Source organism: Amblyomma mixtum, chromosome 6, assembly GCF_055824585.1.
Source record: "Amblyomma mixtum isolate Tamu chromosome 6, ASM5582458v1, whole genome shotgun sequence".
In the NCBI taxonomy this organism is placed as follows: domain Eukaryota; kingdom Metazoa; phylum Arthropoda; class Arachnida; order Ixodida; family Ixodidae; genus Amblyomma; species Amblyomma mixtum.
Genome location: NC_143017.1, coordinates 66,651,715 through 66,718,863, shown reverse-complemented (window position 1 = coordinate 66,718,863; position 67,149 = coordinate 66,651,715). Strand labels below are relative to the sequence as shown.

The 67,149-nt window shown below is 50.3% G+C and overlaps 1 pseudogene; it reads right to left on the bottom strand.

The window, feature by feature from the left end:
• Positions 1 to 16,566: 16,566 nt before the first annotated feature.
• Positions 16,567 to 55,410, bottom strand: LOC149339281 (uncharacterized; annotated as a pseudogene).
• Between the last annotated feature and the right edge of the window lie 11,739 nt (positions 55,411 to 67,149).

The window sequence follows — 67,149 nt, the reverse complement described above, 5'->3', positions numbered from 1 at the left end:
GGCCCGGAAGGCGGCTGTTTGGCGCACTTCTGATCAGCAGCCGCTCTGTTACCATTGCGGGGAAGCCGGCCACCTGTATCGCCGTTGCCCATACCGTGAAATCGGCCTCCGGGGTTTCCCACGTGACGCTCCTTGTCCCCGTTTCGGTGAGCGACCCCACGAAATAGAGGAGTACCTTGCTGCCCATGACACCACCTCTAACCGCCGACCCCGATCTCCGTCTCCCGCACGCGTCACGTCGCCCAGCCGCCAGCCTTTCTCAGATGGACTGCGGGGCAGGTCTCCAAGCCCACGCCGGGGAAACTGAAAGCGGCGACCTCAGGGGGGAAGGTTGCTGACAGCGGATATAACGAAGACCCCCGAACGCCGCCGGAGCGCGATGCCGAGATCCCGATGCCGCCGCAGCACGATTCTGTGAACCCGAGTTTCCCTGACACCGATGCAGTTAGCGCCGACCTCCGCATTCACGTTGACGGGCACCCAGTGACTGCTTTAGTCGATACAGGCGCGGACTTTTCGATCATAAGCAAGCACCTCGCGGATCGCCTCAGCAAGGTAAAGACAGCCTGGGATGGACCTCAAATTCGTACTGCTGGCGGTCACCTCATGACGCCTGTCGGAAGATGCACTGCTCGAGTCACCATTGCCAATTCTGCTTTTGTTGGCACTTTTGTTGTTCTGCCGCACTGCTGCAAAGACCTGATTCTCGGAATGGACTTCTTGCGTGAGCATGGTGCTATCATAAACCTTCCTGATCGTCTGGTAACATTTTCGACCCCTGGAACGATTCCAGCCGACACCGAACCACGCAGAGTGGCCCTGCGCATAATCGACGCCGATGTGACCGTCCCTCCGCGATCCTGTGCCCTCGTTACCGTCATTTGTGACGACCTGTGCAGTGCTGACGGCGTAGCAGAACAGAACACTGCGCTTGTGCTCTCCCATGGGGTCTGCATCGCCAGAGGTATCGTCACGCTACGGAACGGCCTAGCAGATGTCCTTCTAACGAATTTCGGGACCGAACGGCAACACATCGCCAAGGGCACTGCGGTCGCATACTTCGAGGCCATCGCCGAAATTAACGACTGCCTTGCCCTCCAGAGCGAAACGTCCAATTCTTGCACACCTCAGCTGATCCTCGACGTGAACCCAGGCTTAACCCCAGCCGATAGGGAGAGCCTAGTCGGCCTACTGCATCAGTTCCAAGACTGTTTCTCGTCTACGTCGGCAGTCAAACAGACGCCTCTCGCTAAGCACCGCATCATTACGGACTGCAGTACCCGACCAATTCGGCAAAACCCATACCGTGTCTCACTGCGGGAGCGTGAAGCCATAGCTGAACAAGTCAAAGGGATGCTGCAGGATGGTGTTATTCAGCCGTCGAGGAGCCCGTGGGCTTCGCCTGTGGTTTTGGTTAAGAAGAAGGATGGTAGTCTGCGATTTTGCGTTGACTACCGGAAGCTTAACCAGGTTACCAAGAAAGACGTCTACCCGTTACCACGCATTGACGACTCTCTTGACCGGTTGCGGCACGCGCGCTACTTTTCTTCGCTGGACTTAAAAAGTGGTTACTGGCAGATCGAAGTTGACGAGCGGGATCGCGAGAAGACAGCGTTCGTGACGCCGGATGGCCTTTATGAGTTCAAGGTCCTTCCTTTCGGTTTGTGTTCAGCTCCAGCAACATTTCAGAGAATGATGGACGCTGTTTTGTCGGGCCTGAAATGGCAGACGTGCTTGGTATACCTGGACGACGTTGTTGTATTTTCGCCAACGTTCGAAGAACACCTCCAGCGCCTCTTGACCGTGCTACAGGCTATACGATCTGCCGGCCTGACGTTGAAGCCCGAGAAATGCCACTTTGGTTATGAGGAGCTCCTTTTCCTGGGCCATGTCGTCAGCCATCGTGGAGTCCGGCCGGATCCTGCTAAAACAGCTGCCGTCGCCAACTTTCCCACTCCTTCGGACAAGAAAACGGTCCGGCGTTTTTTGGGCCTTTGCGCGTATTACCGGCGGTTCATTGCCAACTTTTCCCGACTTGCTGCACCGTTGACGCATCTTACAAGAGAGGACGTCCCATTCACGTGGACAGAACAGCAGCAGCAGGCATTTGATGAATTACGGCGACGCTTGCAAACCACGCCTGTCCTTGGTCATTTCGATTCTCGTGCGGAGACTCTCGTCCACACAGATGCCAGCAACGTGGGTATCGGTGCTGTACTCGTCCAGTGGCAGGACGGCGCTGAGCGCGTAATAGCATACGCCAGCCGCACTCTGTCTCGTGCCGAATCTAATTATTCCACGACCGAAAAAGAATGCCTTGCCGTGGTATGGGCTGTGACAAAATTTCGACCTTACCTGTACGGCCGGCATTTTCAAGTTGTAACCGACCACCACTCTCTTTGCTGGTTGACGAACTTACGGGATCCCTCTGGCCGCCTTGCGCGTTGGAGCTTACGCCTTCAGGAGTTTGACATGTCCATCGTTTATAAATCAGGGCGCCAGCACAACGATGCCGACTGCTTGTCCAGATATCCAGTCGAGGCTGCGCGCGACGACGACGAACCAGACTTTCCTCTCATCGCAGCCGTAGACGCAGCGACTATTTCCAGTCAGCAACGTGAGGACCCGGCGCTGAAACCTCTCATCGACTTCCTGGAAGCCCGTACCGAGGAGGTTCCCCAGCCCTTCGCAAGAACCCAGTCCTCCTTTTGTCTGCGCAACAACGTGCTGTACAAAGCCAACTTTTCTCCAACCGGAAGCGACTACCTCCTCGTCGTTCCAGCGAATCTCCGTGAAGAAATCTTGCAGGCGTGTCACGACGAGCCCACCGCAGGTCACCTCGGCTACGCCCGCACTCTGGCTCGGATCAAAAAGAGCTATTACTGGCCTAAGCTTGCGGCGACTGTACGACACTATGTGCGGACGTGCCGTAATTGTCAACGACGAAAAACACCCCCTGTCAAGCCAGCTGGACTTTTACATCCCGTTCAAGTGCCCAGACTCCCGTTTGAGCAAGTTGGCATGGACCTTCTCGGCCCTTTTCCAACTTCATCTTCGGGAAACCGGTGGATTATCGTCGCTACTGATTACCTTACGCGCTACGCTGAAACCAAGGCCCTCCAGCGCGGCACAGCAGCCGAGGCTGCGAAATTTTTCGTGGAACGCATCGTCCTCCGGCATGGCGCTCCAGCACTAATTATCACGGATAGAGGCACCGCTTTCACTGCCAAACTCTTGGAATCCCTCATGCGGCTGAGTGGCACTACTCACAGGAAAACAACCGCCTACCATCCCCAGACGAATGGCCTGACCGAGCGCCTCAACAAAACTCTCGTCGACATGCTGTCCATGTATGTTGACGTTGAGCATCGATCTTGGGACAATATCCTGCCATATATTACTTTCGCGTATAACACGGCTCAACAGGAAACCACGCGGAGGACGCCCTTCTGTCTGTTGTACGGCCGCGAAGTGTCGACAATGTTGGAAGCAATGCTGCCCCATGATGGCCGCGACCCCGACGTTGGCGCCGAGGAGTTCACGCTTCGCGCAGAAGAAGCTCGACAACTTGCAAGAGTGCGCATCCTGAACCAACAAGACCGTGACGCCCGACGTTACAACCGCCGCCACAGACTGATGACGTTCGCCCCGGACGACAAAGTGTGGGTATGGACCCCCATTCGACGCCGTGGCCTTTCCGAAAAACTGCTCAAGCAGTATTTCGGCCCCTACCGAGTTCTCCGTCAGCTAAGCGACGTAACCTATGAAGTCCTCCCTGATGGGGCTTCCCGGACTACTCGCCGTCAGCAGAGACCAGAGATTGTTCATGTAGTGCGGATGAAGCCCTATTTTTCGCGAGACATTCAGTGACTAAGTGCTGTGCGTTACTCTGTTGTTTTTTGCTTCTTTCTCCCTATTTTCTTGTTAAAGCATCGGGCCGATGCTCTTTCCGAGAGGGAGGGTAATGCCGCGTCTACAACAATAGCCGCTCGGCGGCTGTTCGGCACGCAGCTCGTGCGCCACGCGGTTCGCTGCTGAAGAAGACGAAGCTCGACGTTCCATCCTGGCCGTCTCGGTGCGCGCTGGCATCATCTCGGTGTTGGCGTTCCTCTGCCGTCTGGACGCGGCGCTACCTGTACCAACTGCTACGTGACAATATGTTTCTAATTGATTTTCAAATATAACCGTTGAGATCGCTGCTATATGAAACATGAAACAGTGTGTTTTCATTTTTTTCCGCTTTATATTTTCAAAAATGTGGGGCTTTTATATGTGCGTTGCAACGGCACTGTTGAGTTGTTTCTCTTTCCCAAGTATAGCTTAGTTGGATATGTTGTACTTCTTATGCCTGCCCATTACTTTCCTTTCTTCTGTTCTATAGCTGCGTCTTTTCTTTTGCTACTAGCCCGCTTGTGGCGTTCACTTTCCTTGGAAGCACAGTATCAATATACACTTTCAAGGGATATTCAACCTCAGAGCTCACATTTTTCTGCTTGTGTGTAATGGATACAGCCTTCTGCTGGTAAGCTTTTTCTTCGTGAACTGCTGGTGACATCAAAACAAGCAGTGTATCATTGTTCCAGCAGCTTTGTATCACCCTGTATGGCGTAAGCAGAATATGTTTCTATCGTGCTCAGCAGGCTTTTATCCTAACATATCTGCTCTCATTGTTACAGTGGCAGCAAATTACTTAGATGTATGTAAGGACTTTTCAGTCCACTTGCTATGTTTAGGCACATATTTTCTTTCCTTTTCCATTACTGCCCTCACATTTTTGTATGACGGGAGGTAAGCATATGTCTTTGTGTGTTACTGAAACACTAAGTCAATGTAAAGTAACTGCAATGATTGAGCAGTAAAGAACAAGCTAATACCCACTTTTGAGCACTGACATTTCCTGTCACTTCCTGGAAATAGACTTACATATGACATTGGTATGGACTTGTTTGCTTGCAGGCAGCCACCATGATGTGTGGGGGAGTTGTGCAAGGCATCTGAACGTGCTTAGCAAATGTTGCAATAAAATGGTCCTGTTTTTATAAGGAACATGCGTTTGTCTTTTGAAAATGCACATCAATGTGTAGTCGATGTAGTCGACACAACAAACGTCCAGATAAAATAAATAAATGGGCAGGTTTATTAGCCTGCGAAGGTTACATAAGAACACAGAAAAGACGGAGCACAGCACGCATGTCCTTTTCCGCAAGCGAGTTCGTACGGCACTGCCCGTGTCCCTCTCTCCGGCCGGATGTCGAGGGGGCCGCGGCAACCGGCGAGCGGTGTCCAGATGTGGCTCCGCGCCTCTTGGGCCTCCCGCTGCTCTTCCAAGAAGGGGAGCGTGGTCGCCGGTGCTCGGAGAATGGCGGCCGCTGCAGGACTCGAACGGCCGGCGTCGCCTGTGCACTTGTCTCGAGAAACCGGAGCGCCTCCGTCGACAACAGTCGGCCATCCTTTTCCTTTCCAGCCGCCCTCGGTTGGTGTGCATCTTCGCTTCATCTGCTTTCTTTTTTCAAGCCTCAGTTTCCTCGCCCTCGTCGTTGTCCGACGAATGATCCTCGCTTGCCACCGTTCCCAGCTCAAAGCGCTTCATCCTGTCCGCCGCCACGACGCCTTCGTAGAACCGCTGCGTCCGCTGGACCTCTGGGAAGTCTTGCACCCTGTATCTGTCGTTGGGAAGTGTTTCCACGACGATATATGGGCCTCTGTACTTTTGACACAATTTACGCGATTCCCCCGTTGCAGCTGGTTCCCTCTCCAGCAACACCATGTCGCCTGGTTGGTAGCTCGGCGCGGTCTTTCTTCGTTTGTTGTAGTTACTTCGCTGCTTTTCTTGGTCCCGGCGTATGTTGTCGATGGCCTTCTCTCTTAGTTTCAGCATACTGGCGTCCAGCTCCAGTGCGATTTCGTCGTCAACTGAGTCCCCTGTCACGTTCCGGGGGCGAAAGTTGAAAAGCAGAGTGAATGGAGTCGTCTTCGTAGCTCGGTTTACCGTGTTGTTGATTCCCCATTGCACCTGCGTGAGCGTTTCGTCCCAGTCCTTCCCGTCGCTTCGTTCGGATAAGCTGGCAATCGCAGGGGTTATCATTCTGTTGTACCTCTCGACTTGTCCGTTGGCACGAGGCGTGCAAGTTGCGTTTTTCACGTGGATTATGCTGAGAGTCTTACAGTAGTGCTCGAATTGTCGGCTGGTGTAGGCAGTTCCCTGATCGGTAACCAACCGTCGTGGGGCCCCGAATATGGAGACGATGTCCCTGAGAAAGCTTTTGGCGTAGCCCGACGCGGTGCTTCGCACGGCCCGAATGAGCACAAACTTAGTGAAGCCGTCCACTGCCACAATCACGTGTGTATTGCCACTCTTGCTGCGGATAAATGGGCCCAAGTGATCCATATGAATGGTGTCGAATGGCACGGCCACTTTTTCGATGCTGTGCAGCTTTCCAGGTTTTTTTCCGGACGGAACCTTTCTATACAAACACTCTAAGCAGCACGAGATATGTCGCTTCACGTACCGGCGCATTCTTGGAAACCAGTATTTGCTCTCGAGCAAGGCCATGGTTTTGCCAACTGCAAAGTGACCCACATCGTCGTGGCATCGTCTCACGACCTGCCAACGTGCCGCTCGTGGCACTACCCATAGCAGACGCTCGTCGCCGTTGTTGCCACATGTTCTCCTGAAAAGCCTGCCTTCAACCAGGACATATTCTTTTCTGATGCGCTCAGCTTCTTTCGTCTCTGATGATCCCTTTAGGGAATCCACGATCGACTGTAATGTTGAGTCCGTCTTCTGTGCTAGCGTTAGCCAGTCTTCGTTGGAGAGCTCTGTTACAAAGACATTAATGCCACTTGCAACGTCAACTTCTTCGGCTTCCGACGCAGGAGCCCTGCTGAGGGCGTCGACGTGGCTCATTCTAGCTCCTGGTCGATGCTCTACATCAAACGTATACTCTTGCAACTTTAGATACCACCTGCCGACACGTGGCACCAGGTCTCGCTTTGACAAAGCAGTTCTCAATGAATTGCAGTCCGTAGCAACAAGAAACTCGGTTCCGTACAGGTATGGTCTAAGCTTCTCAATTGTCCACACAACGGCTAATGCTTCAAGTTCGTATGAATGGTAGCGTTCCTCGTCTCGCGTGGTGCTACGGCTAACATACATAACGGGGTGCATGAGGCCGTCTGGTTGCTCTTGCAACAACACTCCTCCGACGCCGACCTTGCAAGCGTCGGTGTGCACTTCCGTTCTCGCTCCGTGTGCGTAAAGTGCCAGCGTTGGCTTGCTCATCAGCTCTCTTTGTAGCTGCCTGAATGCAGTCTCTTGATCGTCGTCCCAGCGCCATTCTTCTCCCTTGCAAAGCAGGATCGTAAGTGGCTTGGCTATCACGGCAAATCCAGCCACAAAACGTCGGAAATAGCTGCAGAGTCCCAGGAAGCGTCGGAGGTCGTGGACGTTTGCTGGTGTAGGAAAATTTGCAATTCCTCTCAACTTGAGGCTGTCGGGGTTGATGGTCGATGCGGAAATTTCATAACCCAAGTAGCTGATTTTCTCTTGGAAGAAGGAGCACTTTTTCAAGCGCAGCGTGAGACCAGCCGAACGAAGGAGCTCGAGTAACTCGCCCAAGCTGTCTAATCCTTCCTCAAACGAAGCCGATGGAATCAGCAGATCATCCATGTAGGCCATGACCTTCGTGTGCCTAAGGGAGCCGAGGACGGTGTTTATCATACGCTGGAACACACTCGGTGCGTTGACAAGTCCGAATGGTATGCGGGTGAATTCGTAGTGTCCATCCGGAGTGACGAACGCTGTCTTCTCTCGGCTCTCTTTATCAATTGGCACCTGATAATAGCCGCACGCAAGGTCTAGGCTAGTGAACAGCCGTTTATCATGTAGCCTGTCAAGTTGGTCATCAATCAACGGCAGCGGATACCTGTCCTTTTTCGTTATTTTGTTGAGGGCTCGAAAGTCTACGCAAAGCCGCTTCTCGCCATTCTTCTTTGAAACAAGCAGGATAGGGCTCGCGTAAGCAGAGTTAGAGTCCGTTACTACTCCAGCCTCCTTGAGTTCGTCAATCATTGTTCTCACAGCCTGTCTTTCGGAGTAGGCTAGGCGGTATGGGCGGTACGTTACAGGAGTGTCGGTGGTCACCTCAATCTTCATTTGCGCCGCGGCCGTGCACCCGATCTCTGAAAGGCACGTCGCAAAGCAGTCGCGGTACTGGTTAATCACTGCGACGAGTGCCTCTTTCTGCGTGGCAGAAATCGTTGTGCCAACCGTCAAATCTTCACCCGAGATCACCTTTACCAGTTTTCTTTCGTTGCTGTTTGCGATCAGAGAGGGTTCGGTATTTTCTTCTTCCGTGCACAACGTTCCTCTCGCGATCTTCTGGTTTTGAGCGACAATCAGAGGAGATTCGGATACGTTTGCCACGGGCAGGCATATCTCGCCCTGTTCATCTTCTCTTAATACGCAGCTTGGCACATACTCGCCGCTCGTCTCGTGCAGCCTGCCGCGAACGAAGATGTCGCTGTGCGTAACGTTGTCACTCCCAAGCGCAATGAACCCGACGTAATTAGGAGGTATGACAACGGCCTCCTTCGCCCACAAGTTCACACGTCGCGGAGGTAGGGCCGGTATAGCAAGATTGGTGAGAGTTCCATCTTCGTCCTCCGACCCGTTACGCTCCTCGAAAATGCGTACGGTGTTCTTACGGCGCACCACCGTAATGTGAGGCTGCTCAGTAAAGGGTTGACCGACAAGCAATGGGACAGCCTGCACTTCGTCGCGGACAACGTGTACCTTGACGTCGGCCGTAGCCTGGTCCACCGTCAGCCTCGCTTCGAAGCTTCCCAGGGGCGTTGTTTTTCCCATTCCGAACCCTCTGATAGTGAATGGACGGCTGAGTGCTTCATAAGAGAGGTGTAACTTTTCCGCTTCGCTTTCTCGTATCGTTAAGCATTGGCTGCCCATGTCGATGTACGCTTTGATCGCCTTCCCATTCACGTTGGCATCCATGAAGTACTTCTGATTTAGCACCATGCTGCCACTTGTACTGCTGCTTTCTTGGGCTAGGACGGCTGTTTTAGCTGTGTCGCTGGCTGTCGAGCCTTTCCTCGAATAGCAGTCTTTGCTCTCATGGCCTGCTTTTCCACAATTCGTGCAGCGCGGTCTACGCTGAGGTTTTGGACATGCTGACGAGAAATGTCCATATGAAGAACAATTGAAACAAAGTGGCTCGCCTTTGTCGTTGAATTTGCGTCGGGGAGCCCTCGTCGATCCGTTGTCACCAGCGCAGTGTTGAAGCTGAGGCGCTGCTGGTGACGAATTGTTTCCTCCTAAGACGCGTTGAGGGTGCCGAATAGCTGGCGGTTGATACAGCGTCTTGGCTCTAGTTTCCTTTATGATTTCTGTACGCTCGTAGAGCCGCTTCATGCACCTGAGCAACTCGTCGGGGCTGGCGTAGTCTCTGACGCTGAGGGACCGCACAAGATCTTCATTGTCGAGTCCAGTGATCAGGTATTCCATACAGGCCGCGTCGCCTACATTGCAGCGCCTTGCTTTCGCCAGCTTGTCGTAGAAGTACGCCTCTATACTTTCATGGCGCTGTTTCTTGCGTGCTTCCATGTCCCGGAAGGTTTGTTGGAAACTGGATGCTGACGGAAATGCCTTCTTCAACTCGTGTTTCCACTCTGCCCAAGTGCGCTGGACATTCGTCAGGCCGTCGTACCACGTCTTGGCAACGCCTTGCAGCTTTGTGAGTGCGAAACACGTCGTTTGCTGGTCGCTCCAACCGTACGCTGCAGCCAGGTTGTCTACCTTGTTCAGCCACATTTCGACTGTTGGCTGGTCGTTAGATGACGGGTCATAACTTGGCACCAGTTGTGCACTTGCCGTGGCCAGTCGTCCATCTACGACGCTTGATGTTCCCGTCGGTGGGTGGTGTGGCGTTTGAGCCGCCTGCAGAAGCTGGGCTGCTCCCTGCAAGGCCTCACGTACTGCCGTCTGCACCGCAGCCTGCATCAGCGCCTGGAAGTCGAAGGCCCCGGGGGCTCTTCCGTTGGGGTTGTCCAGTCCGTGGCCGTCTACCGTGTCGGCGTTCATGGATCCCCGCCCTGAATTTGACTGCCCCTCGTCATTTCGTAGAGTATCGCTTTCGCTGAGTGCCGCCTCCCTTGCTCCCACATCGTTGGGCGCGTCGCTGTCCGTTGAAAGGCCCGCTCGTGGTGCTACCTTGCTCGCAGGACCTTCCGTCGTTGGCTTCGATCGGAGCATCATCGTGGCTTACGTGGTCGAAGCTCTCGGTGAAGGCGCCAGTTTTGCAAGGCAGTCTCAATCCCACTTCTGAAGATGTAGTCGATGTAGTCGACACAACAAACGTCCAGATAAAATAAATAAATGGGCAGGTTTATTAGCCTGCGAAGGTTACATAAGAACACAGAAAAGACGGAGCACAGCACGCATGTCCTTTTCCGCAAGCGAGTTCGTACGGCACTGCCCGTGTCCCTCTCTCCGGCCGGATGTCGAGGGGGCCGCGGCAACCGGCGAGCGGTGTCCAGATGTGGCTCCGCGCCTCTTGGGCCTCCCGCTGCTCTTCCAAGAAGGGGAGCGTGGTCGCCGGTGCTCGGAGAATGGCGGCCGCTGCAGGACTCGAACGGCCGGCGTCGCCTGTGCACTTGTCTCGAGAAACCGGAGCGCCTCCGTCGACAACAAATGGAAGTGAATGAAGCCTTCTGCTTCTGCCTCTACCACTGGCGAAGTGCATGTGTGGACAGTGCGATTTCACTAGCATTGTAGTGAATGCAAAGCATGCCCCCAAAATTATATGTCAATCACACACTGCAAGAAAAAAAGAATGCACGGATAACATTCTTGAAAGGTATATGGAAGCGTAGCTGGTGATATGCATGCGCACAATGCAGCAAAAACAATGCCAGCATCTCTTGCCATTGTTTGCACTGCATAAAATACCAGTACTTTTCCTCAGCGGTGTGCAAACCACGGATACCGAAATCGCTAGAAATGCAATCAGTTGTCAGTCTCGGCTACAGGGTATTATGATTCAAAACTAGCTCTTGTAAATGGCGCGGTTTCCGGAAGAGCTGCTCCGCAATAGTACAGCGACATTTGCTGCGCATGGCGCTGCACGAATGCGCGTGTAGTGTCTAGATAGGAGTAGGTGAGTTGCATAAATATGGAAATCTGCTATGGTGGGCTTGCTGCTCGCACCGCTGGCACTTTCTCTATGTGCACGTGCCAATCTGCTCGCGGGTGCTCAAAAGGGGTGGTGTCCCTCATTGTTAGTCATGGCTGGAATTCCGCTCCGGTCAAGAATGGAGAAAATTGTGCTGCGGGCGTGCGGGGCAGCTTGGTGCATGCGAGTGAGAGGGGAGCTTGCGGAGCGGGCGAGCGTAGTGCAAGTGTGTGTGAGAGAGAGAGAGCGCGGTCGCCCTCTCCCGAAGTGCGCGCCTCACGTGTCAGGTCGCCGGCAACGCGAGGCTGCTGAAACTTTTCGCGGTCCTTCCCACTGGCTGTATCGCCTCGCGTAATGGAAATACAAGCAGGTGGGAAGGTATTCCCTTTTTCCCTCTCTCTCTACCCTTTGTTTTCCCCTTCACTGTCATCTCGCTTTCCATTTCCATCCCCCAGCCCCAGCTCAGGTGCTTCTAGACATGATAGCAGATGCCGGGGCTGGCAAGAATCCTTTTACCTTCTTTTGCATTTGCAATAAAAGCCACCTACTACTGCTACTCAGGATAGTTCCGTGAACACGAGGGGCCGAGAGCTTCCGGTGAAATTTCTTGGAAACCGGTATGAAGTCCTTTGGCTGCGTGGTCTGTGGATGACATTGGTGAAAACATTTCGTCTAAGAGCTATTTTTCAGCAGATTTCGAAGCCCTCTCACCAACACCATCAAGGACTTCAGGATAATTCAGCAAGGTTATGTGGGAAGCAGGTTTTACATCGCAAATTGTTTTTCGACCTGGTTTACAAAGCCGGGAACATGAAATGACGTTAGTGTCGATCCGTATTCACAAATTAGAAGAAAGACCATAAATATTTTCAAAATTGTGCTCGTCTAGCTGATAAACATTTACGACCAGATTTTCATTAGCGTGGTTATGAAAAAAACCTAATTGGAAGGGGCCGGAACTCTACATTTTACCAGATCTGACGAACGCTTCAGCCTCTTGCTCACGACGGTTCCTCATGCTTGTTTACAAAAAAGCATACAGCAGCAGCATGCTTGCATTGTCTTCGCATTCCGGCCTTGAAATAGCATTTGCCACAGCGGTTGCTTTTGTGTGCATGGTCATGAAACGTGAAAAAAATCTGCCATCATTTACACACACATCTATTTTCCTCAATATTTCATGAAATTCTAAGATATTACGGGAGTAGGCATTGCTCTGGCTGAATGTAACTTCTAAGTCAAAATGTTTGCTTGCACATGAATGAGCACATATAGCTGTGGCTCTGCAAATAAAGTGTTCCCGCATGCGCGGTAATCTCTTCAGCTTCGCATATCTGTTTAGAGGCACTTTATTTTATGCTCGCATAAAGATTGTGTTTATTATTATTAGCGCAAAACGTAACAAAACCCCATTGTATTGGCCTCGAATTTCAAGTTGATTCACTTAGGACACACACTTCCCCATTGAGGTAACAGCGTTTCATTGACAATCTGCTCCACTGAGTGCACGTGATCAATTAGCAATTTTCGCTCCTTCAAGTTGGCAGAAAAAAAAATGTTTTCACTATTTTCTGGGATACACATCTTAGGCTCTGCATTTTTCTCACCTGAAAAAGAAAAAAAAACGCGACTGCGCATACAGATTTGCAGGCAGGCCAACACGTGCAAAGAAAACTGACTTCCTTCAAGACACACGTCATCAACGCACGTGTTTCTGGTCCGATGGGCAAAACATGCGCCGTACCGAGAAGGCTCACACTGGGAGAAGAAAGGCTGCCAGGCGTTTCGAATCAGGGAACAAAGCTGGTGGGGGAATGCTCGGCACCTGAAAAACCGGTTCAGAACCGAAAGTCGACGATTTTGCCCATCGGGGCACACCTTTTTGACGTCACACTATTTACATCAGGGAGAGGTCTATTATGAGGCACCGGCCGGATTCACTGGCGCCTGGAGCGCGCTCCTGCCACCCGCCCTAAGTCATTCAGCGCAAGCGTTTCCCTCTTCTATCCTGTGAGGGCAGGCGAGGCGTCTCGAATCGGGGTAGAAAGGATGCGAAGGAGCCCTCGGGACCAACAACACCTGCTCAGAACCAAAAGTTGTCAGTTCTGCCAACCGGGCCACAACTTTTTGACGTCACGCTGCTTACAATAGGGAGGGGGTTTCACAGTTCTGCGAAGCTGATGTTTTGCAAAGGCGATTGACATGCGGCCGTTCCAATCCAAGGTTCTTCTGCAGCCAAGGCCAGGCTAGAAAGAGGAGACAGACCTGTGTGCCTCTGCTGCAGGGAGAAAGAGCAGTATTCGAAAGAGCAACTTTTGAGAAGAAAAACCGAGACTCCTCTACTCTCTTTCTCGATTTTGTTTTTCACATTCCCTCAAAATGCGGACTGAACTCGACTTCTGTCGGGCTTATGTATCAACGGGACGAATGCCCTGTGTTGGCTGACGCTCTGACAACCGGTGCCGTTGCGCAGTTTCCACAGCTATTCTAAAAGATTTTTTTTTTTTTCAGCGAGAGAGCTACCGGGCGCTCCGTGTTAGAAGGAGCACAGGGAACGCTGTGAGTAGCGAGACAGGAGGCGGCCAGAGATGATTATCCTAGGGCGAAGACACGATCTTGCACCCCTGCCTCGCGCTATGGCTCATCGGTTGAGAAGCGCTGTCTTGAAACGCCGCCATATATTTCGCATCGGCTCCTGGACAATGCAGACCACTGGGAGGCCAGATCTGCGAATTTCCGCTACCTATCGCCGAAATTCACTAATTGTGCAAGGATCGATTCGCCCCAGACCTCAGGGTGAGCACAAAATGTTTTCTTATGCTAGATCAAACACGAAACAGAGCAAACGAAACAGAGCAGCAGAAGCGATTTCAGTTGAAAAGTGACGTGAAAGCAAAAGTCCACTGATTTTGCGGACATTAGCTAGAGGACTACCACGGTGCGTATAGTTTTGACTTCCCGCATTCCCCGGAATGGAGAAGAAATGAGCCTTTTACTATACAAATTTACTGCACAAACAGTGCCAGTACAAAAATATGGGAGGGGGGGGGGGGGGTAGTGCAATATCCACATTCGATCGCTTATTTTCTAGACAGATGCTGCCGCACGCTCACATCCGTGTTCACAAGACAGCAGGGAATTAGAACTGTTGGAATATCACAATTTCGTGCTGATCACTAACGATATCACAAAAGCAGGAACGTTGCCTCGTGTGGCTACAAAATGCAGTTCCAATGAATGGATGGAAATGCTATGCTAAGGCCACAGTAGGGAGAAACTCGACGCGATTGTAATGAGTATTTATTAGCTCTTTCCAGCTATGTCCCGCAGTCTCCAGCCGAAGTTTCACAGCCAGTGTTTCCTTTTCGTTTTTCGAACCTTGGTGGTGGTAGCAGTTTATTTGACAATAAAAAGTGAACGAAAAGAATATTGCCGGCTGCGGCCGTTAGCGCTTTCGGGATTTTTGTTATCATGCATGGATGCGCGGACGGAAAAAAAGAAAATCAGCATTACTTGCAACGTATCTCAACGTCACAGACTACCTCTCCCAAGCTATTATCGGGAACGGGTGGGAGACGAAGGGGGCTAACACACTGTGATATTGCTTTCTTTTCCTCTCCGCAGCTACTGACCCAACGACTTGAACGCAATATGTTTGTACCATTCTGATATGCCTTATTCTGCCCATTTTCTCTTATTTACTGTTACCATATCAGCTGTCTCTTAGAATTCTACATAGCACTGGCAGTGTGTGAGTAAACAATAAAAACACTCGCCATGCATCGAAATCTCGGGTTGATGTTTCACTGCAGGTGTTTTTCCTGGAATTGCGAAATAAACGTTTGCATGGTGAACGGGAATCAATAGCACACAAGCTACGCGCCACGCGCCTTTGACCTCAGAAAAGGCAGTGACAACACACATGGCAACCGCCCTTTGAAACCAAGAGGTCATCTACTGTTCCGCTGCATCCATTTCGACATCATCCATAGTTTTACGAAGGCCATAGCCCATAGATGTCTTGTGGCCCTTTGTTATGGATGCCAGTGGAACCTACGAAGCTTTATTTTGCAATATTGCTTGCCGTGGCTGCCGCTGCTAGTCATCAAAATATTTGTCAGGGTCGCGAGAAAAGAATAACTATAAAACAAGTGTACAACTCTGGAAAAAAAATGGAAACGAAATATAATTTCTATAAATGTCAAAGATATAGAGACTTCGTGTTCAGGAAAGTAAAAACAGCGCTAAATTCTACACAAAACACACAGAAAGACGGACAGGACGGGCGCTGACTCCAACTGAACACAATGTCACATCAACTAGCCCCGCAAAAGGTCACATACGAAATAGTACCTCCTAAAAAAGAATCCCCAGGCACCATGGCAGGGCCGCGAAGGGGTGCGTGGGGGCGAAAGAAGCAGTACGAGTGTGCCAAACACGTTCGAGCGCGGTCGGTCGTCATTGTCGGGGCGTCTATCCCCCCTCCGTGACTAACCGCCTCCTTCTGCCACCATGCGAGGGAGAGGAGGTCAAGGTAACGCAGAGAGGAGGACCAGACCGTCTCGGAGGAGCGCTTTTTCGCTTCCACGGACAAGTGGAGCCGCCCTGGTGGTTGAACTAACGTCTTGTCCAAGATGGCCGCCGTGGTACCCCCGCCTACTCGTCAACCACAAGCAAAACTCGATTCTCATAGGCACTGACAGCCAGGAGAGGATACAAAAGTACCTGAAAATCGGCTCCATTCCAACGCCAGAGGGACGCGTTGAAGCGTTCGTCTACCTGGCTACTCCGGACGGCTGTGGGAAAGGAGTTATACATAGAATTCCGGTCTCGCACACCATGGAACTCATTCAAGATATGTTGAAGTGCTCGCGTAACCCGGAGGTGATGGGAGTCAGGCGACTTGGCCGTGAGTCTCAAACCGTGTTGTTACTCTTTGAAGATGAGACTGTGCCGCACTGGATTTATTATGGAGGCATGCCGCTACGCTGCCATCTCTACAAGAAAAAATATGAGGTCTGTGTGACATGTGGCCAACTCGGACATCGAGCCGACGTATGCCCGAACCCAGACAACATTAAGTGTCGAAGATGTGGTATGAGCAACCCCCTCAGGAACATACTTGTGACCCAAAGTGTCCCCTATGTGGGAAAGGGCACATACTCGGAGACAAGAAGGGCCGAGAACTGTACAGGACCCCGCACATAATTACGAAGCGACAGTGGAAAGAACGAACGCAAGACAGTGAGAGCAAGGAAACAACAGACAGCGAGAACAACGCATCTGGACGACAGAGCAGACCAAGAACCAGGGCAAAGGGGGGATTTCACATGCGACAGGACTCCTTCCCGCGCCTGGAGTCGGGGACAGGCTCTGGTGGTCACGGCCGGTCCACGCGACGCTCCAACTCCCGAGGTCGCTCGGGTTCCCGGGACCGCCTCAGCTGCAAGGGCCCTTCCAGCTCCCAGGGTCGTTCCAGCTCCCGGGGTCGTTCCGGCTCAAGGGGTCGTTCCGGCTCCCGCGGTCGTTCCGGCTCCCGCGGTCGTTCCGGCTCCCGCGGTCGTTCCGGCTCCCGCGGTCGTTCCGGCTCCCGCGGTCGTTCCGGCTCCCGCGGTCGTTCCGGCTCCCGCGGTCGTTCCAGCTCCAGGGGCCATTCCAGCTCTCGCAAGCGCTCTGCTTCCAGGGGGCGGGACAACACTGGCAACAAATGGAATATCGGAGCCCGGCCCAAAATCGAGGGACGCTCTGACTGTCATCAGCAAGGGTCAACGCCGCCCACGGACAAGACCAACGTGCCGGATGACCACAATAGGGTGAGCTTTGTAGATAAGGTCTCCCATACTCATCCACCCGGTGGGTCTGAGGACATGTTACAACTTAAACGCATGGTGGAAAAATTAACCGGGGCGGTTACGGCCCTCCAAAATGAAAACGCGGAACTTAGGAAGCAGCTGCAGCTTCCTACGACAGGAAGCCGAAAAACCTACAAATAATACCCAGGAGAGTGCGATGGCGGTGGAGAAATCCCTACCGCCACCCAGCAAGAGAAAATCGTTAGAGGGCGCACAACCCGAACTTACGCTAGAGGAAGTCTGCCATAAACTGGAGACCAACATTCAGACCCAGATTCAGGCCCTGGACACGAAAATGCAAGCGCAACTCCACCGTGCAGGAAACACAAATATATCGCACACGTCTAGCTGGAACATATACAGTACATACTACAGTTGGACTAGACTAATTTTGTTGTTGTAGGTACGTAAATTTATTCCTGACAAGACTAAACCGGATGTCTCCTGGTGGTGTCAAATCTGTAATGAAAATATTTCACATACGTCCATACAGTGATTGACGCTATACGGGGTTGATGAAACGGCATATCAATGATGCACAACGCGCAGAGGTTACAAACCCTCAAGTAAGGTCACCTCAAGTAAGGTCACGACTCTCTCTGCGCCAACCTCAGAGCCAGCCGGACGGCCACCATTTTTCTAGGGATCTGTTTCTCGCGCGAGCCAATGTTGCTACGTGGTAGCTTATTGGCTACAACGTTTCGCTGCTTAGCATGCTGTAACGGGTTTGGCTCGGTAGCGGCCGCATTTCGATGGAGGAGAAATCTAAAAATGTATATTTGCTGTATCATGTCTTTGCACGTTGAAGAGCCCCAGGTGGCCAAAACTAATCCAGAGCCGACCATTATCTACCTACCTGCACTTCTCCATCTTTCGTTTATTTTGACCTGCTTCATTGCTTCCCTCAAAGCGTAGTCCAGATGTACATCACTACTGAGACATTTACTGCGCCTTTCCTTTCTTCACACCCACCCTACCAACACCAACACTGCATTTGGTAGTGCAGGTTGCGTAAGCAAAGCAATGAATACCGTAAATTCCGGCATATGCCCACGGATTATATATGTTTAAAATTGAACTATTTCACCTTTGTTGCCTATAGAGCGCTTTCTTTTGCAGCATCACCCAATATGCCATTTATTCCCAACAAGAGTCTGTGTGCGGAGTGCGGACCGTACAATTTTTTTTTCCAGCCAAAATTGAGTCCTGCGTACTGTACACCGAGTGCAGACTGTACACCAGAAATTATGGTAGTGTCCGTAGCCTCCTACACCAGTACCGTCTACTAAACCCTTCACAACAGCAAACTGGCACGACTTCGGAGCAAGTGCACTCGTGCTCTCCTCGTTTCTCTTTGGCTGCGCAACACGCATACGATGGCGACAGCTTGCATGTTAGAAGGCCTGACATCAGATGTTTCGAGGGAACTTCCCGAGCGCACTTGAGTAAAATAAATGTGCACCCATTAACAGACCTAGATGTGCTTCAGTTTTGAAGCTCTACGATTTCCTTTTCACTTGAATGAACTGCTAATTAGCGTAAGAGATAAAATTTCACCGTGCTTAACTCTGCTCAATAATTATCCTAAGCGGTGCATTTCAGCCATGAGGCAGTGGCAAGTGAAATAAGTAATGGCGTCTCACTGGCATGGCACCAGTGCAACTTTCACGCTGAGAATTTTGAGTGTACTAGCAGCAGCCTAATATTTCAAATGTGTTCGTTCGCTTCCTATCGAGAAAAAATATGTCCGCATGTAGTTCTTGGTGCCCTTTGAGTTCCAGGATGACATTCACGGTAGGCGTTCACCCCCCCCTTGCCTCCCTTGGGGTACGTTTTTGTCTCAGCGGCATGCGAGCACGAGCCCAAATCCTGTCACGCACCCCTGCTCTGCATCGTCGGTATATTTCCAGTGGTCTCATCGGCTGCTTCTTAGGCAGGTACATGGAAGTGCGAAATTATCGTTGATGTACAAGCTGTGTTTTACCAAGTTGTGTGGCGCACAGTCTACCCCGCACGGATCATTCATTCCTCAGCAAAGCAAGAGGAATGATCCCCAGCCTCACGTCCGCATCTAGAGGGCTGTGACGTCTGTTCTAGCGACTCAGCCGTACAGTGCGAAGAATCGAGCTAGCTAAGTATGCATCACTTCGTAATTAATTACTGTGAACTGCAGCAGCCTCCCACACGTACAGCGAGACCTTGCTTTTCATTGCTACGTTGCTTGAATGCGCTGAGAGGGTGGCAAGGAAGAAACGAGACAACGACTGGACGTGGCGCAATTCTCAACTGAAATTTCAAATAAAAATTTTAAAAATGTTCAATTTTTCAAATAAAATTTCAGTTGATAGTTGCGCCACATCCAGTAGTTGTCTCGTTTCGTCCCTGTCGCCACTCAGCGCATTGAAGCAAGATAGCAATGAAATACCATCTTTGTCGGAAATAATTGCGCAAAAAAGTATGCAGTCCAACTCGCCCAAAATGCAACGCTTCTGTTTTGTCGCCTTGGTTTTCAGCCAACATCGACTGTTCCGTCTGTGCCCCCTCTCAGCTTGACGCGTCATGCAGCCACCGCAGCATCTAATGCACGATCGTCTGCGCGCAGAGGGAATTAGGCTTAATGCGGTACATCGCAGACTGAAAACCGGCTTACTTCCTACCGGTATTTTGTTACATTGAAAATAGAGCACATCCACGTGAAATCAACTCAGCTCACCACAATACGGCAGCGCGTCCTTGGTACGTGATGCTTGACACAGAGTGTAGTCTCAAGCACGTTGAAGTTCAGCGCTGCTTAGAGAGCCAGAGAAAGGCCGGGACGAGTGCAATATTCCAGCAACACGCAACATTGCCACTCATCCAGACCTGCCCAAGGCTAATCGGTAGTCACGTTGACCAGATGCTGTGCTGCGATGATACGGTTCCGAACGTGACCTAAACAGAAGAAAAAAAAACATGACGGCAGGAATACCGCAAAGGTGCATAATGCATGGGGCGATTTTGTAAGCCGTACGAATCGAACACGTGCGTATTTACACGAAAAATCAGTTGTTCTACAGCACAAGACGAAGCAAGGGGCCAGTCAGATGATTTCGACGTTTTCTTCCCATACCGAGAACGCCGCAAGACATCCTGTAAACTTGCGGGGGGACTCCCACAAAGGAACGCGGCGCCAAACGGCGTGACGCACATCCGCATGGGAATAGCTGCTCGCGCCAGGACGGATATAAGAGCGGGGAGACTTCCATCTGGTCGGGAGCTGTCTCGTTGTGCGCGCGGCCAAGGAAATGAAATACGATCGCCCGTCGCCCGGCGCTCATTGTTTACGCGGCTCGTCAACAGAGCCGGTGCGAAGTGCAAACCACGACGAAAATAAAAAGAAAAGCGGAACAAATCAGCGGGCAATCCCTGTACGCACAAAAACAACGGCATTGCTTTCCTCGCAGCTACGCGGTCGTTTCTCACGCCTGCATGTTTTCAGCGGCTCAAATGAACCTCGAACAAACGTGCTGAGAAATAAAAAAAAAATGCAGAAGTAAAGAACAAGTAGAACAAGTTAAAAGCGTGCATGGAAATACTGCGTGTAAGACGCCGGGAAATTTGAAATTCGCCGCGGAATTTGAGTCCTACAAGAATCAGTACCAGGGCGCACAGCAGTTAGGATCACACCAAAAAGTTGGATGTTAACTAGAGCAAAAAGAAAAGCAAAGGGTAGGAAAGCAAAATAGCCTTCGGAGTTATCACTTAGTGCCCTCCATCCATCCCCCCCCTCCCCCCACACCCACCCCATCCCTTTCCCATTTACTACAACACACTTTATGCTTAAGCAGTTCGTATAACCATCAATCTGACGCCTAAGACTAAGGAAAGGTGCGAAACGTTTTAAAATCTGAGAACAATGCCGCAATAAAGTCCAGCTTGGCTCCGGAAACGGGAGGTCGGATACGCACAATGAGACAAAAGGAGGGAAGGCGACCTTCCCGCGTTTCCTACGTCCGGCAAGCTGAACATCTGTCGCGCGTGCATGAAACGCTGCGTGTGCGCGCCACATTTCTTGTATGTGCTTTAAGCGCCTCCTTTTCCTGTTGACGCGGCTTGACGGAGCATGCAAACAGGAAGAGAAGGCCACAGGAAGCGAGCCCACCTCGACTGGTTCTCACGATGCCGTGAGCAGCGGCGGCAGCAAACAGCAAGCGGATCCACGACGTTCCTGTCTAGAGGAGAGTTCGGCGGCGTACACTCCGGAGTCCGTTCCCAAAACCGGCTTCTTCAGCTCCTGCTGAACACGCACCTCTCCAGGTAGCTTCAGCGCGCAGCTGCAACGAAACGGGCGGCTGAATGGTTTTGCACTCCCGAGATCCAGGAGGACGAAGACTGGAAGGGCCAGGAGAAGGAAGAAAGAGAGTGGGGGAGGGGTGGAATAGGCGGGACGGGGGGACGGTGGGAGCTCTCTTTTCTCTTTCTCTCGGGTTTCCTGAGGTACAAAAGAAGGGGGAATGAAAGAGGAAGCGAGACCAGGTCGCCCGTCTACCTGTTTGTACACAGGCGCGATGAAAAAGAAAAACCTGAGCCTTCCTCCCCCTGCCTCCGAGTAAAAAAGCTTCGCGATGGAAAGGGGGTTCCTCTCCTTCCGCTACGCCGCCGAGCGGCAACGAATTCAGCAACGGATTCTCGGGGACTCGCTGAATTCCCCTCCGCTGACCCCACTGAGCAGCACTACTCCCGGCTGCACCCAGGTGGGAGCGAGCGAGAATCAGCCATTGTTGTCGGTCCCAGCGAACGAACGACCGGTAAGGTCCGACGACAATTTTTGGGCTCGCTCCCGAGGGCGTTGGCGAGCATTTCCATTTACGCTTTCTCTCCCCTTCTTTCTCGCTCTTCTTTTCTCTCCCCCCCCCTCCCCCCCTGGCGATTTCCAATGGGGAGCGAAGCGTGTGCAGATGAGCAGAAGGCAGCAGGGGGTGTGCGCGCATCGAGGAAGCGATGGGAGCTCAACAAAAGGGGCGAAGCGAGGTCGTACGAAGAGCCCTTGAAAGGGAACTGCGCTGCAGACAGGTTTCCCATGCCGCCGTTGCATTGAGGGAAAGAAAAACGTCACGCAGGGTGGGAGCGAGCTCTCTTATGCTCCTCCAGGTGCTTCCAAAAGGTAAGGAAGGAGACGTACCGAGAATGCTCTTGGCTTCGCCCTCGTGGCTTCGTCAAGATGCCCTCCTTGGACGGGCCCAAAGTTGCGGCTTTCGTATACCGACGGGGTCGCGTTGCTTAATGCACGGCCGCCAGCAGCTAGACGTCTGCCTGTGGCTGCAGCTTGTCGACGAACACACTATGCTTAGCTGAAGTGCATTTCGCGGTCATTGCTGTCTTGTTCGTAGCAGTAGATACGACAGTGTAGCCAGCGAACGAGAACAAAAACGCAGATTCATCAACTGCAAATACACCCTGACAAAGACTGAATGTTTTAACGAAGCACGAATATCCCAGGAGAAAATAGCGCAGCTTGTTATAGCAATCCGTCATGAACTCGTCGACACCAGCACCTGCGACGAGGTACAACATCGAGCACGTGCGCGCAAATGACAAAGCTGATGCAGCTGCGAGTCAACTGCTGCTGGAAGGCATGCACTGAAACGCGATATCCCTGCTGACTGTTCGCTTCGAGCCATTGTCAGTGGTACCGACACCCATTGCCCAAGCTTTCCGCAAGTCCAGAATCGGACACCCGACGGCACGCGGACACCTAGGCACGGTCCAAAAGCGACCGGAATTCTGTGACGAGTCTTTCCTCGTTCTAGCCTTCCACTCTTTCTCACTCGACGCTGCAAAGCTGGAAAGCGGTGCTCGCATCGGTTTGCTTTAGCATTGCACATAGTGAACGCAAGTTCTTACAAAGGCATCAAATGACCCACGAGATCTACCTGAAACGCCCAGTCATGTCACACTCTTTTTTTTTTTTTGCCATGTGCGCTAATAATTAGAAGGTTGCAGTTACAGAGAGCTGCGCACCGTAGAGCTAAGAATTACATATGCCAAAGCTAACCCTCAAGCACTTCACGACTTTCGAGAGCAGTCTTTTTAAAGGATGCCGGAATAAGTACGGTAACTGCTATCGACATCCGTGCATCAGCCTTAATTGATCTAAGAAGCAGCAAAAACCTAGAGGCTTGCAAATAGGTTTATTAAGCACCTTTCTGTGATTCTCTGTTAGCTATTCGTTTATGTGATTTCATACTGCTTATTTCGTTTAATTCACTTAGTAAAAGCTCACTGGCGATAGCGACAAGAGAAACGGAAATGGATAGCAACATCTTGATAGCAAATTCAGAACAAAAATACGGCCCCGAAAGGCACATGTTTGAATGTCTGCGTTAACATATATGTTAACATAAATATGTTATAACCGAAAAATGCCCTACGTTGAAGACAATCAAAGCTGACAGAATTTTAGTTGTCTTGTTTTCTTTTACGAGTCTGCCATGGGGCATCAGTTTGCATTTCAGCTTTTGTGAACGCGGTACAAGCCCTGCGGGGAAACTAAAGCTGCCTCTGATGTAAGCGTCAAGTAGAAATGAAGGAGAGATCCCAATATCAGCATTAACAAGAGCCTCGCCACTAAGCACAGTTGTCGGGCTTGATAACATTGCATATGCGTCGTAGTGCTTCTCTGTATTCCGTCCTCATGTTGCTACAGGCTGTTGAAATAACCGATTTTCACTGTGGGAAGCGTACTGACATCGGTCGTGCCCTCTACGAAGCCTAGCCTTGGAGTTGTTTCCACGTTTCTAACATATCAAATATTCTTGTGAATCGCTGATCCATTTTGCTGGTCCTCAACCTTTTGCCAGCCCCAATAATTGCCAGCCTTTTCTTCCCCGTCCCACAATTACTAATCCTCTGCAGTTATTTCAATTTAATTTTTTTGTTCTGTCTACAATCTAGGGCCTCTTATACATCTTGTCTGCCACGTGCAGAGCAAGAAATGAAGAATAGCGGTCCTCAGCTTTGCGATGACCTTTCAATACCATCCCTGAGCTAAACGATGGCATCTATAGACTCATGAACGCCGTCCTTTGTAGTAATCCTTGCTTCGTGTAGACCTGTTTTTTTTTTTTTTATGCAACCTGTATTTCCTACGAGAAGCGGGAAAATGTGGAAGCCCCAGCTCCTCATTTAGCACCCTTCTATCTACCTGACTCTCTTTCTCTCGAATAAATAAAAAGTACCCCCTTCGTTTATGGTTTTATGGTTTTATGGGGTTTAACGTCCCAAAGCGACTAAGGCTATGAGAGACGCCGTAGTGGAGGGCTCCGGAAATTTCGACCACCTGGGGTTCTTTAACGTGCACTGACATCGCACAGTACAGGGGCCTCTAGAAGTTCTCCTCCAAAGAAATTCCAGCCGCCGCGGCCGGGATCGAACCCGCTTCTTTCGGGTCAGCCGCTGAGCACCATAACCGCTGAGCCACCGCGGCGGCAAAAGTACCCCCTTCAGCGGCCAGCAAAACCTCTCCTATGACGTGTAGGGAAGGACAAAGGATTTGAGGCGCCGCAAAAATGCAGGCTTCTGAATGCAAGCTGTGAGCTCCAGCCACTGATCGAGTGGTTGGAATCAATCGCCCTTAGCCAATTTTACATGGAAGCAACCAAAAAGAGCCAAGCAGATTACACACCGGCAGCTCAAACCCCGACGGTCAACAGATCATATGCTAGCTCACTGCCAGGAAGTATTCTTCACTGAAAGTAGAACAGAAATGCTGCACTACGGGCACTGCGAAACAAATGTCTAAGGCCTGACTACACGGACTGTACTCGACTTCCATAATAGAGATATAGCATATACCAGGCACCCCCTTGCTCGTTACAAAAAAGTACCATCGACTGCTCTTGAAAACAAATCTTGGCTTCGTATCTGGCACATGCGGATATGTAGTAGCGTATTCGGTCGTTCCAGCGACGGTGGCGGCGCCACGCGGCCTCTTCGGGAAGCAGAAAGCCGGTGATCGCTCCTCGCGGCGCATGCGATCGCAGTGGTTTGGAGCGTGAAGATACGCGTCAAAAACGAGAATAATCTGCTATTCTACGGTGTGCGAACATTGGAAAAATCAGACATGTTGTTTCTGCCAACACGTAAAGAGTGCAAAAAGCAGTGAATAAGTGCGTTCGGCAGGCTGACAAGGCGTTTCAGCCGCATGACCAGTGTGTTCCTCAGCGACGTACTTTGTTGACGCCACGACACCGCCTCGCCACTGCATTCCTGTTTAGGGATGCATGAAAGCAGTGCAATGCTTAAACGCCGAGCTGATGGGAAGTATATTGGTTATAATTTCAGGCGGACGTTTGCAGCAAGCGAATATTTTTCATCAATTTGAGACAGAAATGGTAATAGCACTACAGCAAGACGTACACAAGAAAGACTGCCACAGGACATGCGCTACGTTTGTCTCAAATAATGCACCATCTAGCCCAAATTGACGTTCTTCTAAATTTTTCGTCAAACTTCTGTCCATTCAGTTCTGGATTAAACACGGCGTTCTGGCCGCAACGTGATTGCTTAATGGCGATATAAATGGCAAGAATTTCACAATGGTTTCTTTTTTTTTTCGGATATAATGCAGAAAGTGTGCTGAATAATCGGAAACGTTTCTTCACAACTGTCGTCTGCTCACTCGAACGCAGTGCTTTTTATTCCTCTTGTCGAAAACAGATTCGAGCGCAAGAATCGGCCGTTCCATTAAGCTTAAACGGCCGTCTGGCTGCAGCTTCGAACAACAGTATACACTGCCTTTTCTATTACCGTATATGTGAAGAAAAGACGCTGCAGATAAACTATAGTCGGATACAACTCAATCTGAAGGGAAGCTCCGCGCCCACATTCAGGACCGCTGAACGGACGAAAGTGTCGGCCCAAGGAAATTGATGTATCTGGCTTGTTTGATACAGCCAAGCAATGAAAAGCTGATTTTATTCACAGCTGTAATTGGTAAGTGAAATAGTACAGGACGCCGCGGACTGTGGCCAGTGCTACTAACTGCTGTTTTTTTTTTAATTGTGTCCTTAATGATCAGCGCGAAATAAACACACATACCGCATTTATGCGTGTAAGGGCCGCACTCATATAAGCACCAAATATAGCGTCAGACGATCTGGGCCATTACAGTAGCTACTTCAGACAATAGCTTAAAAACTGGACTGTAGAATTTTGCTTTCGGATTAGCGCCGAAAACAACCAAAATTGCGAATAACAGTCGGGTCCTTACTCGCGTATAGATGGTAATCGTAGCACAGAAACGTGCCGAAAGGGAAAAAAAAAGTGAAAGCGCGAAAAAATTAGTTCAAAGTGTTTGTCCCACTTTACTGTGCAGAGTTTGGTTCATGTGTCAACGCCGACGAAGTTTTTGCGGCACTTGCGAACTAGCAATTCCATGCTCATATGAAAATTTATTTCTAGCCTGTAATGCTCCCAAACACAAGCATGAGCTTTTATTATTGTCTGAAAATGACTTACGGCTGCTTATCTAGGCGCTAAACCTCGCACGAAAACGCCACAACGTCAAGAAGCCGCTTTGCTTCTATTCGCACGCCATGTCAGCGGCGCGATCACCGCCTCGTCCGCCATGTCGTACTGCCGCCGCGCCACCTATAGGAGCTGGAATGGTCGAATACGTATACCGGATGTAGTTCAGATCTCCAGTTTATGGCAAGAAAATATTTGAATTGTACATCGTTTCCGCACATTCGTAACTGAGGCCACACATGCCTCAAATTTCGTGCCTAAGTGCCTCCATTACCGATATCTCAACTATCCCAAGCCGTCGCCACGCCACACACCAAGCTGAGCCATCATTCAGCAGTTTTCGGTTGATTATCGTTCATGATTAAACTGCGCGAAGAAAACACGGACAGAGACAGAAAACACGTAGTTTAGATTGGCGCTCTGGCGGGTCTGCGCATCATGCACACGTAACTGTCAATACTTATATGTTTTTATCCAGGCTGTGTGATGTGGTGGTTGTTTAGAGCGTATAAAAGGTAATGCCCGAAGCGTTTTTCGAATAAAAGTTGGAAGTTCTGCGCTCAGTGTGTGTACGTGTTTTCTGTCTCTGTCCGTGTTTTCTTCGCGCAGTTTAATCATGAACGAAAAGCACCAACTAGCCCGCCAGAAAACTCTTCTCGGTTGATTACCTAACGGATTTGTGCCTCACAAGGCTAATTTTGTCGTTTCAAAGCCATCTTCGCGTCGTGTGTCTGCACAACGAATACCGGCATCCTAATATGCCTCTAGTCCTCCAAACGCTCCCGCGCAGCCCACATAGAGCACGCATGTCGGGGCCTCCAAAAACCAGCACACCGGAGCGTCGCGCGCCTTCACGATCGTTCGCTCTCTTTCTCTCGCGCTCTCTCCTGCTGCCGCGTCCGGGAGGTGGCGATGGCGGTAGCAGTTCCGCCAGCATTCCGCGCCGGGTCTCCACTTTCCCTTCTTCGTTCCACAAAGCGGCGAACCGAACAAATACACAGCAAGAAAAAGCACATAAGCACATAAGCCTGGAAGCGAGCGGGTCGCGCATACCGCGCGCGGGACCCAGTTTTGATTTAAATGTCCGTTCTTGAGCGGGCCCGTCGAGGCGTCGGGCGCCACGCAGGAGGATCCACCTCAGGCCTCCCTAGCTGATGCCGCCGTCTCCTTCTCTCCACTTCGTCTCGCGCGAAAGCCGAGCACCGCCGATGCTGCCGCGGCGTGGATTCTGAGAATCGCTGCGGCCACGGCGCCGCTGGCTTCTTCCCTTTCGCGCCGGGCCGCGCGCTTTTTTGGCTGGAGAAGCAAGCGGCGGCGCCTCGGCAACAAACAGAGAGCTCGGCAGTGAGCGCACCTGGGGAGGAGGGACGAGGCGTTGCTGGAAAATGAGCGCCCCCGTCCTCGCCAGCAGCTACGGCGTGCCGAAGCCCGCTGCGCACACTCCTCTCGGAAGCCAAGGCCTATCTCACTGCCCGCGTTGTTCCCGCCGTCGAACCAAGTAGTGCCCGAAAGAGATGGCACGCCGATGGCTCTCGCGGTGTTAAGTTTGTCCCCACCTCGGGCGACCTTCACAAAGCAACAAAACACGCCTGATTACGACCGCTCAGATAGGGCTTAAGTAAGGGCGATTGGGAACGATATACAATAACTTCCCGTTTATTCGAACTTTCGGTTGATTCTAGCAAATGTTTTCTTCCCCTGAACGTGGTGTACGAGAAAGTATGCTCTTATTTCGAAGTACATGTGTTGTGAATGACTTAATGCTCAGAAAACTAATGTTCGCGTTAGTCGCGAAAAATTGGTCCCGCAAATAATATGGGCGAAAGGTGAGCTGAGGGGCCTATCAGCTCTGCATCGTGAAATTTAGTATTCGCGAAATATTGTGCTCGCGAGTAACTTACAGTAATTCGAACATGTTTTCGGTCACCTTCAAATTCGACCTACAGAGATCAGGCTGCACTAACACCCCATAGATAGCATATCAATAAATATTCCTCTTTATTATTAACAGCATTTTTGACATAAATAAACAACACGTAGGTTATTGGCTCTCCTTTGTGGGCAATGTTCTAGTGACGCTGACGGAGTACGTATCAATTCAAACCGTTTGTGCAGCCTACCAATAGAATTGCGTCGTGCACTGATGAATTGGCTAGCTGAGAAGCCTTCCTATAGGGATTCTCTTTCAACTGGAACATTAGGGCAATGGTACATGCCTCAGTACGTACCCGTTTGCGCGTTGCGTTTCTTTAATTATCTAGACCGCTATTACGAGCATAACTGAGTGACTCAGGTTTCCCTCTGGTTCTTGGTGCTGGATGAGCTAGGGAAAGCCTGCGACTTACACCTTCTCGTTCACGAGGTCTTTCCATCACCAGTGCCAAAACATTTCACTTCCGAAGGTTCATTATCCTCATCATCAGCTTGACTACGCCCACTACAGGACAAACGCCTCTCCCATATCTCTCCAATTAACCGCGTCCTTCGCCAGCTGCAGCCACCGTATTCCCGTAAACTTCTTAATCTAATCCATCCATCTAACTTCCAGCCACTCCCTGCTACGCTTTCCTTCTCTTGGTATCCACTTCGTTAACAACCATCACATTAGAAGAGCTGTGGCAAAGTCTGGATTCGATGTGCCGTAGCAAATAACATTATTCCCGCCATTGACAACGAAGATTTCCCGATTAATGTTTCTTTTTGGCAAATCCTACTCATGGCACTTATTTACGCGCTTCGTCATCCAAGTCCAGCTTTCTAGAATATCACCATTAATTGTGAGGCAACTCTGGAGTATTGCAAGACATATGAACACATTGATGTGAATGGTCTAACCTTACGACGGGTAGCAAAAACTTGCTTTTAATGTGTGCCCTGCGCTCTAACAGAGTTGATAAGACGTAATAGAAAAAGCAATGGGGTGCGTTTTTACAATAAATAGCCTAAAACTACAAGCGGATATATCTGCGCATATATTGGTTGGTACGGTGCAAACTTACGATGCGCGAAAAAATTTGTACATGAACAACTTCCCGTAGAAAAAAATGCGCTTGACCGAAATCTCTGGGTACGACTGTAGCTTTAGGAAGTCTCTTGAGCTTGTCCTACTGCGTTCAGCGCAGGGCACTGTCAGGAATGAAAGCTTAAGGAATCTCCTACAACTGCAGAACCTTCAACGTTTCTAAACCGCCAAAATGGCCACCTCGACATAAAGTTCTCCATCTAAACTATGCATACTAGCTGTACATAATCTTATTTCACCTGCGTATGTATCAGAACATTGGGTATTATTCAGCAAGATCGCGATTACTGTTATGTGCTCAGAAACTTAACGCAAATCCAGTTTTTTTTTTTTTTTGCGACCGCTACAGCACCTATTAAGTGCGGCCTTCAGTAGCGCTGAGCTTGAACTTTCGTCAAACTTTCGATGAGAGTTGTTCCGTAGTGCATAACTAAATATACATGACTGACAAAACGTGAAGGCATGTTTAAAAAATTTGAGAGAAGTCAGTAACGGGAACAAAGTCCTCCAATCCTGCTGCTTGTGGGGCTCGCTATCTCAAGTGTTCGGAGCCAATTAAAGGAGTATAGACACAGAATTTTTGGGTGGGTGTTCCCTCCTTGTTAATGATGCTTCGTACACACGGATTACCACGTGTTATTCGCCTCTGACCACTAAATATCTTATAATCGAATTTCTCTTTCATGCTGTTTCGGTTTCGGCAGCCGAACGATGGATGCCGCCGAAGTTCCGTGCAGGTAACGCGAGACACGAAAAAAACTGCGATATAATCCCTGCTTTGTCATTTCAATTCACTACAAGGTTAAAGCCAGTCTGCCGCAATAGCTGCAAATACAACGAATGAAGAAGCAGCGATTATAATGCAGCTTTTTTCATGCCTCACGCGATCTATACGGAACTTCGACGTCACAGAAATGTTGAAACCGAAACTAAAACAGCACGACAGAAAATTTCGATTATAAATTATTTAGCGGTCGCAGGCAAATACCACGTGGTGATTCGTGTATAATAATGTCTTACGCTTCACTGCAAAAAAAGAAAACATGCCCCCAAAATTATGCGTCTATACTGCTGTAATTTATTCTGCAACGCATCCATGCACGCACGTTTAACGAAAAAAATATCACATCCGAAAAAGCACCGTGCATCAGGACGTATGCACACACCAAGCAGGGAAAGGTCCCGCTTTGCGAGCATCGAACTCAAGAAAACAAAATTTAAAAAAAAAGACTACTGTTGCTTTTAATAAACACACGCGCTGCTATTGATCTTGCTTCCCAAGAAGCCTCCTTTGCTTTTTATTCGCAGATGCGATCTCGCCGCCTTCGATTAACACGGGCTGCCGCATCTGCGCGCATTCGATGTCCAGATGCTACTCGGCGCCTTTCGGCCGCGCTCATTACTTGCGACAACATCTGCCGTGGGAAGAGCACTGGCCGGTGTTTCTCTGGCGCGCAGCTGACGGCGTTGGGGCCTGGAGAGACCGGCAGCTAGGCGCTCGCTCTTACCCACGATAACCGCCCTCTCACTTAAGAAACAAAACCGACGACAGAAGCGAGCCCGAGCTATTCGAATTTGAAGCAGTCTCATCCTAACAATTGGAACAAAAGGGTGCCCCAAAATGGCGCTATCGAGCCAATGTGCGATGTTCTGTAGGAAAAGTAAAAGTCGTGTGCACCAATGCAGCTTCAGTTACTCTTCACTTCCGTGTCACTTCCGTTCACTCGGTTCACAATGGTCGGCACAGGCAAGGAGCCGACCATTTTTTCTTAGAGGCACGTCACTTTCGACTTCAGTTTGCTCACTGTTGCCTGGCTTCAAGACAACGAGCCAGGCGACTGCGCACGGTACAGTACAGCACCTTTTTTCCTGACACTCATCATCATCAGCCCGACTACACCTACTGCAGGGAAAAGACATCTCCCATGTCTCCCCGATTAACCCGGTCCTTTGCCAGTTGCGGCCGCCGTATCCCCGCAAACTTCTTAATCTCATCCGCCCACCTAACGTTCTGCCGCCCCCTGCTACGCTTGCCTTCTTTTGGAATCCACTCCGTTACCCTTAAAGGGGTGGAGACACCAAATTTTGAAGCTATAAAAAGCCTGCTATGGGATTCCTTTGTATGCAAGGGCAGTCACTGCCAGGTGTTGGACGCAACAAACGTTTAAAAAATATTTTAATTCGGTTCCAAAGATTACCTAAATGCTCACTCTCACGACCTAGACCCATTCGCTAGCGCCATCAACCATGACGTCACAAGGGGTGTAGAAAAATAAAGTTTTAGTGACGTCATACCAAAATACAGTGACGTACGATGAGCGGGGCACAGCCGCGTGAGCGCAGTCGACGCACCAGCGAGCCGCGTTTGCTGCTAACCGCCACTCGCTCGGTTTGCGGCGCGCCGTTGCGAACAGCGTCGCAACGTCCGATTGCAGCTCGTTGCCTGCGTCCGGCCTGCTAGATGTCAACGGCGGGCCGCTCGCGGCAAACGCAACGACGGGAAGCGGCAGCCAATGCGAGCGCGGAGAGCGGCAGCGTCATGATGACATAGGGCGCACTCCTTGGAGCCGGGCGGCCTGCGCCAGTCTTCGTGCCGAACGCCGGCATCTGAAGAACGCGATAGTATTGTTTGTTCACGTTCATAGCAAACCCTGGGATATATGAATATCAAAAATGCATCGTTTGTGACGATCGTTGGCAAATACCGAGTTCCTGGTAGAAGTGATGACTGCGATGCAAGCAAATTTCATCCCATAGCCGGTTTTGTGCTGCTGCTACCTGGTGCGGTTCGCCTGCCGTCTGCTAGCTCTGTTGCTGAAGACGTCGTGGAAATCGAGCATATCTTTTATTATGGGACGAGTTCACAGTAAAGGGGTGCCGAGCGGAGCACGTTTCTGAGCGCTGGCCAGTCCCGAAGCTCCCTCAGCTGCGGAGTCGATATCGAAAGCAGCTAGGCCTATAGCGACGACTAGGGCAGTCTGGGACCAGCGCGCAGGTCGTCGGCCGGCGTTGCCGCAGGCAGTGTCGCTGCCGAAAGATCCACTTGTAGCACAGATGCATGCTGTCGTATCTCGAATCTATAGGAAAGCATCCTTTCTGGTGGCATGGCTGTTTGTATTTTCTTGTGCGGACGTGAAGTACGCCGAGTCTGCCGGCCGGTAGGTCAGCCTGGATACCGTCTGCCGACGTCATAAAAGCGAGCTAAAGAGTGTTCTTGACGTAAATAATAAACCATTGGACAAGAAATGTGAAAAAAGTGTCATTTTTGAGGATCGCTGACCAATACTGAGCTGCTAGTAGAGGTAACAACTGTGATATGAGCAAATTTCTCACAACCGCGCCTAGCAGCTGCCGCTGGCGCGACGTCGGGGTCCGGCTCGCCTGGCGCCCGCTAGCTCCGCTGCCGAAGGCGTCGAGGAGATTGACCATACTATTATTTTATTGTGAGATGATTCTGTTAACACTACAGCTATTTGTGAAAAGTAGGCCTTTTATTACAGCGCAGGCGACTTCCGAAGCGCCGGCCGCTTGCTAAACAGGCTATAGGCCTAGCGACGACCACGGCAGCCAGGCAGCAGCAGAGCTCGTCGCCCGGAGCGCCCGCGAGCGGTGCCGTTGCCGAAAGCTCCCAACATAAGCAGACATGCTTTGTCGCTGCTCGAGTATAGCTGGCAGTTCTGATAACAAGGCGATCTTGTCTTTTCTTGTGATATTTGTACACCATCCCAAGCAGCGCTCAGGTACTGCTGCACGGCAGCGAAGTGTGACACCGGTTGTGGGCGCAGCTTGGGTAGAGCGGCGCAGCGATGCTTACTGGCATTTTGCAAAGTGTTTCGCATCCTCACGCGAACCCGCGAAGGCGATATTAGCGTGCGAACAAAAAAAAAGTCGATGTCCTCACTCGTTGGAATCAGATCTGTCAGAATCCGAGCTGCTGGGACTAGACGTGCAGTTGTTTGTTTTCATATGCGCTGGTCAGCACGTGTGTGGGAAAGCAGACGATGCAGCAGTAGGTGCGTCACAACTTTTGTGGGCCCACGTGACCAAGCGAAGCAGTTGATCTTCCCCCTCTGTGACGTCACTGTACAACTCGGCGTTCCGAAACCGAAACCGAAAATCGTTCACCTAAAAATGCTATAATAAATTATTCACTGTGAATATATGGATCTTTGAGTGTGTATCATGCTTCCTGGAGCCATAAGAAACGTTTGCAACTAAGAACGCGCGAACCATAAATTTGGTGTCTCCACCCCTTTAAGGACCACCGGTTATCTTGCCTTCGCATTACATGTCCTGCCCAAGCCCACTTCTTCCTCTTGATTTCGACTAGGATGCCATTCACCCGCGTTTGTTCCCTCGCCCACTCAGCCCACTAAGTGGGGATCTGTTTTACATTACTGCTTGAGGTGAAGAACTTTCCATTTGGTCGAGGCTAATACTGGAATGCAGCATTAGTACTTATTCAGTGAAGATTTAAAACATGCACGATCCTCGTGTAAGGCACTGAGGGATACGTCCTCGCACAGGGAAAATATGCGTATGTAATTACCTTACTGACTGACTTACTTACTGAACTGAGGCCTGCCGGTTCCTGCCGCTGTTCCTGTCTTTGATCTTCTTGCGTCCTGACACTACCTCTCGTTTGTCAGCACCCTTTCTTTACACGCAGTATTTTTTTATTTTGTTTGTTTGTTTGTCACCTGCGTGACAAAGAATACGTAAAAAATGACACGCTAAAATGATTTCTTAAATGTAATCGTTCTCACTACAAAATAGCAGCCAGCAGTAGAGAGCGCGCTCGCTCCTTAGGGCGGATTGTATCCAGAGATCCTCGGCTGTCCGATGAGAAACTAGGCAAGGAGCCTCTACCAATAAAAAATATATGTTCGAAAATGCGCTGTTAACTTTCTCCGTGCGGTAAGCTTTCACTTACTGTTGCCTCAGAAGAAGCAGTCACGCTTTAGCTAGTTTTTTTTTTAATGCGATGTTTATTGCCTCAGGGCATAAAACGGCATGTAATGATAAATGAGGATGCCTAGTTCTTGGGAAGTGCCCACTTCGCCGCAGAGTACGCTGGTAAGAGGGGAAGCTGACACGGAAAAGGAAGGAGGAGTAATTCGCTCTTCATACAACAAAGCAACATTGTGGGTTACGCGGAACGCGACAGTTGACTCCACGCTGATAATTTAAACCATGTCGAAATTTCAATATGCAAAAAGTAGGAAAGGAGGCTACTATGAAAATGTACCTATGGTGCAACAAAAAAAGTGGTAAGGAATGATGTGACGATTCGCGATGCCGTTGGGTAGGAAAGCTGAAATATTATAGCTGAAATATAGCAACTTTTGCTGCTTCTGTAATAAGAAGTATGTTATAGCGATTCCGTCCTTCCTGAATATAAAGCAACACATGTATGCGGCACAGAAATATGCTATTACTTTTTCTTTCCTTTTTTTTTGTGTTCCTACTCGATCACTTTAGGCGAACTTGCCAACCAAGTTGCAATTTTTGCATCACTAAATGATTACCGCATGACGTTACATGGCTGCGAACAGGAACAAACATGAAAAAAAAAATGCGCGTTAACGAAAGGAGGGAGACAACGCCAACGCTCTGAATGTGGGACCAAATCGCAGAAAAAATCAAGATTTTTTTTAGAATGCGCGACAGGACATCCAGAGGAAATTTCCCGTTTCCGTGAGCATTTGAAGGCACTTTACTTAGCTGTGTGTATAATTCACACGCTGTGTGTAAAAGGCACGTGTTGCACCGATCTGTTAAGACAGGTTTTTCTCGGTGAACACGAGCGATGTCTAGGGTAAAAGCCGCAAACATATAAAGTACAGTGTGATGACCAAAATACCCTAATGAAATGAGAAAAATAAAGGTAGGTATCATAAGATCTGCAAGGATATAGCACCGTGGTGTCGTGCTTTACGCACTCTGTATATCTCTGATCCGTCAGGAAGGAAGCACACGCGACTATTGTTAACGAGATCGTGTACGTCCTAATGATTTACATAACTTTGCAGAATAACACCCATCCCATGTGGTCCGACGGTATCAACTTATCGTTCGGAAAATGGACTCAAGAGCCCTCCTATGGCTCACATACCGTAATGCAAATCCAATATTTTAAATATGATCCCAAAAATTTTGGTTACGAATATTTCCAGGTGAATAACGTAGTGCACAGTACGACCTGTCGAATGTTATTCGCTGCTGCTTCTGAGTTCGTGCTTCTTAGGCTTATCACTTAAGAAGCCGTACATCGGGGTGTGCACACTATCCCCAGATGAAAGCAGGACGATAATCTAACGCTTTGTAGTGTGTAGTCGCGTAAGTTAGTAAGAAGCTCCACCCTTTCAATCGTTTTCTACCAATACAGCTCCGCGTAAATAGCCTTTTTTTTTAACGCTGGAATAAGCTAGATAAGAAAAGAACTCCTCAGCTGCCATGAATCCGGCGTCACGTGCACAATACTGGAAGCTAAAGATATCAGCCCAAGAAGTCCAGTATTCGCGCCAAGTTAAAAAAAAAAAAACAGAAGGACATGGTGACAGCGCCTGCAGTGCCCCTCTTATTGCACATTTTCGATATCACTTATCGTTCAGCGACGGATAGCCCATTTCCAAAGCCTCCTCGCCCGAGCCTAAGCACAACCAAATTTTTGAATTTCGCCTCCACAACTGCTCGACCCCTAACCGAACCCGCTTTTTCACGTTTAGCACCCAAACACACTTCGGCCGGCTGTCAGTGCGCACAGTTTCGGGACATGCAAACCTCGACTCCAATCAAGGTTGCCTGCGGCAAGAGCGTGGCGCCACGTGTACTCTCGGCGGCTGGGCGACCGGCGCAAAAACGGGTCCCTCCCTCCCTCCCAGCGAGGAATGTGCGCACGTGGTCCGCGTCTCGGATGGCTTCATTCACGAGGAGCGACGCCGCGCCCGTCGCTCCGTCACTGTCATCCCGCCCCGGGCGCCCTGGCCCACTTTTCCAATCGATCGAGACGGCACGCCACTGGGTCACCCCCCTCCGCTCGCACGGCGTCGAAATGCCAGATTTGGCTTTCCTACTTTCTGCTCCCGCGCTGCGGTTGGTCAGGCATTTTGCGCATACAAAAACGTTCCTGTAAAGGCATCTTGCCCGTTGTAACCCTTTTAAAATTGGTCCCGACGTCCCAAAGCGACTCAGGCTACGGGGGACGCCGTAGTGAAGGGCTCCGGAAATTTCAACCAGCTGAGGCTCTTTATCGTGCACTGACATCGCACAGTACACGGGCCTTTAGCATTTCGCCTCTATAGGCATACGACCGCCGCGGCCGCGATCGAACCCTCGTATTTCGGGTCAGTAGCTGAGCGCCATAACCACTGAGGAGTCACCGCGGCGGCGTCTATAGACTTTCTATGACTTTTTTTATAGACTGCATCGCCTTCCTGTAGATATTTCCTTTTGTCTATTCATAGTCGTTAGACTGTCTATAGAGTAGTCTACTAAAAGTGTGTGGCCATAATGCATTGTTTGTCTTAAGACTTTCTATAAAATTTGTATTGTCTGTAGACTAGTATATAGCATCTGTCTATGCAACCCTATAGAATTCATAGAGGCAAGTCTATAGACAGTCTATAGACTGTCAAGAAATTTTCGCAATGGTAGCCAGCCAGGTGTAAGCCGCAAGGACACCACTGAGACAGTGCGCGGAGATACCGCGCCTTTGCCCTAATCGCTGTGCTGAAAATCACACATAAAGCACTGATCGAACGAAGCCGACGCCTACAACGTGTTTCATTTCATAGCACAAATAGTGTAACACCATTACTAGCAAAGATTTCAAAAAAGCGAGGCGAGCGTTCACTGACATTTGTGAATTGGCTTCTCATGAGGTGCTTCAAACGAATCGAGAACATGACACATCAACTCGAAACACGTGATATGTCAAGGGTTCGTTAAGGCCGACGATGTCAGTAGTGGAAGCTGGCCCTTCGCACGGACGGTAATATCATACGCGGTATTCTTGAAGGAAAAAGGGGCTTCGTGCGGTCATGAGCCGACATTCGACGCTGAATTCTCCGAGCGAAATCGGGAAGGTTCTGAAGGCAAGAAACTGTAGGCCAAGAAACTGTTAAGGTTCGAAGATTACACATTCATCTTCCTTTTTGTAACGCTTCAGAGAGCCACTAGAAAAAAAAGTTCTGAACTCAACATGTTCGTTGTGACTACACTATCGACACCTCTGCAACTCAAGCAATGCAAATGATTCTTATGAATGTCTTCCTTGCAACGTTTCTGTTTACTCCATTCAACGACTATCTTGAGCGAAGAAGGACACTCCATGACATATATTCTATATTGCATCATGGCGTAAAAATCTGACGTAGTACTATTTCTTTCCTTTAATTGATCATCTTGCCGTCGTACTTGGTCAGACTACGATGTCACTTAAATCCCAAATTGGGCTAAATTTGGCTTCGTATCTCACAAAACCAGCATTACCACGCGCATTCATGAATTCTACAATATTAGAATATTTTGGATGTTCACCTTTAAGCTGTTCCTGAAAAGGAATTGTTCCATGGTGTTGAACTCAAAGCTCGGGAAATACTCACTCCGGGACCGCTCCGTGCCGTGCCACTCCACCGGCGATGATGCTCCGGATGGCAAGAGACTGGTCCAGGATCCATGGCACCACCTCGCACAAGGACGCCGCAAGGAAAAGTCCTGGAGACCGGCCGCACATGGCACCCAAGTCGCCGCCGACGAGGCCAAGTCGTGGCGACCGGACGGAGCAGTCCTGGAGACCTCCGGACGGAGGGGTCCAGCCGTGGAGGGTGACCCTCGGCCACGACGTCTAGGCGAGCTCTGACGTCCGAGGAGCGACGCAGCCGCGTTTCTTGGCCGGCCCCATCGCCAGATGGCTTCTGGGACGGAGAGGACTCGGAATGAAAATACGAAAACCACGCTGGTGCCGCGCGCTTCCACACACACGCACCAACTCACGCACGAACACACAGCGGGGAGACCGCGACCCGGGAGAAGGTTGCGGGGCAGTTCTATGGGCACCGGAATTAAAGAGAGGAAAAAAAAGAAAACGGGGGGGGGGGGGGGGGGGGGGGCATAGAGGCTCCAGCCCAAGCGAAGAGGTGGTGGCGGTGGTAGCAGATGGTCGCCGAACAAAGGGGCACCTCCCCTCCCAGCACGGGGAAAGGAGGGGGGGGGGGGGGGGGAGACCGGGTCTCTTGCGTCGACATCTGCTCACCTGGGCCGGCCGACGTCGCAGCGCGAGTCGCGCAGGTGGCCACAGCCTAATGAGCTTCTACACGCTTCCTTTTTCCGCCCGCTCCCCCAGGAGAGAGGTCGGAGCCCCCCTCTCCCTCTTTCTCGTCTATCTCGCGACGACAATCGGCCATCTTCTCTCCCACCGCCACCACCACCGTCCCCGCTGGGAATCATCGGCCAATCGCAACCACGCGGTTTCTTCAGCAGCGCGTCCGCGAACCCGTGGCGCGAGGCCAGGTTTCGTTCGGCGAGGGAGACCGGAACCGAGGCGAGGCCTGAATGAAACGCGAGGATGCGTCGTCGCCTGTCAATCAGCTTGGGCTGCTGCCGCGATGGCTCCATCCATTTTGCTCAGCGTCACGCCCAACGAACTCGGAGGGAAGGGGAAAAATAATAGAACCACCGGGCACGCAGCCGGGCGACGAGAGGAACAACCGCCGACAAATTTCATAGGTGTTGAGCGAACGTGCACTCGCTGTGTGATCGCAGGATACGTAGGTCTTGAGTGACAGAGTTGGTGATAATAAAACCGCTACTCTATTACTGTTACGCGCTACAAATACGCCAGTGAGCCTGTGTAGTGACGCGCAGGACAGCTTATAACAAGATCAAATATCACGCACCGATACGGACGCACACGGCGTTTATTTTATGGTGTTTTTATTATATACCTCTTACGCTTCCGGCAGCTGTAAACTCGACGAGAAGCGTTAAACAAAAAAAAAAAAGAATACACGCCGGAATGGGTCCCGTACCCACAGTAATAGGCAGGACACTTATATTCGTATTCCCTCTTCTTACCACTTCATTATTGACGTATGAACGAGATATTAATTGTACAAACAACTAAAGAGAAAATAAATTTCGGGCATCATTCGATCCCCAATAAGGAAAGCCTGTTATAGCGGCTGGACTTAGCCAATGTACTGGGGGTAATCCCCCAAATGGGAGCAGACCCCATTTAAGGTAGTTAACAGTCATCAGAATTCACCTAAGTGCAGCTTTATGACAGTAAATAAAAGTTACATACTTCGCTCTCAGAATCTGAGCAGCCGAAGAAAAATTTGTCAATGCCAGGGACTCGAAGCCGGGACCGCAGACAGTCAGTCTACCGACTAAGCTAGCTAACCAGTAATATTAACAGATGGCTTGATGAGGCTAAGTTGATCAACTTGAAGCGAGAATGATGTCAGGCCGATGTAAATACACTGGGGGGAATTCCCAAAGGTAGAGTAGATTTCACTGCAGGCCGTAATTACTTAGCGGCGTCCCCATGCTGCCTCCTAATTAACATGCGAGTACACGGCAGCATGGCGGTACATGCACTTCGTTTCGCTTTCGCTCTTAGTGCCGTTTCAGGACCGCTTTTTTGTCATTTTTTTTTTCAGTCGCGCGATCGATAAGCCCCCACGAAACCCTTCGATCATAGCCGGGCTCCTTCCCGCTCGCACACAGTTTAAAAAGACAGCAGAAGGAGGGTGGAACACGGTGGAATACGAGCTGCAGCGGCCGCATCTCGGACAAACCCTTACGCAACAGCCCGAAATAAGCTCGCGAGGTACAACGGAGTCTCTTTGGTGTCTTGTTTCACTCGCACATGCGATCTCCTCGAGAGACCGCACGGGGTGAAGCCCTTGGAAGGGATTTTCATTTTCTTTCTACTGGGACTAGCCAGCCTTCGTGCCAACTCCGTCTTATTAAAGATCATTCATTTATTTTACTGGGCAAACAAAATTACGTTACGCAAGAGCGGCTCTGCGTGATGAAATGCTAAAGAAGCCAATTCGGCGTCCCTATGCGTGGACACGCAATGCAGTCCTTGTATTGATCACCCTACTACCATGTCAGGAATTATTCATGCGAATGAGCGCGTACAGTACGCGATGCTTGTTACAATGAGCTGGCCTTGTGCTTTTAACACCACCACGCACATGCATGCGAGCTGGGTTGCATACACTCCACGTGGCGGGGTACCTCACAGCTTCAGCCTTGACCGTGTAATCAGCAGAGCGGGAAAATAGCTCGTTGTGTGAACGTAATCTACTACAAGGAAAATAAACGCCAAATTCAGAGAAGTTTTTCACGATGCAGCGTCCACTCACGGACTTGAGTTGCCACAAACCGGATTGCTTCTTTGTTCCCTCGCCGGTGACGAGCCGTAAGCGTATTGTACATGCCGATTCAACTCATAATTCCGATCCGTCAAGAGATTTTAAAAATATTTTAAATAGACGGAGAAGGACACGTTATCCGCAAGAGAAAGAAAAGGCAACGACAAAAGGTCAGAAAGAAGTAAAAACAAACTAAAACGATAGATGAGACGAAACAGCGAACAAAGGAAGAGAGCACAATGACTGGTCATCACTAAAGTAAGGCAAGAAGTCCGGCAAAAGTGCGGAGCGGGAAGGAAGAGAGAAGAGGAGAGAAACAAAAAGAAAGAAAGGCTGGAGAAGGAAATACAGAAGAGAAAGTAGGCTCCTTTTTCCGCGAACTCGGCCGGGCAAGCGCAGTCACGAAGCAGGAGGAGGAGGAGGAGCAGTAGAAGGGAGCCGACGGGGGCATTGTTGGAGATAGGTACGCACAGTGCCCCCGCCTCAAGACGCCGGAAGACGCCGTGTGGCCGTAAAAACGACACGCGCGGGCTGGGGCGGCGGTGGAGACCACACGGGGCCCCCGAAACCGAGAAACACGTTTTGCGAGAGAAAACTGGCCGAAAACTCCGGAAAAGCGGTTCTACCTGTTCCATTCCCGAGAGCACCATATCCGTTTTCCCGCCGTCTTGCCTCTGGCTTCCAGGAGACCTGAGACGTGCGGTGCGCCGATCACGGAGCTCTGAGGCGTAGAGTGTGAGAAAATATCTCTGAGGACGGCTTTCTAGCAGCTTGCATCTGCCGTGAAGCTGAGCCTGTATATCCCTCATTACCGCCGCCCATGATTCTCCGCGACGCTCAAATGATCGGTAATGAAATTTGTTCATGTTAGCTGAATAAAAAGGTGATCGCAAGATGGAATCATAAGTGTATCGTGTTGAACGCAATTAGGACATGCAGACCGTGAGCAAGGGGAACAACGAGAGCGTTCCTTCACTGGTCACTTATATATGGTAACTGGGAGAGGGTGTGCTTTCCTTTAGCTGAAAGCATGCATACTGTGGACGTGATGATGTTATCGCGCGGCACGTGCCACGCTCAATACCATACAATAAACACGAGAATTTAACTGCTGCGACCGGTTTAATCGAGTGAAACGTGGAGACTTGACTTAATTTACCGCACTGACTCTCTAGCGAAGTAATACACAATTACACTGCGCGCCGTCAGCTGTCGTTGCCATCTGCTGCTTTTTTTTTCTCCTTAATTTCAGTGGCACTATGATATGCCAGGAAGTTTCGGGTCGAAGAGCAAGTTCTCAACAGTCCGCGCGGTCCGTCGTGTGTCTCTACTGCCTTCTCCGATGCAGTCTTAACCGGAGTATTGAATGGCCGTCGTAAGGTATCGCCCTCATTTTATCCACTGCTTTTCCTGGTATGTTGAAGGAGTGGAGGCAAGTTTTAGGGCATGCAGGAGTTGTAGCGTTCGTATTCTTCGCTCTTTTGGAGCGTAGCTAAAGGGAAATGGTGAAAGATGTTAACCGCAATATGGCTCACAATGTTGAACCCATCGCAGTAGGCATCAATATGACGTTATTCTTGTGTCATCGTCACAGTTCTGTAACGTTACCAATTAAGCAACTCCGAAACAGAATTTTGCCATGGCTTATCACCAGCTTCCAGGTAACAGCACATAGCATTCTGGAGCTTAGCAGGCGGAGGCGCCACCTATGAGCTCAGCAATTAGGTATTATACCGCTTTGCAACATTTCTTCCTTCGCCATGTCAACGTCTTGGGCAGTGCTCAGCAGTTAGTTTGAATGCTTCCGACGCCGTTACACTAAGCAAGGTTCTTTAATAAGGGAGTAATTACTCATTGACGTCCACCCAAGCGCAGCCATACGGCTACAAAGGAAAGCTATACAGCTTTCTCAGAAACTTCGCAGTTAAATAAAAATTCGTCCTGGTCCGGGGTTCGAACCCGCGACCACCGCTTCACCGGAGCAGTCGCTCTACCAATTGAGCTAACCGGAACTGCTCCGGTGAAGCGGTGGTCGCGGGTTCGAACCCCGGACCAGGACGAATTTTTCTTTAACTGCGAAGTGTCTGAGAAAGCTGTATAGCTTTCCTTTGTAGCCGTATGGCTGCGCTTGGGTGGACGTCAATGAGTAATTACTCCCTTATTAGAAATCTACTCCACCTTGGGGGACTCCCCTAAACATTTGGTCAGCAAGGTTCTTTGTTTGGATACAGGGTATTTCACTGCAGATGTCATTAGAGCGCTCTCAAGTACCAGGCTGACAGGCCACAAGACCGCTGGTTGCCATCACAAGTGTATAGACCAATGTGGCCCGTGCTGCGTCACGCACGTATAAATGACATCACACGTGGAGTCCTTGCTTTCGGGAATCGAAGCCGAAGGTGGTGAGTACAACTTGTTAAAGTATACGGGGCACGTTTGCCCTAACGGTATTAGGGTGCGTGTATTATATGGAGCTTCAAAAAGGAAAAAAAAAAAAAAAAACTTAGGGGACACTACGTTCACCTTAAGACTACAGATAATTTTAGAAAAGAGGGACCCAGTCGATTAAGTGGATAAGGGAAGGGAATTGCAGGGCGCCAGTGTGCTTGGAGGTTCCCTGATACACCCTTTCGCAGAGCATCGACACGCTTGTTGACATCACATACTGCCTTATTGCGCAACATCGTACACATTAATTGGTGACGCTAATTAGTGACCATAATGAACGGAGTGTTCCGATAATGTAATTCGCTCATTGTGTGGTGTGAGGTGGTCTTACAAGGCCTCCATTTATCCTACTGAACGAACCTTCCTCAGGGGTGAAGAGCTAGCGTGTCCGGTTCCCGAACCAAACGACAGCGGTTAGATTCCGCTTGACCACTTTTTTTCTTCTCAGCGAAACTGCTTTGCCACGTCAATACCCTATCGACCAATCAGAATTTTGTAGTTGACGACACCTTTCTACCGAACGGGACCTTTACGCTGTAGCGTAAAAATTAAAAAAAAAAAGAAATCGTTCATAACTGCTTTTAAAATGTGCAGCTCCCTGACGGAGTTTTTAAGAATCACTGAGCATACAGCACATCAGAACATTGATTCCTCGGTAGAATTGACTGGAAGCCGTCCATGGGCGTGAACATACATTGATAAATGTAATGGCGATGTGCTCAACGACCGTGAAGAGTGCCCATATGAGACTTGCATGTTGCTACTCGCAAGGACCAGGTGTAATTTAGGCGTGGTATAATCATAAGCCATAATCTAGAATCTAGAACTACTAGCGCATTTAAGCTTTTTGTTATTTAATTAACCCTAAAAACACACCCGCATGCTGGGCAGGAGGCGGGCGTATTTGGAGCTGTGTAGACCGGGTGTTCCCAAGGATCACAATTTCACTGCCCAGGTATTGCGGACGGAATGACATCAATAAATAATATACGCCAAACTTACACCAAAAACGCATGAGAAACCACCAGCCAAAGGTTGCTTTTCTAAATTCTCACCGATTGCTTTACCTTGTTGTCCAAAATGTCCGATGTCAAAATGGCTGCGTTGGAAACACCTGCAAATATTTTACGATGATTTCTCACTCATCTTTCTGTATCCCAATTCAGGTAACAACGATAGCTAGCGTGATACTTCACTGCGATTGCAAAGCGGCAAAAAGAACTCAATCTTTCGTTAAGGAACGCGACCGTAGTTTTCAAACATGAACTTTGGTCGTTGCATTACTGCTACGATAAACAATCCATGCTTCTAAGTTTTTATATGCATGCAAGCGTACAAGTGATGCGCTCAGCCATGCTATGAGGGTTGCTGAGGAATTCCTTCAGTGACTAGTTCTTCCTTTATCCAGCAATATCATGCCAAGCCTGTCAGTATAAGTTGGCACCTTTTCATTTCAACTAGAATCCCATAACACGCTTAGGTCAGCCGTCGAATTCCTCGCAAAAAGCTGCCAGTTAAGTCGTCACTGCTGTTCCCTTGCTAGACTGTTGAACATTGCTGTGGTTTTCTGCATGTTAACTTTTAGCCCCATCGTTCTGCTCTGCATGTCTAACTCATTGATCATGCTTTGCAGTTCATGTCCCGAGTGACTTAGCAAGGCAATGTCATCAGCGAATGGCAAATTACTTAGGTATTCTTTATTGGTTCTTATCTCAAACTGTTCCCATTTCAGGCTCCGGAATACCTCCTGTAAACAGGCGGCGAATTAGCATTGGTGAAATCGTGTCTCCCTGCCTGACACTTCTCCTTATTGGAGTTTTATTGCTGACTTTATGGAGAACTATGGTAGCTATTGTTATAAATACCTTACAATATTTTCACATAACACTCTTCTACATCCTGATTCCGTAATGCCTGCATGACTGCTGAGGTTTCTACTGAGTCGAATACTTTCTCGTAATCAATGAACGCTATGTATAAGAGCTGGTTATATTCTGTGCATTTCTCTATCACCTGATTGATAGCGTGAATATGATCGATTGTCGAGTATCCTTTGAACTCTGAACCCATAACCTGGATGTCTGCGAGGAAAGTTGTTCGTAAACAATGCTCAACATTATCTTGCTCAAGCCTCAATAATGCGTTGTCTATAGCCCGCTCGAACAAGGGCACATCGATACTCATCAGTACTGATAACTGCACTAAAGCCACGATGAGGATGCCGTTGCTGAACTGAATGGCTGATATGCGCGCGTGAGATAGATATGCACGAACAGATAACTCGAGAAACGACGGCGCGGAACCCTCATGATCACTGCAGCACAGCTTGCAACCTTTTAACGCAAGAAAGCTATGCAAAATATGCAGTCTTCCATAAAGAAGCTATGCGTGACCGAAGTGAAGGCACTTAATAGCAGCCGACGAGGTTACACTGACGAGTTATTATTCTATGCCACGCTGCATGACACGAGACAAAACGATTTAACTAAATGGAGAGCATTGCAAACTTTCATCTTGCATACTACTCACGCTTTAGCGTCGAGCCATCGGCACTACTCACGAGTTGTGTTTCTCATATACTTAAAAATGGAGATAACGGACCATACTGCATGCGAAGTCGGTGAATATTACGCAACCAGAACTGCTTAGTGTTCCTGTGTTGCTCAGTGTCGCACAGACAAACTAAAAATAACGTTCTGAGAGCTGTATATAGCGTAAATGTGAAGTGACAGTGAAGTAAGCTATTTAGGGTCAGGGCACCGTAAAGCTGAGCTTATAGTCCGGATTCTTCCCGGGTTCTCAGGCAGCAATGAACATACTGGGTCAAACAAAAAACATACAACTACAGAGTTGATATGGGTCCCGGCTCACTCGGGGAACCCTGGTATATCGAAGTGGCGTTAATCAAAGTTCCAGTATTCGTCAGCCGAGCAAGGGACGCGGTATTTAATGAGAGTTCCTCGAAGTACGGCCCAGCATCATATCACGACATTACTAATCATTTTAAACTAGAAAAAACGATCTTCCCCTTTCCAGAAAAAAAAAAAACGGTAGAATAGATAAGAAGCGGGAGGCCACCTGGAGGCGACTCCAGGCGCGATCCTTCATGACTTCTTACTTACTATCAAAATTCTATCCCGGTGATTGCGACCCTGAATGAACAATAACGTGGAGAAATAGCCACTTACGATCACATATTATGGAACTGTGAAGATGAACCGACACCGGAATCTCTAATACAAGTTCCTACTCTCGAGCAATGGGAGGTCGTGTTGGTCAGCTCAGACCTGGGCGTTCAAAGCCGGGCCATTGAATGGGCTACTCAGGTCGCTGTCAGCCGTGGGTACAGATCATCTGCATTTGCATTTTCTCACGAAATTAATGTCTTGCAATTCAATCCCTTCTGAGAAAGAAAACAAACACGAATAAATATTACTTGAACGTATAGCTGCTGATATATACTGCCCAAGTACCGAGTTCCTAAGCCATAATGTCCTCGTAAACTTCGCACAGGATTTGAGAATCAACACGCACTGTTTGTCCAGGGACTACTTCGGGCAGCTAGGTGCCATGCCATTATCATAAAAAAAAAGGAAATAACATTTGATTTCCTAGTTCACGCATAATATCGGCGATTACGTACCGATGCGTTTCTAGACTGCAGTGACTCGATATCGGACGTGGGCTTAGGCTCCATGCGCGGTGTCAGAGTAGATCATACAGTAGAAAGCCGCAATAGAAAGGCCAGTTAAAATCATTTGCGACCACAGTAAAACGAAACATCCTATTCTCGAAAGAGTTTGGTCAAGTTCTAAACGCTCCCACAGGGCTGAACGAACTACCCCATCGGCCTATTCTTGTCACACACGCCATCTTTGGGCGCGTGAGTCGAACAACAATCGCACGTATCGTTCGCCGAGGCTCTTTGGTAATGCAGACGCATCATCGTAGACCTTGCGTAAAGGCCGCCGAACCGAAGCTTGTAAAAGCCAGCTAGGCAACAACAAACCCGTCGCCACGAACAAAGAAAACAGAAAAACCCCGCGCTGCGGCGAAAACAGAGGCCGTTCCCCATTAACGCGCCCCTATATAGGCGCCGACGGAGCGAAGCTTATGACAGGTCGCAGCACCCGGCCGCCTGTATTTTTTTCTTTTTTTTCAAGGTCGAAATGGAAGCCAAAGCGACTGCTGCCGCAACTCGCGCGCGTCGCGAACCTGCATCGGCGGGCAGGCCCCCCCACTCGTGACAGCGACTCGGCGTGCGGGGCGTCCGCGTGGGTGCTTACTTACCTGTTGCGTCGCGAAGCCGACGAGGAGCGGACCGTCGTCACACCAGCAGCAGCAGCGCGAGGTCTGGAGAGCCGCAGATGTGACGGGTCTGCGCGAGAGCGGAGAGTCTGGCCCAGCGGCAGCGGCGAGAAGGGGCCGATCCGGCCGGTTTGCCCCCCTTATTTTTCCCATCTCTCTTCGTCGTCGCCGCCGTCTCTCGCTTCGCCCCTCGTCCCGAAGCCGTGCGCGCCGGCGGCAACAGACTTTTGCCGCCGCCGCCGCGGACTCACGAGAACTGCTGCTGCGCCTGCAGCTGCCGCCGCCGCCGCCGCAGGAATGCATCTGTGTTCTCTGACACTCGGCGGGCGTTCATGAAGCCGTCGCCCGATGCGGCTGGCGGGAGCGCGCTGCGGCAGCTTGGCTCGAAAATGGGATCGTATGTCTCACCCGCGGCGGCGGCGACGCTGCGACGCGTTATAGCGAAGTTGCTCTATAGCGTCCCTCAGAGCTCCTTTCTTGGCTCGGAGAACCGGCGTGCGTCCGGTGAACGGATAAGAAAAAAAAAAGGGTGTTGTGATTACGTTGTTGGTACAGTCGGTTGATAGCATAGCCAAACAAGCCCAGACACGAATTAGCGGTGATAGAAAGTGAACAACGTTTCATTACAAACGCTGAGCGGACATACGATACTACTTGTGAAAAGCATGACCACGTCGAAGAAGCCGCGTGTTTTCCAAATTCCGTGTCAAAACAGAAATACATAAATTAGGAGTCAATGCTACTCAAAGGCGTTAACGTGTGCAGCCGGGTCTTTACGCAATCAATAAATGAACCATTACTTTGCTGAGTAAGGAACGGGACACAACATCAAAAAATAAAGATTTACGGAGTGCACTAAAGTTTTAGCAAGTGTATACCTTCTAAGTACAAGATAAAACAAAGATCAGAAGTTAAATAGAGCAAATTTAAGGACAGAAGAAAAGGTCTCCTAATAATTCAAAGCGCTCACTGTTATCTTTCAAAACCTATTCTTCGGGTTTTGTATTGTTTTAAAGTTATCATAAACATCAAACGCCGCTTTGACGTGACCTGTCTACACGTGAAGCCTTTTCACCAACGAAACTATGCACTAAGTTAAACAGGTATAACAGGTTGAAGGAATAAAACGCACTCCAAAATCGAACATGCCTGAGAAGCAAAAACCATTATCTCCGATTAAATCGCAGAATAAGTAAGGGCGAAACGAAAAACATAACCGCAAAAGGACAAAGGCAAGAACAACTGATAGAACACCACCGTACTCAGGATCTGGTCTCAAATAGTCCCCCATTAAGCAGTCAACTCACGTAGCCGCCGTTACACTTACTAATTCCAGACCACAAGACGTGTGGAGAACGCCGATGAAAAAGGACAGGGGGTCCCTCACCAGCGTCGTCATCTCCGCGTCTCCTCTCTTCTTCGATGTCACCGGGAACGGCAAGAGCAGGAAAGCAGCGCCAGCTCGCTGGCGTGCACTACGCTTTGTCCCACGCACGCTGCTCCACGTGCCAGCGGCAGTCAGCGAAGAGCGCGCCGCCACGCCACGACATCCGGCGAGGCAGGCCGCCGCACCAAAGCCGGTCAAGCCGCTCGTTCGTTGCGCGGCTGGACCGACCGGGCCGGGAACTACAGTACTTGCCCCCCTCGCCACGCCAGCGCGCTCAATGGTTATGAGAACGGCGGCGGCCGAGTCACGTGACCTTGACGAGAACAAAAACCACCATCATCGCTGGGAAGAGAGACCCGACCGAGAGGGAAACGCGAAAGAAAGGTGGGGGAAAGGAAAAGGGGGGGAGGCAGGAACGGAGTGAAAGTGTATGCATACCGACCGAGCGACGATGCAGCGTTCCCAGGCAAGGATGATCTGGCGGCAGCCAGGATACTCTCACCCAGTACACGCTTCTGCTGCTGCGTTTCTGCGAAAGAGCTATGCCTCCTCTTCTCTAGCTCAACGGGAGAATGGCCGTATCAAATTCAGATGCCTTTGGCTGGGATGGAGATTTCTTGTTTTAGCTCGCAGTACTGCTTTCCGAGCGAACACCGCGCGCTGCGCTATGGGAAAAGTTTCCGTTCGGTGGCCTTCTGCCAGCAGATTCTATCATGCCTGTACACGCGGCTTCCGTTATTAAAGATCAGGTAGCATGGTCGTGCCGGAGAGGGGATGAGGAAGGTCGGAGACGAGGTTTCAGGGAAAGACAAGAAGAAGAACTTTATACAAAGGAATTTACATATATACAAACAGCAACTGAGAGAACGTCTCAGTAAGAGAGTCTCAAAACAAGGAGCAAAGCTACAAGACGATGAGCTCAGATGGTCAGAAGCTACTCGGCCGTCCAAGGCGCCGAGTTTTATATCCTTTCCTTTCCCTGGGCTCCCTAGATGGGGGCCGGGCTTGTCGAGGAAAGAGTGTCCTGAAAGTTCACTGTGGCACTCGTCACACACTCTCTCAATATGGAACACGTCCCCATCACGTGTTGGGAGAGAGAGAAGGATGCCATCTGCGTCGCGCAGATTCTGGAAGGTTCTCGAAGAGCGCTCCCGCGCTTTTCATGTGGTAGCACGTGCTCGGTGTAGGGGAAACGGTTGTTGACCACTTCTCCTTAAAAGACGGTTGCTGCTGTCAACTTGATGTGCCCCTTGGAATGTCTAGTACTGCCGAACGTGGCAGCTAACTTCTTTCTGTACTGCAGAGCTGGCTGGCTAGATGCGGGGTGGATGACTGACGCCGCTTCCGTGGCTACTTCAGGCGATGACCCCGCGTGCCTTTCGTGACTCATCGGCATTCCGCTGCAGCCGCGCCGATTTTCTTCTCGCGACGAAGGCGAAACGTAACAGACTGCCCCGCCGGGAGAAGGAGATCCCGATGGACAGGGGACTGCATCCGCTGTCTGGAGGGATGTCGCTCGAGGCTGCTTTTAACTGGAGTCGGTCATCTCTCGTTGCTTCTTGAGCCCAGCGCACCTCGAAGGCTTCCTTCGCACGTTCATGTTCACAAAGGGCACTGCAACGTGACTTCAAAATGAGCGGTTCCCTGCTAGCGTTAGAACTACGCCGAAAACCCAACCGGTCAGTCAGCAAGCACGACACAATCCACACTAAGCAATGCCAGGCTCTTTCCCTCTTATTCAGTCATTTAGTCCTTTAATCCCTGGGAGTAATCCAGCAGCACTCAGTGTCCACAAATCCGAACATTACATTGCAAAACCCGTCTCACTTTGAAACAAAAAAGCAAAAACAATATGTTCAAAAGCCTATATCAGGAAAAAAAACACCAGTAAGCAGCAACTTTGAGGCTGATTCTTGCGCTAGGGACTTCGACTCAAGCCATCGGCGTTACCGTTGAGACTCCCCTTTTTGTAACGCACCTCAAAAGAATATTGTTGCAATACGAGGCTCCAGCGCAGGAGGCAGCCATTTTTGGAAGAGGTTATCTGCAGCCATTGGAGAGGGCAATGATCCGTCTCTATGATAAACCTCGAGCCGGCAAGGTAGCACGACAATTTCTGAACGGCCCATACGAGACACGCGCATTCTTTCTCGGTGGCGCTGTACGCCTGCTCACGGCTGGTCAGCTTACGACTAGCATACAGGACAGGGTGCTCCTCTTCTCCATTTTCCTTCTGGCACAACACAACGCCCATGCCCCGCTCACTAGCATCGCACCGAACCACGAAACCTTTAGAGTAGTCAGGCGATCGTAGCACAGGCTGACTCGTTAGAGCGCTCTTTAGGGTGCTAAAGGCTGTTTCCATTTTTTCGTCCCAGGCGACTGTTTGTGGCTCTGTTTTCCTGAGAGCATCCGTCAGGGGACTCGCGATATCAGAATACCTGGGGATGTACCTCTGATAGTAGCCGGCGACACCCAAGAAAGACCGGATATCAGTCTTTGTGCGCGGCTGCGGGAAGTCTCGTATCGCGGCTACCTTTAGTTCCGAAGGGCGGCGACGGCCCTGGTTAATCACGTGACCGAGGTAGGCAACCTCGCCTGCGCCAACTGGCACTAAGGAGCCTTGACCGTCAAGCTCGCGTCGCGCAGGCGGGTTAAAACTGCCCGCAAGTGTGCCTTATGCTCAGGCCACGATGCGGAAAATATTGCTACATCGTCTAAATACGGCAAAGCGAACTCTTCCTGTCCCCGCAACACTTTGTTCATGAGGCTAGAAAAGCAGTACGGCGCATTCTTTAAACCAAAACTCAAAACTTTAGGACGGAATGTTCCCATTGGTGAAATGAACGCCGCATATCCACTAGCCTGCTCTGTAAGGGGAACCTGCCAGTAACCCCTGACTAGGTCTAGTGTGGAGATAAACTGAGCGTTACTAACTTTCTCGATGCGCTCCTCGATGTTCGGAATCGGATAAATTTGATCCTTAGTGATGGAATTAAGCCTGCGGTAATCGACGCAAGGACGAGGGTCCTTGCCCGGTACCTCCACTAAAATCAAAGGGGAGGTATAATCACTTTCACAAGCCTCAATAACATCCAGCTCAAGCATTTTCTTTACCTCAGCTTCCATAATATCGCGCTGGCGCGACGGCACCCGGTACGCCTTGGACCGTACCGGCTCTGCCGAGTTAAGTTCTATGACATGAGTAAGCACGGAAGTCCTACCTGGCCTATCAGAGAACTGACCTCGAAACTCTTGCAAGAGCTCGTGCAGCTCGGTTTTCCGCTCAGGCGACAGCGGTGCTTTCAATATCAAGTCACTAATTACTTGTTCAGTGCCTTCCCTGTTCGTCACTGAACACAATCCCGGAAGCTCAACCGGAAGCTCTTCGGGAGCGTTTACCATCATACACACCACTGCTTCCCGTTGTCTATATGGTTTGAGCAGATTACAGTGGTAAACCTGCTGTACTTTACGTTTTCCTGGTAGGTTCACTACGTAGTTAACGTCCGACAGTTTTTGCACAATCCGTGCCGGACCCTCCCACTGCACCTCGAGCCTGTTTTTCAGTGATGTCCGTAAAATCATTACGTCGTCGCCCACCTCAAAACGACGGGCCCTTACTGTCCGATCATAATAAACTTTGGCCCCCTGCTGGGCTTTTCTCAGTGTTTCACCTGACAACTCCTGTGCCCTTTTTAAACGTTCGAGTAGCCCAAGCACGTACTCCACCACGACTGGGTCGTCGCCCTGGCCTTCCCACGATTCTCGGAAGCATGCGTAGAGGAGACCGCAGCGTGCGACCATACACAAACTCAGCTGGCGAAAACCCCGTAGCCTCATGGGGCGCGGTTCTCAATGCAAACATCGCTGCAGGCAAGCATAGCTCCCAGTCTGTTTCCTTTTCAAAACACAACGCTCTCAATATCCGCTTCATGACGGAGTGGAGCTTCTCAACGGAGTTCGATTGGGGATGGTACACGGAGCTATGTAAAAGCTTTATTCCACACCTTTTTAGAAAGGCCGTGGTCAAAGCGCTTGTAAACACCGTGGCCTGGTCTGACTGGATTTCCGCAGGAAAACCAACCCGCGCGAATATGGACAGTAGTGCATTAACAATCTCAACAGAGCTAAGTTCTTTAAGCGGTACGGCCTCGGGGAACTTTGTTGCTGGGCAGATCACAGTCAAAATGTGTTTGTAGCCTGAGGTCGTTACCGGCAGTGGTCCTACTGTGTCAATAACGAGTCGTCTAAAGGGCTCCGTAATGATAGGCACCAACTTCAACGGCGCTCGCGCTTTGTCCCCAGGTTTGCCCACACGCTGACAGGTGTCACATGTCCTTACGAACAGTTCTGCGTCACGGAAACACCCCGGCCAATAATATTCTTGCAAAAGACGGTCCTTAGTCTTTCTATCTCCTAGGTGCCCGGACCACGAACCTCCATGAGACATGCGCAACAAATCCTGACGATAGCGCTGAGGCACGACGAGCTGATCGAACTCAACTCCCCTGCGGTCGAGATACTTGCGGTACAGGATCCCCCTTCTTTCTACAAAACGGACATTTTTCTGGGCGATCCCTTCTCTCACATTACAGCGGATATTCTCTAGGCTGCGGTCCTTTTTTTGCTCTGCAATCAGATCACAACTGCGGACTTCTAGTAACCTATTAAGTCCCTCTGACGTAGGCGCGATGAGCAGGTCTGCAGGTAGTTCCTCTAATTTTTCGGTGTCCGGCATTCTCTCTGGCACATCCGATGCATTCAACGTTTCAGGCTCCTTTCTACACAGTGCAGATATGCTCTCAATCTAAGTGTGCTGTATCTCCGACCCTTTTTCACTGTTCGGCAGCGTCGCCTCCGCAACTACCGCCTTTGCAGCTAGCTCCAGAGCTCTCGATCTAGTCAAGGCCTGAACACTAGCCTCACCAAACAAAAGTCCCTTTTCGCGCAAGAGTTGATCGGACCTGTTTGAGAATAGGTACGGGTACTGAGGGGGGAGCATAGATGACACCGCGGCCTCTGTCTCAAGTGCGCCGAAAGGTCCTTCAATACGCACTTTTGCTACGGGCAAACACACGCTGTGTGCTTCTACGGCTTGTTTGATCCACGCGCACTCGCCCGTGAACATATCGGGTTCTACGTACGAGGGGTGAACCACATCCATCGTCGCCGCAGAATCCCGTAGAACTCGGCACTCTTTCCCGTTCACAACGAGGTCTCGTATGTACGGCTCGAGAAGCTTCATGTTCTCGTCGCCACTGCATACTGACAAAAGCACGAGCTTTGTTTTCGCTTCGGGACACTGCGCCGAAAAGTGTCCCGGCTTCTGGCAAGTATAACACGCGCGCGGCTGCCTTGCCGCGAACCTCTTTCTGCGTTCGGCTTCCGCCGTCTCTTTGCGCTCGGTCGGACCGTTTTCACTCTGGTCCGCACCACGTTTGCCCTCCTTTATTCTAATGGGCGTGAATTCACTCTTTTGACCGTCCTTAGCTCCGCGAGCCCGACGAGTCACAAACACCTCTGCTAGCTCGGCGGCTCTCGCCACCGTACTAACGTCTGGCCTGTCCAAGACCCAGTACCGAACGTTCTCCGGTAACCGTCTGTAAAACTGTTCCAGCCCGAAACACTGCAGAACCTTCTCGTGATTACCAAACGCCTTCTCTTCTTTGAGCCATTCCTGCATGTTTGACATAAGCTTGTAGGCGAAATCCGGATACGACTCATTTTTGTCTTTCTCAGTTTCGCGAAACTTCCGACGGAACGCTTCCGCTGACAGCCTGTACTTTTTCAGCAGACTCGATTTTACATGATCGAAATCCTCCGTCTCCTCTTTCTTCAGGCGAGCGATCACGTCGGCCGCCTCAGCGGGCAACAAAGTGAGCAAGCGCCGTGGCCACGTTTCCCGTGAAAACCCTTGCTGCTCGCACGTTCGCTCGTAGTGAACAAGGAACAAACCAATGTCCTCTCCAGTCTTAAACGACCGCATCAAGTCAGTCATTTTGTACAATACCCGCTCTCCTGCACCGTGTGCCTGACCTGCACTACGAGTGCGTTCCATCTCTATTTCGAGACGCTTTATTTCCAAAGCGTGTTGACGCTCCCGTTCCTCTTTCTCTTGTTCCTCGTCCTTTTTCTTTGCCAATTCCCTCTCCTCAATGGCCTCAAGGCATTCCGCGAGCTCGTTATCTTCAGCCTCCAACGCAAGAATAGCCTTTAGCAGCTCTGGTTTTCTGAGTTTGTCTGAGACATCCAGACCCAACTCTCTTGCAAGTTCCAGTAACTTCGGTTTGCGTAACGATTTCAAATCCATGACCACTCCGAGTGCTGCTTTCTCTACTGCCCCTATTGTTTTACCGCACTAACCCGGCAGCAACGACAATCCCAATTACCAGCTCTGTTTCTGACACTTAACAAAAGCCTGGCAAAACTTAGTAGAGGAAAGTCCCGCACTCACCAAACCTCGCAGCCATGAATCCAGCGCAGTCGTTCCGCTGCAGGCAACCAGACATCACACAGGGCTGTTGCACTGCTCCCGACTCGACGAACTGCTGCTCAGCAAACCGTTGACCACGTCTCTCCGCTGACGTCCGTTGACTCGATTCCACCGCTGGCAACCAGTTATTAAAGATCAGGTAGCATGGTCGTGCCGGAGAGGGGATGAGGAAGGTCGGAGACGAGGTTTCAGGGAAAGACAAGAAGAAGAACTTTATACAAGGGAATTTACATATATACAAACAGCAACTGAGAGAACGTCTGAGTAAGAGAGTCTCAAAACAAGGAGCAAAGCTACAAGACGATGAGCTCAGATGGTCAGGAGCTACTCGGCCGTCCAAGGCGCCGAGTTTTATATCCTTTCCTTTCCCTGGGCTCCCTAGCTGGGGGCCGGGCTTGTCGAGGAAAGAGTGTCCTGAAAGTTCACTGTGGCACTCGTCACACACTCTCTCAATAGGGAACACGTCCCCGTCACGTGTTGGGAGAGAGAGAAGGATGCCATCTGCGTCGCGCAGATTCTGGAAGGTTCTCGAAGAGCGCTCCCGCGCTTTTCATGTGGTAGCACGTGCTCGGTGTAGGGGAAACGGTCGTTGACCACTTCTCCTTGGAAGACGGTTGCTGCTGTCAACTTGATGTGCCCCTTGGAATGTCTAGTACTGCCGAACATGGCAGCTAACTTCTTTCTGTACTGCAGAGCTGGCTGGCCAGATGCGGGGTGGATGACTGACGCCGCTTCCGTGGCTACTTCAGGCGATGACCCCGCGTGCCTTTCGTGACTCATCGGCATTCCGCTGCAGCCGCGCCGATTTTCTTCTCGCGACGAAGGCGAAACGTAACACCGTTTAGGTGCTGTTTTGCACAGCCAGGAGTTATCGCGCCGTATATCTGAGCCACGTGCCGTGTTATACATTGGAAGAGCTCTTCGCTGATAACACATTTCAATTTTAGCCACCGCGGTAAAAGCAGGAAAAAGTTTGTTCACAAACAGTTCGCAGGTACGTGCTGTCACATTGCTCTGCGTACCGTCGACGCAGTGCGTCCCATTTCCTGCTCCGAATAATCGCTGCTCCAGTTCCTGCACTGTCCGGTTGCGTCGTTCCGCCTCGAGTCCATTAGAGACGCCGTAACAAACGGCCTGTAGGCTTTTAAGCGAACGTCAGTTCGCGTTAAAGCGACCGAATTGTGCTTTGCGTCGCCGCTGTCTTATTCCTATGCTTAACGCCGAGTCTGCACTTGTGGAAATATAGCTACTCGACCGTCGTCCCGCTTCAAAAGATAGTGGAGGCTGACAGCGCTATTCTAAAGTATCCAGCGTGCTTCAGCTAGAAACATAGCGCGCATTCTCAACGGAAGGCAGTCGGAATACAAAGTAACATCAACGTTCTCGCCGCTACAGCCTTGATCCAGTTTCTCGTGTCTAAAGTAAATTTCTTCTCCGCCGCCTGCTGGCCTGACAGCCGCATAGGGGCAGAGACAGCGCTGAAACAAATGTCAACTGTCAGACCGGAAGTAGAAAGCTGCGGGACGGCGGCTATTCCGCTTTCAGGCAACGGCGCGAGTTGCTATTTATTTCGCCGAGCGAATTTCGTTTCTCTTTCATCTTGGAAAGGAGAGTCGGCGGAAAAATTAATGATGACGTTCTGCGACGTGTTCTTATTTTGCCTTTAAGGCGATATATTTAACGTCGGGCACATTTAGGCCTTCATTCCACTTCTGCATGCCTGCCTCAGTTTTACATTGGCTCGGGTCCTAAGGGATCGAACTAGGCAAATCTATTTCGATGGTATTTAGTTCACGAGCAGGACGTGATCGTTTTTGGCGCGTGATATTTTGCTACGACCGTTTCTTTGCCTTTACTGGGAGCGACATCGCTATTTTCTTCGCCGTGTTCTGCATGTAGATTTTGCTCAACAGTATATAATAATCGCGAAAATGTATAATCGTGCCTGTTTAATGGCGTTCTTTGACTCAAGTTTCAAACAGAAACAAATGGTTGGCATAGGCATATATATGTACTATACTGCTGCAATGTAAGAGTTTACAAGGATCATATAACTGGCAGAATATTGTCAAGGGCCTCTCAAGAAAGAGACAGATAGGTATGTTCACAAAGAAATGCACAGAAGTAGGCCTATGTGGCTGTTCTTTTGCCAGCTAGCTCTTACATTCGACAAATGCGTCTACATGGGAGTTAAAGGGATTAAGTTGACCTCTAGAACATTCCCTTTTATAAAAGCGAGTTCGCTAGAGGAGAGCTTACTACTTTTTTACTCCTTTGTGTTTAGAATGTACTCCCTATAGGGAAGGGAGCGAAGTGAAGAAAGAGGGGTACGCTGACGGTGGAAACAAAAGTGCGAATATTTACGGGATAAATCACCATTGTCGGATCCTAAGTGTATGTATATACCCGTGCCGCTTAAAAAAGTGAAGTAACGCTTAAACTGCATTTAGGGATTTCCAAGCCTCCGGCCAAGTCCCCAATAAACGTCGGCTGATCATGACCTGGTGCCAAAAAGCGCCAACGCCCATCCTTCGCATGAGTATTTTAAACCGCGTTAGTGTGATCCTTGGTCTCAGGGATGTGACACGAAACACAGTTTATCGTGTCTGCACAACCAATCAGACGAAGGAACAGCCTCGTGCAATCCACGCCCAAGTTAAATACATGCACAAAGGTAACCTGGTTGCCAAAAACGCCACAGCGAGCCTCTCAGAACTACTGCACTCTTTTGCAGGTGGAATGGCTCGGACGCTGTTTGTCATCGCATAACGCTTGGCTGTCTCAATCACCCGGTATTGCGGTAATTAAGTGCACTGTCCACAGGATGACTTCGATTACATTGTGTGCGGCTGTAACACATCCTAGGCAATTAATTTCAGGGGACTGTTTGCCTTGCACCGGCGCGCAACCCTGTTGACACCAGTAGACGAAAGCAATTATTTCGGTCAGCAGGCCACCGCAGAGAAGAATGCCCCGCAGCCGATTATATATAGCCCACGCTGATCCAATAGTCACGCGATGTGTGAGATGGGCATATCACAGATTAATGCTTAGATATAATGGACCGACTGATAATCATAGCCTACTGACACTGACTGTCTGACTGATTGATAGCTGCGAATGTTGATTAGTCACATTGCGCAGAAATGAAAGGAAATAATTATGGAGGTACTTATCTTCCGTTTTTTGTAAAAAGCATACATTTGGAAAAGCCAGATCAAGCAATAGTTGTCAATAGGTTACAACTTTTTTTCTGTTTGTGTCGTGTCCGGTCGCTGTGTTGAATGCAGCGAAAGACGCACACGGTACTTTTAGACTTCGTTTATTTAAAGGGTCAGTCTACTGAATTTTATCGACCATATTTTCTTTGCGGCAACCGATAGCTCTTTACTCGAATTACCGTTTAGCCAGCTGTGGTGCCAAGCAGTGCGGTAGAACATTTTAAAATAGAATTTATTAATGTGGGAACACATCTGTATGAGATGGTAGTCTCATCTGGCAACCATCTGGATTTCCGCCGCGCTACAGTGAACTAGTTCACTGTAGCCGCGCGGCGACAAACATGGCGGCGCCCGTCGAAGCCGGACCTCTCGCTTCGGACTGAATTCTCGTTGTTGCTGCCTTTTTCAGTGCGTTCACTGGCCATAAATGGGGCGCCTGTCTTTCGCTTCGTCTCATCTCGCCTATAAGAAAACATATAAGAGATAAATTTGCTTTATTATAATTATTAGAGCGACGATTCTGCCGCTCCTAGGCTTGAGTGGAGAGTCGGTTTGTTTACAGCAATGGTTCCCGTCCTGACGACCAGATGGCGCCACTATAGGCTGAGTTTATTTTTGCGTCTGTGCTAGCATACTTTGAACTAAAAGTGGGAATGTGCCTGCGTTTTGCGTACGTGTAACTATAAATATTCATGTGATTTACAAAAAAAGAGAGCGGTACGCCTTCTACAGTTTACTAGAACAAAACGTGCGTTTCTCTGACATTCGGGCATACAAATGGTACGTAGTATATTCACTTATGCTTCTACAAAAAAGACTACCACTTTCTTGAACAAAATGAACGTTTGGGGTCGCCACCATGCTTTTTTACGCGACTTTTAACGCCGAAATAAAATATAAATTCCTGCCTAAACCGGGCGCAGACCCCTCGTTATTGATGTTATAGGGTGCCAACTACCAGAATTTGCCATTATTTATACACTCATCTCGGTGAGTAGACTGACCCTTTAAAGCCGATGAGGGTGCGACCAGCGTCGACCGAGCCAGGAGCCGAACTGGCCGCCCGAAGAAAGGAGGGAGCTGAGAAGCGTCCACGGGAGGGAGTGGCTTCCCAGAACAGGAGGAGGGTGCGGGGGCGCACCGTGGGGGGGCATCTGGTGGCAATTGCCACCACCCCGTTTCAAAGGGGGCGCTCCTATCCATCCATCCATCCATCTGGTGACAGCGTGCGACGAGGGGCAACTGTCGAGGTCGTTAGGAGGAGGATTGAGTGGTCGTTAGGAGGGGAATGCGAGTGGTCGTTAGGAGGGGGCGCACACACACAAAAGCAATACGGGGACACAACACTTCCTTCCCCCTTAGAAAGTTGCCTGGTATCGTGCAGGGGGTCGGCGCTCACGCGTGGAGGCGCGCTGGCTTTGTGCGCTCGGGGGAGAAACACTTGTAGGCTGGCTGTTGTTCGCTGTGTCTCCTAGGTCTGTCCTGGGCGAAGTCTCTTTTTCCGAGAAGAGGTGCCAGGCTATGTGGGAAGATGGTGCACGTGTTCTCTCCGCTGGCGGACAGCTCTCAGACGGCGTCGTAAATCTACGCAGCTGGTTGAGATGTCGGCGTGCTACTGTGCCATGTATGTTGACGAGCCAAGAGCGCAGGCCTATGCGTCTGACAATTGTAGCTTCCTCCCAGCGTGGCTTTTTCAGAAACTGTCGGGCGAGGACGCGCTGCCCCTCATTAAGCGTGCCGCAGCGCGGAATTGCTTTTTCTTCCCGGAACGTCTCTGCCTTTGGCTCGGGGAGGATGGCTGTGAGCTGGGTTCGCATTTCACGCTCGAACATCATTTTCGAGGGGGTCTCGCCTGTTGTGCTCTGAACCGTCGTGTGCTGCTTGAAGAGAAAGCGCGCAAGGCGGCGCTGCAGCGAGCCTGTCTGATCTCTTTCAAGGGCGCGTTTTAGCTCGGCTACGTAGCGCTCGGCTTGTCCGTTTGTCGCTGGGTGGTAGGGGGCCGATGTAACTGATGAGATCCCGTTGTCGCGATAAAACTTGAGGATCTCCGCAGACACAAACGGTGTTCCGTTGTCCGACACTACCTTGCGCGGCAGGCCGAACGTTGCAAATAGTGATCGGAGGTTGTCAATGACTGCTGCCGAAGTCGTCTGTCCCATTTGCCTTATCTCAAGCCACTTTGTGTAGGCATCTACGACCACAAGGAAAGTGCAGCCCTCAATTGGTCCTGCAAAATCAATGTGCAGTGTGTGCCATGGTGTGTCTGGCTTTTCCCATTCTGGGACAGGAGCTTTCGGCGGGGCGCTCCGGCTGCTCTGGCAAGGCTTGCATTCTCGCACCACTGTTTCGATGTCGTTGTCAATGCCAGGCCACCACATGTAGCTTCTGGCACACTTTTTCATTGCAACGATGCCCCGATGTCCGGCGTGGATGAGAGACATAGCTTGTGCGCGTAGTTCTCTCGGCATCACAACTCGGGACCCAAATATGATGCAGCCGCGATGGGTGCTCAACTCTGTAGCTCGCCTGCGGTAAGCGTCGAAGTTGTCCCCTTTGAGTTTATGCACGTTGCCTTGTTGAACAGCTGTGTAAACTAGCCGGAGAGCTGCGCACTTCTGCGTAGATGCTGCAACTGTGCCTGCTGTAAGCGGAGGTTCTGGCAGTGCTTCGAACATCAGAACGTCTCCTGGTGGAAATGGTTCGTCAACAGTTGCGTCTAGTGGCAGACGGCTTAGCGCATCGGCGTTTTGATGTTTACTCCATTTGCGGTAGACCAGAGCGTAGTCGTACGCTGAGAGTTTGATGCACCAACGTGTCATTCGCGGAGACAAAGTTGGTGGCATAGGCCTTTGTGGTCCCAGAATGCCCAATAGCGGTCGGTGATCGGTTATAAAGGTCACCTTCCGGCCGGCAATGTACTGGTGAAAATGTGTCGCCGCGTAGACGATGGCTAGCCCTTCTTTGTCAAGTTGCGCGTAGTTGCGTTCTGCTTGCGACAACGTACGTGAGGCGAAGGCGATGGGAGCTTCCCTTCCTTGCTCGTCAGTTTGCGATAGAACCGCGCCGACTCCGTACGGTGATGCGTCGCAAGCCAAAAGCAGAGGCTTCCTTTCGTCGTAGTGGCGGAGGACTGTACATCTTCGAATCAGGTCTTTCAGGGCATCGAATGACTGCTGATGGCGTGGCGACCATGTCCATGTCACATCTTTCCGAAGGAGTTGGTATAAGTCGTTGGCCACGGTAGCTCTTTGTTCCAAGAACCGGTCGTAGAACGTCAAGAGTCCGAGAAAAGCCTGTAGCTCCTGCTTGTTTGTTGGAGCTCGTGCTTCTGTGATCGCTCGCACTTTGTCCTCGGTAGGGTGAATGCCTTCCGCATCAATTCGGTGTCCCAGAAATTGCACCTCTGGCACCGCAAAACAGCACTTCGATTTGCTTATGCACAAATTAGCGTTTGCTAGCCTTTCGAGAACGAGCTCTAGGCGCACTGCATGCTCTTCAGTGGAAGTGCCACTGATGATGACATCGTCAAGGTAGACACAAACTCCTGGGATGCCCTGAAGCACTGTCTCCATGAATTTTTGAAATATGGCCGGGGCTGCAGCTACGCCAAAAGGCAGTCGCTTGACTTTGTACAAGCCTTTCAGTGTGTTAATTGCCAATAATTCAGCAGTTGACTCGCTCACCTTCAGCTGCTGATACGCCTGGGTGAGGTCCAATGTGCTGAAGACTCTTGCGCCACGTAGTACACTGAATACTTCTTCAGGTGTCGGTAGCGGGTAAGAGGACGCTTTAGTCGCAAGATTGACGGTGCTCCGGTAGTCTCCGCAGAGGCGTATGGTTCCGTTCTTCTTGCGAACTACGACAAGTGGTGTGGCCCATTCTGAATGCTGCGTCGGCTCGATGACACCTTGCTGCTCCAGTTTGTCCAACTCTTTTTCAACTGAATCTCGGAGAGCAAACGGCACCGGCCTGGCCTTCAGAAATTTGGGTTGCGCGTTGTCCAACAACTCCAGTGTGACCGGGGGCCCTTCGTTTCCTGGAATCTCTTCCGAGAATACTCTTTCGTATTTCTCTTGTAGTTGCTCAACCATGTTCTGGCTCGGCGTCTGGTGTATGCCGCATATCATCACGCCTAGTGGAGAAAACCAGTTTCTCCCTAGAAGGCTTGATCCTGTGCCCTTCACAACAAGCAGAGGTAGCGTATGGGTCTGGCCGTTGTAGTTAACCTGCACGTTGGCAGAGCCCAATAGTGGCAGATTCTGTCCTGACCACGTTCGCAGGTGCGTGTCGTCTTGTTGCAGGGCGGGTGCGTCAGATGGCCATGAAGTTCGGAACGTGTCCTCACTGATCAGAGTACAGGCTGCGCCGGAGTCCACCTCGAACTTAATCAGCTGGTGATGTACGCTTACTTCTGTAAAAATCTTCGGTCGCGTGCCGAGATTCATGGTGTTCAGGTCGTACAACACAGATGGTGTTGCTGATGTTGTTCCATGGAGATCAGATAGCGGCGTATTCTCTGAGGCGTTGACGCTGTGATTAGGCTGGGAAGGTGACTTTATCTTGGCAAGTCTCCGTTTCGTAATGCATGCTCTTTCGATATGCCCTCGCTTGTGGCAAAAATTACACGTGGCTGACTGGAATCGACATCCCTGGGGGTTGTGTTGGTCGTCACACCGCCAGCAGCGTTGTGCCTTTTTGACCGATTTTACAACAACAGAAGGCTTGCGCACCTGGTTGCTTGTCTGGTGTACCGGCTCGGTGTTCCGGCGAATCCCTCTCTGCTGGTGACCGGCGCTCTCCGCTCGAACGGCGATGTCGTAAGCTTTGCTGAATGTGAGGTCCTTCTCAGCGAACAGGCGCTGCTGCAGTGACTCGTCACTCAGTCCGCACACAAATCTGTCGCGTAACATCACGTCCAAGGGAAGCATGGTGGTGTTAGCAGAAGAAGCTGCGTCTCCCTCCTGCCCGGTAGCTGTTGTCGACAGCGTTCCAAAATTGCAGTCGGCAGCGAGCTTCTTGAGCGCGGCTACGTAGGCGCTCACAGTTTCTCCTCCCAGTTGATCTCGTCGTTGGAAGCGAGCCCGGCTGTAGACCTCGGATGGCCTTGGGTCGTAGTGCTTTTGCAGCGCTTTTACGATGTCGTCGTAAGACACTGCCGCTGGTGTGCTTGGCTGAATAAGGGCGCAGACAGTATCGTAGGTCTGCTCCCCGCACAGCGTCAGCAGGTTGGCCCTCTTCAAGGCTGGGTCTGTGATGTTGTTAGCTTCAAAGTAGAACTGAAGGCGTCCAACCCACGATGACCACGATGAGCCGTTGAACTCTGGTATCTGATTGGGAAACCCTCGCGTAGCCATGGCTTGTCAATAGCGTTGCGTAGCGCGGGTCGAATCCACTTTCTCGTCGCCACTGTCGTGACCGGTCGCTGTGTTGAATGCAGCGAAAGACGCACACGGTACTTTTAGACTTCGTTTATTTAAAGCCGATGAGGGTGCGACCAGCGTCGACCGAGGCAGGAGCCGAACTGGCCGCCCGAAGAAAGGAGGGAGCTGAGAAGCGTCCACGGGAGGGAGTGGCTTCCCAGAACAGGAGGAGGGTGCGGGGGCGCACCGTGGGGGGGCATCTGGTGACAGCGTGCGACGAGGGGCAACTGTCGTGGTCGTTAGGAGGAGGATTGAGGGGTCGTTAGGAGGGGAATGCGAGTGGTCGTTAGGAGGGGGCGCACACACACAAAAGCAATACGGGGACACAACAGTTTGTTTTGTAACGAAGCGGTCACAGTGAGCAAAGCCTTTGTTCTGATGCGCTCGCACAAGGTTCCCGCAATCTGTGTAGCTTGAACTCTTTTCACTGGTCGCGTGCAAATCAGAGCTGCTTACACATGATGTCAGACGTAATTTCAGCTAATCTCTGGAAATCAGCTGTTGAACAGGAGCCCCGCGTCAGTGAAATCCGTGGCATATGTCTGCAGTTGTCTTGATTTACTTAGCTAGTTTACTATAGCTGTTTACTATAGCTGTTTACTATAGCTGATCAATATGGGTAACCGAAATGGCATTCAACCGCTAGCTACAAGCGTGTAAGGAAGTCGCGACATAAATTAAAACTCTAATAGCTTCTTTTCTTCGTTTGTTTATTTGCCTTCAGGAACGCAGCTACAGTGAAAACCTAATCTCAACGCGGCGTAGCTCTACAGCCGTCAGTTAAACGTTGCAGGCCGCCTTTGCTATCTGCGACCAGCCAGTCAAACATCAACGAATAATAAATATTTAAATAAACATTAAAAAATATCTAACACAGCACTCAACATTAAGCTGTGCACAAAGGCTGCAATGGAACACTCTTTTCCGCTGCTCATGTGTTGTATTCACTTTCGGGCCTATCTGCATATAGTGGCGTGAAGCGGCGTTGTCTGTTTTCTTTGGTCTCTGCGTATACGTTCCCTGATTACTGATTATCGCTGGTGGCACACGGCTTTACACTTTGTTGGAAACGCGAGGCGTAACGAGAGTGGTCTGGAAAAATTATCATCACGCGCGGTTGTTTCAGGAAGTTAGATTATTTTACTCCTCACAAACAACAGTTGCCAGTAACAATAGAAGCGTTGGCGAAGGCCTGAAAGCTGTCAGCTCAGTGCTTCAAAGCCTTGTGTAAACCGTATAGCCTCTCATATTTCCCGCCAGCCTCTCATTCAGATATCCTCTTAGGGCCGTTTCACATGCATGCGATTCTCGCCTGCGACGCTGCGAATTCTGTCGGTCTGCGACTGGGGAGGGCCGTCGGTCTAGCCGCAGACGGCCGGCGACCAAGTTCCGTCCGGTTGCAATTCAGTCGCAGCGTCGGTGTGTTCGCCCTGCGACTGACCAATGGGCAGAGCCGAGATGGCGCGTGACGTGACGTCACGTGGGAGCTGTTGCCGCGGCGTAAGCAAAACTGTTTATTCTAATCAAAACATACGAAATATTGTCTTGCATCTAAAAACACGCTGGTCATAACATCATCAACACATTCCGTACAGCGTTTCTGTCGCGTTTAATCGTGGGTTGCCTATGCGAACATCGAGCAACCTTGCGTGTCCGTCCGACCGAATTCGCTGGGTACGCGTTGCATGTGGAAGCACTGTGCGAAAATCGCACTGCGGCGTCACCGACTAGGCCGACTATTTTCGTTCTAGAAACGGCTCTTAGCTGGAGGAGTTCAGAAGCACTGCGACTGTCTGTTCATTAGGGTGTTACTTTTATTTTCTGTTCATTACCTATAAATCACCACGGCACACAAATTTTCATGGTCACGTCCCATGTACATCGTGGAAGGAACTTTTTTCTGTTTCTATAGTATTCCTCTATCCCCTTAGCTTTTTTACTCTATTCCTCCTGCTCTTCATAGCAGGGAAGCCAATAAAGCAGTGTGCCTGGCTAGCCCCCCTGCATTTATTTTGTTATTTCTCTCCTGATATGATTGCCAGCTGATTAGGTGACTGGTGTCGTAAAAGTTCGTCTGTACCTTTAAATCTGAGCGCGGCCGATAGCGACCACCATATCTGGTTCGATCGCCGAGCGCACTTGTTTCAATAGCAGAAGCAGAGCTGAGTTTTTGTCTGCGGACAAAAGATCGCTCAATAAACAGTCTTCGAACTTGACGCGAGTCTGCCAGCGTCTTCATCCTGATTTGTCTGGCATCGCCGCTACGTGGCAATAACATACGGCTGCTGACACTCTTCAATGTGCCGGGTATTGAAAAAATTCGAATTTTTTCATGATTTATAGGCAAGCACGCTGAATACGAACGGTGCAGCCTGTCATGGTGTTTGGAACCAAGGCTACATCGCACGCACCGATTAAGCTTCAAATGCACGTATTCAGGACTCGTGTAAACTCTTTTTTGTTGCGAAAGCAACACTACGCGAGTCGCCGAGCCATTTCGCGGAGCTGATCAAAGGCCATACTGCGCATGCGCGAGGAGCGGTGACGTCACACGGCCCACAGCTGGGGCGCCGCCGCCGCTGCCGCGCGTTCTCCATCGCCTCTCTCTCTCTACTCGTTGCTTTCGCAATCCTCCAGGTTTAACCAGAGCTAAACCACTGCCAATTTTTTTTTTCTTCGCATTGCGCGCACCGCAGACTTATTCGTTGATAATGTGTGGCCTTCTCAGCGCTGCATTTTGACGAAATTTCTTCCTCATTCTATCCGTTTCTTTTCTTGTCAACAGCTATTCTTGTAAAATATTGGGGGAGCCAAAAATTGTGAGCCTGTGTTTCAAAGTGAACATATTTCATTTTCTTTCCTTCTCTCACCCCAGAATTGTTGTACTATCAGCAATAAATGAAACGCGAACAGAA